Source organism: Leptosomus discolor, chromosome 8, assembly GCF_034619465.1.
Source record: "Leptosomus discolor isolate bLepDis1 chromosome 8, bLepDis1.hap2, whole genome shotgun sequence".
Classification (NCBI taxonomy): Eukaryota; Metazoa; Chordata; class Aves; order Leptosomiformes; family Leptosomidae; genus Leptosomus; species Leptosomus discolor.
The window spans coordinates 33,314,656-33,386,744 of NC_141398.1; positions in this window are offsets into that span (position 1 = coordinate 33,314,656).

Below are 72,089 nucleotides of genomic sequence, written 5' to 3' on the forward strand. Positions count from 1 at the left end.
TGGGGCAAAAAGGACCGCTACATGATCTATATACTGTTGCTTGTGACATAGAAGAATTGTGGGTGCAGTATAACTACACAGAGTATAAACAATAGAGAAACAGTTCAGAGGTTGTTCTAACTTTCCTCAAAGGCATGCATTGCTACAGCTACTGAAGAGCATAGGACTCACTGTGGTGAAATACATATTCAAATATTCTTGCTGTCCTGAACAGAGAGAAAGACAGAGTAATCCACACTCAGGGGAGTGAAAACAAAACAGAGGGAAAATATGACTAAATCAAAATTCCCCATTCATTTACCTTGAGTGGAACTAGTGTGTCCTTATTAACAGCTGACATTGTTTTGGACAGCAGCAAGTACAATAAAATGGACCAAGGCAAGGGAGAAACCAAGTACCACGAAAAGATGGTTCTGTGAATCAGCTGTAGATTCAGTTTCATCATGTTAAATATTAAAGCTGCTAAATGTCTCTGCATGCTGGTGCAGGCAAAAGTGTTGTCTCATTCAAAACAGCATCTAGTGATTGGCGGTACTTGCAGCAAAGCACTGCCCAAAGACAACTCTTGGGATGTGGTGCAGAACCTCTCCACACATGTTCTGTGTCTTGGCTGCAGAACAGCAGCTGCAGACCTGTGCACTCACAGCAGGAGGCATTTCTCCATGCTACCAATTCCAGCTTGTAGGGAAACTCTCCCATGTTGGCTAAAATAGCACTCCTGCAAGGCACCCTTCATCGGCAGGGGCAATTTTGTGTTGGAACCAGCAAAGAATGGCAACGGTCTTCTGAGGATTCCTGTGCCATCTGCCCTATTTCTCTGCTTTTGCTCTTTCTCAGCCAGCCAGGGCTGATGAGTAAGTTAACGTAGGGAATGGTATGTACTGTATGCCCAACCACAGTCTCTTCTGTGTCAACACCTTTGACTGATATGGTATCTATGAGGAAGAGGTGCAGTCACAGAGTTGATACATGTCTTTGTAAGGATACTCAAAAAGAACAGAAATTTTTCAGTTTTATCTACAAAATGCCTGAGCTGGGAAAAAGTCACAAGTAGTACTTTTCTTTTTTTTGGTGTGAAGAGAGAGAACAAGTATTCCCTTTTGTGCTGCATTCACAGTCCATTAGACTATCCTGTAGTCTCTGCCTGTTAACTTCAGGCTTGGCTACAGCATTCTCAGACCACAGTGATGGGCCAGCAAAGGTCTCGAACACAGAAGGCAGGGGATGGACATCACCTCCCATAGCTGGTGTTAAACCCCTCCCTCATTCAGCTCCTACAAGCCCTCTCTGCCTGCCCTTCTGAGGACACTGGGGTCCATGACTACTCCACTACTGCTGGAGGGTAAATGGTCAGTCATCCTCAGCCCACCATGTTGGCTCCTCTCCAGAGGTCTTAAAAACCAAGCCGGTTTTAACCATGCAACGTTAAGGAGTAAGTATCTTCATCCCAGTTGAACACAGAGGGAAACCAAGGTACAGGGGAAACCATCATATGACATTTCTTTTAATGGAAGGCTGTTTGCCATATGCCTACTGAAGCGTGCCTTTGTTCCATGTTTGACCTGGACTTGCATAAAATTCTTATAACGGTGGATTTTCAAAGTATGTTGGAACCTAGAGGCCAGAGGGAGATGCCGACCACTGGTAAGACCTGAATGGGAGCTGGAGACGTTTTAAAAGATGCTTTTTGTCTTTGAAGTGATCTTTGCATTGAAAAGGATTTTTTTTTTCATTCAGACAATTTAGAGATCTTTCACAATGCTGAGCTTTTTGGAAAATGTGTCTCATACTACTTTACAGAAATGACATTCCCACCTTAGCTGTAAAACAACAGGGAGGATCCTCAGACCACTGGATCCTCTGGGACGTCTCGTCACAGTGTGTAGTCTGAGAGTAGGTATCTCTTTGCTCCATATCCATATGGACACCAGGTTACATTAAATCACAAGTATCACTTTTTTACCTTAGTTGACTGCTCTTTCACATTTTAGAATCATTTCCATTTAAAAAAAAAAAGTCACGAAACAGGGCACATGATCAGTTATAAATAATTCAGAATAAATCTGCACAATTACTTTAGAATGATTACTTTTAAAATAAGACTAAAAAGAGTCTAAATGTCTGGTCATATAGTTTTGCAGTCACTACCTGTATCATATTTTGTACAAGTTTTCTTAAATGCCTTTTCCAGTGGACTTTATCCTGACCTGTCATTTTTGATAATTTCATCCCAAGACCTTTCTTTCATCTTTTAAAATATATGTGAATTTCCTGGATAAAGGCAAATCACTATTAGGTCATCGTCTGTCTCCACATCATGAAAGTAAATTCCTTGCCAACACTAAGCCAGCATTAGTTGTCCACAAGACATTAATCCAAAAAGCTTAGAAAAGGTCAATTTTTTAAGCTAATAGTATAAAACACACATAATATAACATTTGGAGAGAAAGTTTAGGAAGTCTCTTTTGCAATTTAATTTAAATCCCTTGTAGACCAAAACGTCTGGATAAAGCCTACAAAAGATTAAAGACACTGGAGGACCTGATTTTCTAACCCATTGCATTTTCTATCCCCGTGCAAATCCACCCAAATCTTTACCGCTTTGAAGTTGCTAGAAAATCTCTTGGTCTTTTCAATAGGACTTACAACTTCACTTCTGGTAATTGCATCAGCCTGCCACTGTGGAACATCGCTCCTGGGAAATGTTAATAATATAAAGCTGGCCACTGCCAGATTCTCTTTCTAGCAAAGCCATTTAATTTAAGTTGATTTTTCTTTTCCTTGCTGAAGATGCAAGGATGTTACAAGCTTCACAGATGCACAAATCATCTCCGAAAGGGACACGCTGATCCTTTTAATAAGAGTTTGAACCTTGGCAATATGTTTCAGAAAGCAGATCATGGCTAGGCTCTCAGCGGAACTTCCTTCTTCAAGGCATGGATTTCCTCCACCTGACACTCTCTCTGAACATGCCTGTCATAATACTGTTCTGCAAATTTCTGTTACCAGCTACGCATCTCTCCCCACTTCCCACTAGGACCCATGTTTATGCCTGACCCCGTCTATGGGGGCTCATCAAACCTGCCAGTCTGTGCTCTTCCCCTTCCTGGCTCAGATGCTCTCTACAACCACCACGCTCCCAGGGATGCTTCACCTCTTTCTCTGCACCCTGATGGCTCAGCAATAAATGGAATACAAATAGGGCTGGGTAAGAAAGTAGCTTACCTTTTATCAGCAGCCTGGGCACCCTAATAAATCTTTTCTTTGTGAATCTCTCCAGGTTAATATGTTGCAGTGGCATGATATGCTGGCTGAGGAGCTAATGCCTATCCAGGGGTACTTCCCATTGATCACTACTCTGTGTCCACATAATGAAAGGCCACCTTCTCATGGCAGCCTAAAGGGCAAGGAAAGTGAAAGAGAAGATGAAAAATGAGCTGCAAGGAAGGAAAATACACTGTGAGTTCCTTTGTTTTGCTCATTAAACTTCCAACCAAAATATCTCATTAATGGAAGCATTGTGCTTTGTTTTTTGTTTGCTTGTTTTGTTACATTTCTCCATTCATTTAGATACAGACACAAATGCATAAAGGAAAATCAAGCAAAATTAAATAAAATGTTTGACTAAAATTCTGATTTTTCCAGTGGATCTTGAGAGAGTTTGATTGCAAACACTGAACTCTGCAATATCTGTATCACCAAACTGGATGGAACTCTGTAATCCTATTGCTGAAAATTGCCCAAAGGCTCTCTTCTTCAGTAACAATGTGCCTTCCTATTTAAAATGGCATGTTTTTGTGGCCTGGCAGGTTGGTAAAGGAAAAAGCTTCTTGTGTGCTGCAGGCTGCTGTTACTATTGCTGTTGCGATTTCTTTTCTCTATGGGGAAACTGTTGACAGAGCAGATGATAAGTCAAAGCCCAGATCATGATCTGGATGTTGACAGATAAGATCAACGGGTTTGTTGTCTCAACCCAGGCGCTGTTTATCCAGTACAATGGTGGGCTAATTTCACTGGCACTGGCTCTATGCTAATGCCTTGCCATAAAGGAGTTATTACAATTCCACCTGAAAGCCAGCACTGCTCCTCCCTTTCCTCTCTCCCTCCCACCATTCCTCACCCTCCCCGCCAGGTAAATGTCAGCTGAAAAGCCAAATGCAGAGATTGTAGGCTCCATGGTTTGTTTTGACCTATGCAGATTTGCTCGGAGTATGAAAATGATGCCAGTCTGCCATTGTATCAGCTGCAGGTACTCCTCACTGAACAAGTATCTGTTGGGGAGACAGAAGGCATATCGCTCCCTAGGCATCAGGAAAAGCATACAGCGATGAACTAGTATAAGTTGAGGCTGGAACTACTCTCAATCCGGTGTTATTCTAACACCTTTGATGACTTTATAGTGGACGTAGGCCTGTTTTCTTCTCTTTAATCACAAACACAATCTTTTGGGAACAGCAAATTATTTGCATGTCTGTGTGACAAAGAATTATTACACAGAAGAGATAATTAAAAGCATCGCTTCATAGTTCTCATCTGAGTCACTTAATTAGTTTTGTTCCCAGGTGATAAATGAGGGCATTGCCAGGAAGGAAACAGTGTTTTCTTACTCATCACCAGAAAGTGTTTACTGAATTATGTCAAATCTCTTACTACTATCTTCTTTGACAGGTGCTTGTAATTTCTTTACTTCTCCAAAAGATATCTCCCTGAAATCACCAGCACAAGATAAGGGCTATTCCTCAAGTGCCTCCCTCACACCTCTCCATTCATCACATCACTCTGAGATTTATGCCTTTGGCAATAATCCCAGAAAGATGCTCACTTCGTAATCTCAGCATTAGAAATATGTCTGAAACAGCATCCAATCCCATCAGCAGTGACATCGATTAGGAAGTAGCTGCTGGAAAGTGATGAATATGTAGAGGTACTTTCTGTAACGACTGCAAATAGTACTTAGAGCTGAAGGGAAAATATAGGTAGAGAAGATGAATTTGAATTCTCTTAAAGAATTTGCATTCTTTTAATGAATTCCCTCTGATGGTATCTATGCTTCTTTCTAATGTTTGTGTTGCACAAACACCTGAGTGATAAGGGTTTTTTTACCCACGCAAGCCTAGGCTTGATGAGTCAGACTCAGCATTGCTCCTAATGTCCAAAGAGGCTGAATGGGAGGCGGGAAAAGCATCTGCCCCTCAGTGATCAACCCTGCTGGAGTGGACAGGGCTTCCAGCCACTGTGGTAGCAAGTGCCAACTCCAGAAAAGGTACATCAGTGAGTTAGGTATAATCTAGCAGCCTTTAGGGCTCCTCTAAAGTACAGGCGACAATTGTCCGGGCAATTGCCCTAGCAGGTGAGATGCAGCTCTCCTGCATTAGCTCCTGTATCCATTCTTGTGAACTTCATGCTAAGCAGAGCAGCCTAATTTTACAGTCATATGGTAATTATGTCCTCTAACTGGTGCCATCCTATTTTAGATCCTGTGGGCATAACTGTTTTAAACTCCTAGGATAAGAGATAATGAATGCTTGTTACCGCATGATTATCATTCATGTTTGCTATTTTATTTTGATGCAACTTCTGGTAAGCCATTTTCCCTCCTTTTATGAAAAAAATGTAGGTTGAGTCTGCCTATGCTAAAAAGCATAAGGGTCAGCTGTGTTGGGTTTTTTGTTAATAAACATTGCTAACTGCAAACTTGAATTTCTTTTATTTATCAGAGTGAGTTAGAACTTTAAAGCAGAAACTAGCTTTGAAGTGGGGCCCAAAGTAAGAAAAAATCACAACAAAACCTTTAATGTTTTATCTGCAGGTTTGCTGACCAAATCCATCTGCTTTATTTGACAACTGATAAAGACTGGCAGGTGCTCTAATGAGCCAGCTTTGGCTGCACTTGCAGGTCATCCTTTTGAAACCTGCAGCAATGTCGTTCTCCAAATAGCTGAAAGACATGATTGACCTCAATGTCAAATGTCTCAGTGGATGTATGCATGACCATTCTTGTGAATATGTGTAAAACACCCTCCTGCACCCCGCTTGCTGCAACTCCCTGACCCTTGCTCCTGTTTGCCCTGCACACATGCACGCCCTACCACTGTATTTTGTTTTTTCCCCTCTTCCATTTTAGGTCCAGTCTTTCCCACAACAGGAATTAATCTGTAACAGTCCACATCGGAATGAAAACTTGCAAAATGGCCCATGTCACCCCTGGGCCTACGCTACAAGGAGAGAAAGGAGCTGGCCCATGCCCTGATCTCTGTGTGCTGTTCTTATTTAGGCAGCAGAGATTTATGGTTAAAAAAGCAAGATTTATAGGAAAACGTAGCATAAAATCACAGATCCCCAAGAAAAACAGAGGTTGGAAGGGATCTCTAAAGGTCATCTGCTCTACCCCTTGCTCAAAGCCAGCCCAGTTTTAAAGTTAGTGTCTTCAGTATTGACATTGTCTGAGACCAACTCATGCACCTTCGTCTCTGCTTTGTAGGTACCAGCTGGAAATATCTTTTCTTTCTCATAGTTTAAGTGGACAGCTTAATCACGTTAAAATTAGGGCAATCGTTCCCAACTTGTATCTAGCTTTTCAGCTTCTATTTTTGACTTGAAGAAGGACTTCTGAACCCAGACGCTTGTTTGCTTTTTCAGCTATATCAGCTAGTCTGATAAAATATTACCTCCTCCTGCAAATCTTGCTGGTATTCTTACACTCTCCCAGCAAGAACATTGTCTTCAGTGACAGTTTGGACTCAGCAGTGACCAGAGAATTTTTGTGCCTGAGATTACATACATTTTATTTCAGACAAGCTGCTGAAGCTGTTATTGGAATAAGCAGACTAATCCAAGATTCAATAGTGCTATCTGAAGGCTTAAATGATACAGAAATTAACAGATACAGAAACTGAAGTAAAATGGTCAGTGCAAAAAGAGTGATTCTTTGTTTTGAACATAGTTGAAATTAATTTGTCCCAGTTATACAGCCCTTTTTTTGATGGGGTAATAAAATTTCACACTTTTTGCTGCTAAAGTTGACAACATGTTTGGTTTGCCATTCCAAAGGAGAGGGGGGAAAATTAGAAGAGCTGACTAAAAGAAAGTGTCAGGCAGAGATGTCAATGGTAAGATATGCTTTTCCTAAAGTTCACTTATCTTAATTATAGTAAATGATTAAAGGACATTACTTCATTCTAATCCCTATACTGACAGTTTCCTCTTAAAAGTAAAAGCTAAACAGCTGACACAAGAGCAATGCAATTATCTTTAAATTAGTCTTCACAGTCAGAAATAAAATAGGAAAACCTTGCCAGTTGTTAATTTTTACTGGGAATATTACAGGAAGCCTGGAGTAGACATTTTACTGTGTAGCCCTGATGTTCCTGACATGACTGGGCACACCCCCCAAATTTTTCACTGTAGTATAATCTTGCTGTGTTGAATTAAGTCAGAAACTTAAAAAAACTCCAAGCTATACCATGAGCAATCCTTGAACCTCACAATTACGTTTTCAGATGCTTGGGGAAAGGAAAAAAAAAATTAGGATGAGCTGTTCAGGCTGCCTTGAAAGGAATGCAGATTCCATCAGTGTCCGTTTGCATCAGTCAGTGGAAATGACCCCAAAAAAACATTCTCAGAATTAATTGCTCAAGCTTCACTTATTGGATTAACTACACTCCTTACTGGTGCCATGTTACTATTGGTTATTATTTAGACCAGTGGATCCATTCATTGCGGGCATAGTCCATCCTCCAAGGAGTTCATAGTGTGACTGCAAGACAAATAAAGGTCAGGAGAAAGGACCTGCTGTTGGCATTTATAGATGGGGATGTGAGGCACAGAGGGAAGTTAATGTCTTGAGGGGTAACTTGTGATGGATTGGGAAAAAACCAGAATTAAACGGGCTTGTGTCCGAAAGGAGAATATGATAGCACAGAAATCCCAACCTCTAGAGCTCTGTCCTGCGCCTCGCGCTGGGAGTAGATGAAGGAGCATCCCTGCTCGTGGAGAGAATCTGGTGCACTGGGCAAAGTTACTCCTCAGCCACAGACCTTCCCTCAAGAAAATACCTTTTGAAATATCAGATCACAAAAGCATGAACACCAGCAAGGAAAATGTTTTAGGGGCCACAGCAGCTCTATAGAGCTCATGGGAGGATTTTCAAATAGAGTTTTGCTGCCCATGCCAGTGGGTACCCCCCTGCTTCGTGGTGATGGTTCCCTGTAGCATCTTTCTTCCTCTCTTTTTTGCCCTACCTCCTTCCAGCTAATGCTGACAGGGAGGCTTAGACTGAAGAAACAGAAAAGGAATTGTTATTTGCCAGAATAATGCTGGAGTATTTAGTGAGTTGCCTCTTGGATATTAGAGTTCACAATTTGAAATGCTGAGGGACAAGCAAGAAGCAGCAGGGGAATGGAATTTCTTCCTCGATTTCCCCTCTCAAACATTAAACTTAAATAGCCAAATCAGTGGAAAACTTACAATGCAAGCACAGTTACAATCCTCAAGGACAAGGGAAAACAAAACTCTGCTGTTCCTGGAAAACTTTGAGGGCTGGCCAGATAATCCTAACAACTTCCACTAAGTCATCTGAGCAGTCACACTCAATGTCTAGAAAATTCATCAGCTGTAAGGAGAAGAGCAGTCCTATCCAGGAAAAATAATTCATCTCAGGCACACAAAGCAACTAGTGCGGAAATGAGTGGCTGAAATCCCACTGCAATTGAAGTGTGATTGTAATGCTATGGCTTTAAGATCTATGAATATGATCATAGACTGTGTTTGTCCAAAAAAATGGTTGTGTTCTTCCCTTCAGATTTTGACTTAGAAATCTGCTGCAGGCCGTTAATGTTTCACGGTTAAGACTCCAGCAATAATCACTTGCTGTGAGCAGGAGGCACAGGCACAAGGCACAGCCACCACCCATTTGCTGCACTTCTTTGAGCAAAGGCAGCATGGGCTGTGGGATCAGTGCAGATACCACTGATGGTCCTGATCTAGAATTAAAAAGAAGGTGTTTTCTGCAGTGGGTTGAGCACTGCAACTTTCTCAACCTCACACAGTGTACCATAAAAAGGGTTACTACTCAGAGTCATATAAGGTTAGTACGCAGACATGTGTGGAAACAGCAGCATGCTCATGTCCAAAGTATTCCTCTAACTGAGTACATCCTATAGACTTTCTGCTACAGAGACTTACTCATACCCTAACCAAGAGCATATGGGATGTCCTGCTGAATTCAGAGGATGGATCATAAGCCTCATGTGTTGATAAAGTCAGAGGCCATTGTTCAGTCTCTAAGTAAAATCTTTGGAAAAGGTGAATGAAATCAGAGACAGAAGTATACACTAGGGCAGGATGAGGAGGTGAATCCTTCCACAGATCACAAAAGATCTTGTAGCCATGCCTTTTGGAATGCACAAAAAACCTGAGGGTACAAGGATGGTATACTTCAAACTCAGATCACAGATGAGGCCTTACATACACCCAGATTTCCCTTATACACCTCATATCCTACCAAATTTATAACACCCAGAGATGTGTATTTCAGGACTTCAGGCATTTTGGGTTCTTGCCAACTCTGCCCGAAGTAGAATTAACCCCTGTAATTACCACACATTTGCTAAAGTATTGAGATTGTTTTAACTTGAAGTCTTTGTTTCAGGTCTGCATTTCTCCTGTGTCTGCTCCTTTGCAATTCAGGCTGAATGCTGCAGCCCTAGAGCAACCATTTTGTAGCTTCCTGGTTTGGTTTTGGAGAATACAGCTTGCCATACCAAAGCAATGCTAGAGCATTAAATGCAATATGGGAGAAACCCTCACAAAATCACTTTTCTAATATTGGCTTGGCTTTGCTGCTAGTATGTTTGGTTGGGTTTTTTTTAAAACAAAATTTAGGTGTGGACGAGCATGCTCTGTCAGTTAACAGTGGGCTCATTACGTAAAATGGACCTATTAAATCTGCCAGTGGAGATCAAAATATGCACTTACTGTGAGTAATATATATTCATTTTAAGAAGTTCGGTTGCTATAGGTAGCAGCACTCATCAGATGCTGCACGGGAAGCTGTGCAGGTCTGGGTGGTGGCAGAGCCTGTGAGTTTAGCCACAGGGTTTGTGGATTCCTCAGGCAAAGCCATCAGCTCTTGCAGACTTCCCAAACAGAGCAGCTACAGAGAAAAGGAGCCCAAGTTTTCTCTCAGACTTACAGCTATTTTACAGCTCCAGATTTCCTTGCTTTCCATGTCTCCTTGAGTCACTTTTCCTTTAAAAATGAAGAAAGATGAACATCAGGAAAAATCAATCCTTGTGGTCCATGACTACATTTAAAACATAAGAGCTGCATATAAGGACAAGGGATTTCTCTTCTGTTCTGGTGCAGGTCAGCTGGGGATTCGTTTAACAAGCCTGGTCGCAGCAAGCCACTGCCCTTTGGCCCTGTTGTGGCATCCTATTGCCCTGCATCTTCTGGTCCCTATTTTACTCAAGTAAAAGTAATACTGTACCTTCCTAGACATAGACCTCAGATCCTCTTCCCCTCTCTTAAAGGAGCTACTTTCGAAAAGAAAGTCTGAGACCACTCAGGCAAATTTAGAGCAAGAGGGGAGGGAAAAATCAGTGGTAGAGTGGCTATCGTGGCGTAGGAAGCAGGCTTGGGGGGTATCCTCAGACAGGAGACAGACAAATTCAATTAGGTGACAGACATAAGCCTGCCACCGAGGTCATGCACAGAGGTTAATGAAATAAATGACAGGGGAGGGCCTTTGCTGGTCTGTGGGTGAAGCATCTAGTATCAGCCTTCTCCCAGCTCAGAGCACCGGTGATCCATTGTGCTGGGGTCCCTTGAGAAAGGCATGGTGGTGATCCCCAGACTCTGCCTGGGTTTGTCTCCTCACTGGACCCTGGGGCAGGGAGACAGTCAGTCACACCTGGCACTCAATACAAGTCTGCACCTCCATCCTCCAAGCTGCTCCATTAATGAAAACTGAGAGCAAAATACCTACATTTGTGACAGGGCATTTTGATTTGCTTCAGCACTAGTAGTAGCAGTGTACAAGTTTTTTTCTAAGAAACAAGTACACATGGTCTTTAAGACCAATCCTGTCTGCTGTGCATCAGTCCTGAGAAATTAATGTGCTAGCAGGAGGACCAATGGAAGCAATCTAACTTTTCAAATCTGAGTCTATTCACAGGCAAGGTTCACGGAGGTTGGGGCTCCACATCCTAACTGTCCAATAAACCAGCCTAGAAGATCCTATCACAGGCTTTGGCTGAGGTTTATTTCACGGGTGGTCACTTTTATCCTGACAGGTAAAATGGTCTTGAAGGAAGAAAACAATGATTAAACACAGAGTTCCACAGAAAGAGATTCCCAGACCTTTATGCAAAAGGTGCAGCTTATTTTTTTCTTTTTAAAAAGTAGACTTGTTCCACACACTGTTCCAGACTTTAAATGCTCTCCTGGTGATAACTACATTGCCACAACTGATACTACTAAATAAAGGGACTTTATTTAATGTGGCCCTCAATAGGTACTGTACTGTGTCTTCAAATGACAGAACTGTGTTACCAGCCTCCTGTTAGTTAGCCTCATTTTTGATCTAAAGACAGCAGTGTACTAAACCTCACGTCTGTTAAGCTGGTGAGATACTCTTCTATTTTATATAAAATCTGTGTTTTACGAGAATTAGGTTGAACAATCCAGCTGTAGCTCACGAGCAAGAAAATGTTCTATTATGTAAAACTTTATCCAAACAAATAGGCAAACCAAATAAACCCACTTCTCTTTAACTGAGTAAGCAAACTGCAGAAAGAAGGTAGCAGTGATAACAGGGTAAAGGTAGCAGAAGGAAAGGTGCCTGCTAAATAATACCTTGTCAAGCAAAGAAGAAGACCTGTGAGTGACTGTATTTGAGTACAAGAATTGGATGTACGTGTTTGCACACATATATGGAGGAGTAATGTGAACGATGGTGAGGTCCACTTACTTTGATGTCTACTGGAACCCCAAGTAAAAAGCAAAACAAACAAGAGATGCAAATCTGAATTTTTATACTCCAAAGTAGCCTGTTACTATAGGATTTGAGCCTCCTGTGGTATAATTCTGGCTGTAATTACATAGGAACAGCATTTGTGGTAGCGTCAGGACAAATATTACCTGCATTAGGTCTTGAACAAACTTGAATCGAGAAGTGTAGGTGTTCTCCAACTTACGATGTCCACGTAACACCCGGTAATTGATTTATTGGGTGCTATGGGCACCCAGCAATTTGGAAAATTTGTGTTTCGAATGCCCTCTAGTGGCTCTGGCCGCTGCAGGTTTCCTTGCTCTGGAGCCTTGGTGGTCCCAGAGGTGTGTGGAGCAGGGCTGTGAAGGTAGAGGGTGGGCGAGAGGCAGTGCCAGGTGAGCCACCTCACTGGAGCCACGGAGAGGGTCTCGGGCTCGGTTTTCTTTAAAAAAGTTATAGCACAATTATAATGATTATTAATAATGTGTTTAACGCTTGTAGACATTAACTTTTTTGGAATGTGATTTGTCAGGGGAGCTTGAGCTCTGCTGCTGTCTCCTGGAGGGAGGAGGGGAAAGAGGGGGAAACACTATGGGCTGTGTTTGAAGATGTCCAGCCGCGGTATTTACTCCTACATCCCCTTATGTCATTTGCCTCGCAGCAATTTTCTTTGGTTTTTGTACAGATCCAATTTAAAGCTTATGCCAGCAAATTAGCATTTTGGGGGCAAGAAACATTCTTAGTGAAAGTTGCTTCTCTCTGAGTTGCCCTTGCGTGCAAAGGCAGACCCAGCCTGGTTTTGTGTTACACGCTGGGCGTCTTTACCACACAGAGAAACCGAGCTGTCTGGGGGAGCTGCGCTCAAAACCCGTACACCGGCACAGTTCCCGCAGTCAGAGCTGGCCCTATCGACTCCTTCCAGCAGCAGATGCAAAATTAGTCTACATGTTTTAATAATTAACAGCACTGGTTGGTAAAGTCTACAAGGTATCTTGTTAATGTAAGACCTTGTCTGCTTAAATAAAGTTTGTAAACTAGACCTCTGTTTTTCCATCTGCTTTTTGATCTCACATCTATCTTAATATAGTAGTCAGCAACAAGCAGGAGGGTGTGTTAACATGTTCTATTTGTTAGCATTGCTACAGGCAAGAAAATACCTGAACTTTGAGAAAAGAAGCAAAACCAAAACAATAGAGTAAGATCAAAGTGAAATCTCTGATGATTTTTCTTTTACAGACAGTTTCCTTCTTTTCCTCCCCATATTTTCTGAGATGTTTCTGCTCTTGGAGGTCATCCTTAGCTATTTTTTGGAGAAAGATGACACAGAAGCATTGATACAAGCATTAAAGTGATCCCAAAAGGGAGTTAATGTAGGACCAGATCTGAGGACAAAATTTCTGCTTCAATCAACATCAACTGTTCCACTGCACTTGCTTTACATATGGAAGCTCCAGCTGTGAAGCCAGTGAAGCAGAAGCAGCTCTGCGGATAAGGCATGTATGGCATCTCCACTACGCACTGAAGAGGAGAGCTTTGCTGAGGGTTCAGCTTTTTCTTCTTTTAGATACCGTGTGGCAACAGAAATGAATCAAAGTTCGAAGGATAGATCTGCCTGCCCTTTAGCCAAGCGGATTAATCCAGCAAAGCAACAATTTCCACTAAAGCCAGTGGTTTGCATGCGTCTGGACTGTATAATCTTTCTGAAACTGAGTCCACAGGCAGAAGTGGTCACCAAATCAGTGGATCCTAAGTGAGTACCACGCACTAGCCATGAATGGTCCATCTTGAGTTTGTTGGAAAAATGAAACCAGTAAAGTAGATGTTACATTTATGTACAGAATTTTAAGGTAGAAGAAATTGGTGGTGCTTTTAGCTGGGATGCTGTACTGGTGATAGGAAATCAGAGTCCTTTTATCTCTGCTATTGGCCAGACACAAAGGCAAGTCATTCTACTTTTGTGCATCAGACAGGATTACTGTTCTAAAAATGCATATAATGAAACTGCCTCCTTCTGGAAAGGGCATGGAAATCTGCTGAGGGGGAGGGCAGTATCTAAATGATGAGGGACATTATGGTCATATGGTAATATGAGGGCAGGACTTAGGCTGATGTCCTGGGAAAAACAAATGTGCTATTGGTCTCAGGTGTCTGACTGATGGTTAAACGTGAAATGCTTAACGTGCACACCAATACTTTCAAATGAACAGCAGCCTGAGAAGTTACAAATCAAGTAACTGCAGTAAAATTCAAAGAAGAAATGCACTGCAGAATCTAGCTATCTGATTGAACTATTCTAGAAGAGAGGAAGATAAAAATCAATTAAGCAGACTTCAGCTGCAAAATAATGACTACGGAGTAGCAAATGTAGCACACATGTGGGTCCTGAGCAGCACCCACTGCAGGTGATTCACATCATGCCACCCTACATTAAGTATTTATATAAGTGTGGCTGCTGTTAGAAAGTCTTGGTTTCAGTCTCTAGTAGGAAACCAGCTATCAGAGTTTGGGGAGAGTAGTTCTGCTTGGAAAATTGGGGCTGACTATCCCTCGGTAGGATTTGTTGGAATCAACTCTTTTCTCTCTAATAGTTTATGTGCTGTTAGATACATGAAAGCCTTGCTACAATCTCTGAAGGATCAGAAGGTTGGTAGTGCATTTCTCTTGACCAGAGGGTATTAGTTGATGTAGGCTGTGATGGTGTTAGTATTCTTTGTGCTGTGGATGGAAACCTGAGGCTTGAGGGGATGTATGCAAGAATGGGAGCTGCAGATGTAGGAGTTCTCTTTTTGCTCGACTAATGGAAGTGACTGCTGGAAGCCTTGTACATCGCACGGCACTCTCTGTGGTTTCACCTGCATGTCCCCAGGCCTGTATCTGCATGGTGGAGCTGATGATCACAGTTGGCTTTGTTTCACAGAGAACTGACACAGTTACTTGGCTCCTGCTAAGCTAAAAATGCAGGTTCTTGCTGAGAAAATTTGTGAGCTCTGTGTGCTTTGGGGACTGCAAAAGACCCTTGAGGTACAGATACTGTGTAGCTTAAACCTATATTCTTTCCTACGTTCCTTAGTGGTTTCTTCTGGTTCACTCATATTTAGGTTAACACTGGGATTTTTGTTTTCTGTGCGTATCATTAATGTGTTTGACTAATACTGCAAGACAGCATCATGTCACTCAATTATAACTTAAAAAAATAAATCCCCCCAAGATTCGATCACACAGTTAATCTCAAAGTTGTCTTCTAGAATCTCACTATCTCCCTGCCTATCACGGTGAGATTCTGATTCCCTTGTTAAAATCTAGTTTGCTAGTAACTGCCATCAGTCTAACTTTAAAACTCCTTGTTCAGATATCCTTATTTCAGTGTTCATTTTAATTGCAGTCTGAGGTTACCTGACAATCATTGCTGGACTTGTACTGGCACCCACACAAGGCCCCACCTAGGGCTGAGGTATGAGGAAAATAAAGTATAATGTGATTCCATTGTGATGGGCTCATGTAAAAATGGTGCCACTGCTGTTTTGAAGCTTTGGTAAAAAGTGAGCTACATAAAGGGGAAAGTAGGGTCTTTTGTTCCTTTTTTGAAATATAGAGGAAAGACTTGAGATACAGAGTTAGGGAGATTATACTATATTGCAAGGTATGTTTCCTTTACCATTCACAAAAAGAAACCCATATTCTCTTTTTTGGGTGCCTAAAGTAATTTCAAATTGAAGAACAAACTGAAAATCCATGTGGCTTCAGATAACGTTTTGATTCCAAGTGCATTCAGTGGCAGACAGGCAACCTAGAGACTCCATTGTGCAGTCTTTTCCTTCTAGTGAATACCAGTTTTTGCTTGTCCAGGTTCAATACCTGTTGAGGTTACCTGCTGACCACAAGCTGAGTTAATCTCAGAATAACTCATGCTCCTGCAAGGCTGTGTCTGTTTCTTGGAGCCTCAGTAGAGGATTCCCCTAGTTCTCAGAAAATCCAAATTCTCTATTGTCATGTACCAAATCATGATGAAGAAAAAGTAGGTATATTGTACTGAAAACACTAAATGCCTCAAATAGTATTTTTCCTCTTTAATGCAGTGTGAGGTGCCAGTTGTCTCAGTCTCCCAGCCCTTAAAGCATCCCTTTGTTGCATTTTCAAGCTTTGTGCCTCACTGTGAGGGCAAGACATTCAATTCTTTGTTTTGAGTTGCAATTAGCACTTCAAAACTAACACCTGACTGAGGTTTCTATGAAAAATAATTCCACAAGCATTGTGTAACTTCATGGGATCATTATAGCCAGTGAGAGTGGCTATTTGTAATACAGTCAAAATATCTCCAAGTGTAATATGGGCCCTTCAAATCTACCCACTGCTAACCTGTGGGTAGTTTTCATGCTTTTTGCACTGTGTGCTGGGTAGAAGAAAGAGAAAGTTTAGGAAATGTTATTGCTTTATACAATATCTTAATACACATCTACCACCCACTGTGCCTATCTAATGTGCTATCTACCACCTAGTAGAGCCTGATAGTGCACCATAACAAAATTTAACAGCAATTTGGAAGATGAAAAATAACTTCTCATCTCATGTGTAGGCCTAAGTCTCCCTGCTCTCTCTGTCAGGCAGATCCACTGCAGTCCTGCTTGCCCTGCCAGGTCTGAAGTGTTCGCTTTTTGTTGATTTATAGACTAATTATCAGACTAATCCATTCTGATATGCTTTGCATAACCTGTCTCTGGAAAGCTAAGGCTTTGTTTTCCCCAAGTCACTTGATTCCCTATATCTCAGCTGACTTCAGCAGAATAGCATCTGTATGGCTGAAAAGATGATGTATACAGCTGGCAAAAATGAAATTAGACCATGCTAACTAACCTTTGTTAGGTTTACTGTTTATGCTTACAGTTGCCCTTATAAACCATAGGTGTCAGTTGTTCCAAAATTAAGCATAATACTTTGTTCCAGGTAGCAACTTGATGTAAAAGGCTTGGCAGGTGATTAGTTAATATCACTTAATCTGTTTCAGTAATTTAAATATTGTCAGCAGCTGAAAAAGTGCCTATTGCGAAGTAGCTGCTCCAAGAATGTTTAATCTCTTTGCAAAGTGTTTTTGAGATCTACTGATGAAAGTTAGGTGGTATTACTATTATTGTTGTTGTTGTGTCATAAAATCTGGGCGTATACTACAAAATATTTTCTATGAGTACTCATTTGAATTTGGATTTTAAACACAGTGTCTAGCCAACTTGTATTTCTTTCAAGCTTGCGCTCACAAATTTTGCTGGCTGGTAAGCTTACAGGGTATACATTTTAAGTCCGAATTCTACAAGCATTTGCTTTGTAAGTCTGATAGTTGAGGTGACTCTCTAACTACTAGAAAACAACAATGCCACACAAAATGTGGCAGAGCAGAGGAAGACCAGACTTTATACAGTGATGTAGTAGCTAACAAGCAGGAGTGGAAAAGCCCATCTGTTGAGCTTTCCACTCAGAAACAAACCCAAGTATCTCTCCTAGGTTAAAGATAGGTAAGGTCTGATTGCTGATATTTGTTAGATTGCCCCACTGATGGTCTGTGCTTGTTGTCCTTCCTGGAGCAGCGCTCATGTGAGGTGTCTCGGGTCCCCATCACACTTCGTGCTTTCCACGATGGAGAAGAGGATCCCTGTCTGTTCGGTGAGACATTTCAAGTCCTGCACATGCCAACAGGGTAAAACATCATAATTAGTCACACATTTCTTTTGCTCTTTAGGCAACAAAGTCTGTGTGGAGAAACATCAAGGGCTAGGTCAGATCCAAATAGCTGTGTTTACTGAATATACACACATGTAGGAGGCTGGAAATCTGAACTGATGAGCTGATTGGTTTCTGGTACCTCCAGCATCAGAGAGCTGTGGAGGGCCTGACTGACTGTTAAAGGCAGAGTACATGAGTAAGAATGTCATGTATGGGGTTTTAGTGGTGTTTTTGAAACCCATATCAGTAGGACATCAACATAATTTAGTCCCGTTTTGAAGCTCTCTTGTGTTTCTAGAATAAATGGTTGCTCTGCTCTTCTTGAGTAATACAGGTCTGCCACAGAAGACCCTCACTGTGCCCTTTTGGACAAACTGTCTGCCTTCCCCTTGTAATTTTTATTATCATGATCTAAGCATCTCTAAATGGGCAAGGATATTGTGAGAGAATAAGGGACACCATATTGGGTATGGGTGGCAGTGTGCAGGTACCACATCATGGCTGAATCCAGGAGTGGGCCTTTGCAGTTGCTGAGACAGAGTCTCACTGATGGGTGAGCCTTCAGCTCTGCTTTTAGCCATGTCCTTAAGGTATGAACAAGCAGTTGATATGTGAACTACAACTATTTACAGTAACAGGACACATGTACTGTAATTGCAGCACTTGAATTGTCCCAGGTGCCCTATATTATGGTGCTATCTGGGAAGGCACAGCAGGTTAAGGAAGCTGCATATGAGGTGATTGGAAGTAACAGACAAACCCCAGCAGAAGAAACACCTCGGCGGTGCTGCATGTACAATGTTGTTTTCTCATCACTTCATGTTGTCCCATGGCTCTAAGTCAGGCCCCGAAGATGAAGAAGCGTTTTCCAGGGGTTTATGGTGAGTGTGTAGAGGAGAGCATGGAAGTGCACATGGTGCAAAACTGTATCTACACATGTCTGTTAAGCCCACCTGTGTTGACTGCTAAGCATTGCCGCAGTTGCATGTGCTGACAGGACTCAGCCACTTCTCTGTGCAAAACAGCGCAGCAAAGTACCTAACACTTGACCAAGTTGGGACAACCTGACCTTGAGCTTACCAGCTCCCCACTCAAAGCAGCCCAGCAATCTTGTGCAGTCTGGCTGATGGGTACTGTGATGAAGAGGCTGCGGTTGCACTAAGGAACACTTCCCTGGGAAAAGCTCTGGTTACCTATTGTGAGGTGTCTCTAATGATGGCTGGAGGGTGAAAGTGTCGGTAGCCCTTACCACACCCTGAGAATTCCCCCTGCCTCTCAGGCACTTCCCTTTCTGTCCGTGGAAGCTTTTGGAGCCCCCTGCAATGAAAAATCAAGGACTATCAAGTTGAAATGAGAAAAACAAAGCAAAGAGGATGCCTCAGAGCTTACTGTTTTCTCTGTGGCTCTTCTGGGCTGCGGCTGACTGTGTGAAAGAGCCTCACTCTGTTCCAGGGAACCAAAGGCTGTTTACGCAAGGGGAGAAAAAATGTGCTAGTAAAGGATTAAAGATTTAATAGTCATAAAGGAAAAGATGCTCTATAATGAAGTATCAACACCAATTGACTAGTTTCTGCTGTTTTGACAATCGCCAGGTGTTCTGCAGTAGCACGATCTGTACATGTCTGTGTTGTTTCAGCAGCACTGAGGTGCTCTCCACCCCACTGAGCTGCCTCCTGCCTTGCAAATCTCCCCTGAGAAGGGTGGGAGCAGTTCGTGTTTTGTATGTTGTCACGGAACCAGAAACCCCTTTGGGTGGATAGTTGTCATATTTGTCTGTTTGGACAATATGCAGAGGCGCTCCTCGGCAGCCTTTGCCAGGGAGCTGGTGGCTCTCTCGGGGTGTGCAAGGCTGTGTGGGGATCTATGTAGGTCTCCCCGCTGCCCACGCTGCACTCCCTGGTGCCAGGGGCTTGGTAGACCTAAGGCTGGGCCAGCTCCTCAAAGACCTGTGCGTGCCCACTGTACCTTGGCCTGGTCTAATCTCTCCCGCAGGAAGCAGTGTGCTCCCTTCGAGGACAGTGGGTGTGCTGAGCTTGCCTGGGGATAGACCGGCTATGGTTTGAGGGCCTCCTCAGCAGAGAGGGCTTGTGGCGGGTGTAGTGTCTTGCTGCTAGCACTGCTGGCTGGGCTGTAGGAGTGACTGTGGCTCAAGTTCAGGAGTGTGTTTGTCTTTGAATGTCCCTCACGTTCACAAAATGAATTTTTTAACATAAGTATCCTTTCTTCCTGGCGCTGACTCTGTCAACCAGACCCTAAGCACTTTTGACACCCTTCTATCCCTGAATCTGTGAAATAGCCCGTCAGGTCTATTTGCTCCAAGACGCTGGTCAGTGCTGGACATGGATAAGAAAGAATGAGGAAAGCATCTGGTGCCAAGTCTGGATTTGTCTGTTTGTACAGCTACGATAGTCCTAACTTCTGACAAATGTCATCACCCAATATGTCTTTCCTTGTGCCTAATCTCCAGGCCTGATGCTTTCCCCAGGCATGGTACACACCCTGTATTTCAGCACACCGGCACCCATATGTACTGTACTACCAAAGGCCGGAGGAAGAAGCTGTCGTTCCGAATATACTTTAAGCTGCTGTTCCTAGAAGCTGAGGTTGAGGTCAGACAGCAGAGCGAGGCCATTATTGTGCCTTGCTGCCGTTGTGGGGGTTGTCTCCCCATCCCTCCTCCCACAATGCCATTTCACTCCTTCCCTGCCCCACCTCTGGTACATGTCTGTGTGCACAGATTTATTTAGCCTCCTAGACTGCCCCTGGATTGTTTCCCCCGGCCCTCCCTGTGTTAGTTTCCTGCTGGATTACTGGCTTGAATTGAATTATCGGCCCATCAGCTGTGCTCCAGTGCCAGCAGGGGGGAGCAGGGAGGGGAGATGGCTGGGGTGGATCCCCTCTACTGCAGTGTCTGCCAGCCTTGGTATCAGCCTAGCCCTATCATCTCACCACACCCTCAGTCAGAAAAGTGAAGGACACTTCAGCTATTCCCAAGATAGATGTCTAGATAGATAACAACAATAGACAATAAGAGCTGTGTACTGCACAGCAGCGTTTTTGGCAGAAAACAGCAATTCGGATATCAGTGTCTGAAGAGCAATGCTGGGTCTAGCTGTAACTGCAAACCCACTGACACAAAGGCATGCACACCTAAGTGCTTCCCCCCCCCACACACTTCACCTTGATGGATAGAGACTTGTCTGAATTAATTGCTACTTTGTAACTGCTGGTAATTATACTTCAGAAACATGCTACTGAAAGATTGACACATCTGTTAAAATTGCTGCTCCTCCCATCAATAAACTTCAAAAATACATGTGTATATATTCAAATATGTTTTTTAAATCAGATTAATCTGCTGTGTTCCTGAGTCTTGGGCCTGAATTCAGAAAGATGTGCAAGTTCTCAGAGATGTACTTCTAAGGAACAAGCTTTCCTATAAAAAATTCAGCCTATACTTTCGCTCTTTTCCTTCCTTACTGAGCTGGACAAACTCTACACTTTCAAAGGTGCAGATTTAAGCAAGCTTCAACTAAACTTCTGTAAGTGAATGCAGCAGTAAATGGGATTATGATTACCAGAGAACCTGAGTCTGCCTAGGTTTTTAGACATTAGAATTTCCACAGAAGCGACCAGTTCCTACAAAGATGGGTGAACTGCAGTGACTCTTTCAGAGTCCATAAAAATTGGATCCTTTCTTACACTTGTGTTGGCAAATTGAAGGCTGGATATACTTTCTTGTTCAGTCCTTGGTTTGGGAAGCATTTAAACAAACAGCTAATCCTATTTCTGTTCAGCAGGGCATTTAATTTCATGTAATGCCAAAGGAAAAAAGGCTTTACCGTATAGTAGGTCTTAAAGTGCCTGAGAGCTGATTTGCCGTTTGAAATCTTTTCTGTAATGAATTGCTCTCATGCTTGACTCTAGTGGGTGTAAAACCAAATTTGATTCTCATTTAATCCTAATAGTTAATGCTAAGTTCCTAAAACTTAAGCATCTGTAGGTCGAACCTTCTTCACAGTTTTCACAGGTGCTGAATGTCTCTGCTCCTGGTAGAACTGAGTGGCACAGGCACCCTGTAGAAGAACAAAAAGGGCTTTATAGCCTATCCTTGGCAACCAGCAGCCAGCTCATAGAGGCAGTTGGCCACCTCTCTTGCAGTGTTTCCAGTGGGTTATGAGACAATAAAATAAAGCTTGTTACTAAAGGGCTGAAGTCATGCTCTGATCTTTTTGAGAGCCTGTCTGAATTCTTCATAATCTTCTGTTTATCAACTATTGCTAAAGTTCATTTATTTATAACCATGACAAATAACCCTCATGTACATTCCTCCAGTGATTTATTGTGCAATTGTTTTGCATTCCTGAAACGTAAAACAAACCATCAAAGAAAGACATGATGCAAGATATTAATTTTCAAGAAACAAACGGAGGAGAATAATTCCTTGAAATGGACAATGCAAAATGTAAACCAGCTGCTTATACTCTATGATAAGATTTAAACTAGAAAGTTACAGTTCTGATGAGATCTCCATGAGAAGTGCAAGCTGTTTTATTGTAGAATAGATAATGATTATGCCACTTCATCACGATGTCACTTATCTCTCCAATAATTCATCGTCCTGCCTTAAAGACTGGACTGTTGCTGGGCAGCCTGGCTCTAGAGCCTGTGTCCCTCATTGACCTGTAGTTGCAGGAAGTGGCTCATGCAACCTGATCCAGCTGCCATTATGGAAAGAGGGTTGGATCAGGCATTTTGGGCATGATGTCAATGTTCACGTTTATATCTAATCTCCACTTCTCCATCCTCCACTCTTGTAACAGTGCCTGCAGCAGGAAGCTGAGCTGCAATTAGGATACCATGGTAAAGACATGGAGGTTGTACTCCTCTCTCCCAAGGTCTTGGGAGACACAGAAGACAGGACCTGCCTAAAGGGTGTCTCCTCTGCAAGGAGGTGGCATTTTCTTTACTGTCTCTGCTTATCTTGTCTGTCCCAGTTAAAATTGTGAGGGAAGGAAAAGCCCTCAAGTTGCTTAGGGTTTTTGTGTATAAACAAGCACATTGCATGTACCCAGAAACTAACGGGCATCCAGTGCGCTGCATAGATGGACTCATCTAAGACAAGGCTGGGACATTCACAGGCATCAGTTTTGAGGACACATGAATTAGTGTGACTGCCTCAGCCAGATCTATGTTGTTTGACCAGTATGTCATATGGACATAAATATTGTATGGGCTGTACTGTTATGTGGTCTCCTGGGTAATCCAGGTCCTGACCATCAGGATAAGTGAGCAAGCATGTAATGCTGATTGTGTCACTGTTGATGGTACCATTGGTTTATTCAGCTCCATCCCAATTCCACCACCAAGCTACAGCACAGTGTGGCACACTGGGAAGTCTGCTGGAGTTGTTGGGGTCTGCCTGTGAGCTGCTGGGTTTGTGATCACTCACAGTGGGCCCTGAATGAAGCTTTTCTTGCTCTGTCATGTGTGTTCTCCGGGGAATTCACCCTGCAGCCTTTCCCTCAAATGGCCCTTTTCTGGGATGTCTCTTATATTTGACTCTCTTGTTTGCAGGACCTTCATTATCCTTGTAACCTATGCCCCTCCATCAGGCTGGCTGAGATAGATCAGTGGGTCCAAGAGCTACTAGAGAAGGACACACCTACATCTCTGCCAGCAAATACAGGCACACACTCATATGAAAATACACACCAACAGGCATATTATGATCGTACACACCTATTTTCCTACAAGCTAGATGAAAACCCTATGGATGCTCTTTGCCCACCCTTGCTATTGCAAGCAACCACTCTCAAGATCCAGGAAGCCTGCAGTGAAAGCGTCTCCTAGTTAAATTAAATGATTGGCTAACATTAACGTAATCAAGCTTCATCTCAGCAAGAGCTGAAACAATGTACAGAGCTCTAACATTACTGGAAATCTGTGAAATGAGCATGCTGTTTCTTGGTTGTTTTGTTCTGTTTGATACCAATTGTTTAGAAAAGAAAACTTTTCTGAAAAAGGAAATCGAGAGTGTTTCTCCATCCCTACCGTTGCTGCAATAACAGGAAGCAAAATTCACTTATACAGAGCTTGGCAGATAAGAGCTGAATGGTAGTTTGTTTTTTATAGCTGGTGGCAAGTGATCCAAAAGAAAATAAAATTGCTTGCTCTTCTAATTCAGTGAACTGAGCCCTGGGACTTGTTCAGGCACCAGAATGGAGCTCCTCAGGGATGAGAGCTGCAGGAGATCTCTTTTTTTGAACTGGCAAAGCGTCTCCAAGCAGACCAGTTCATGGTCACAAGTTGGCAGCTGTGGCACCATCTTCAGAAGGTGACCTGGCCACTTACAGATGGAAGGCAAGGGTGGCTCTGAGCATCTGGCTGTGCCTTATCTAGAGATTTCTCCAACCTATGGTCTGTTGAATTTTCTGATACGTTGTGTGATTTGAGGAGGGAAATTTTTATCTGACTGGTTGCACAGAAAGTTTTAATTCAGGTAGCCTTTCTGCTCGTTGCCTTGGCAGGAAGGTCAGCTGGTGGTCTTCTCATTTCTGGGGTTGTAATTGTGGACAGACCCTTGAACAAGGCCTCTGCAAATAAGGACCTGTAGGAACTTAGGATTCCTGCGCCAAATAATTTACTACTTAAGAAATAACTTCTATAATGTATGTGTCTCACCCAAAGGTCCAATCGTGCAAGGTATTTTAAGGGCTGAAATTAAGTTTCATGGGGTAGCCTTATTAAACCTTTCGCCTGTTGTTGCCTTTAGGCTGGGCTGCATTGCAGACGTGTTTGCTGGCTTAAGCACTTCAAACCAGTTTGCCTGTCTTGAGACAGCAGAAGAAGCCTACTGGGTTTTTTGGGTGGTGGTGGAATACTCCAAATAGCATCTGCCAAGCTGGGAATCCTGTCCACATGAATTGCACTGTTGTTTAAAACACAGAGATAGAAAACCTGTGTTTAGAATGGGCTGTGTACACACATATATGGGCTGCCAGCTCCTTATCACTGGCCCTGACACTCTGCTCTGTCCACTTGCCCCCTGTGCTTCCAGTTTCTTCCACAGCATCCTGTATCTGTTGTGTTTCCTACCTGGGAATGCAAATTTTACCTACCCTTCATATACCACCATGGGATAAAATATTTTTTTTCTCTCATGAACTATAGAAACAAGCTCTATTTGAATGTAATGAAAAAGCAACGACCAGCTTTATTAATAATGTTACTAGCGCAGTAAATCTTTGACCACTTGTGAGATGATGGCCAGTACTCTGCTTGATACCTGTGTGATTTGTATTTTGATCAGGCGGGGTGTAACTCAGAAAGCTGCTTGTTGCCGTGACACATGGCTGAGCAATTCTCACCACATCTTATCAGGGAAATACCTACAACCCAGCTATTTATTTGCTGTTACTTTTTTAAGTTATCTGGGAAATGTGTCATCTTTAAATAATCTGTAGGAAGTGTCTGCACTACAGTATTGTTTGTGGAACGCAACCACTGCAAATGCCTGGCGTTTCCAGTATTCGTGTTTATTGCTTGTACATGGAAGGAGAGGTGTAAGCATGAATAGCCATAGCAAATTGGAGCACAACAATGAGTATCCTAGATGGCTTCCAAAAGCATATGGGTTTGCAGGGATTTTCACACAGTCGCGTCTTTAGACATCTATTGCAAGAAAATAAGAAAAAAAAAGGAATAAGCCCAAATCCTCACCATGGGCCTCAGCACACAACTTCAGAGCAATACCTCTCTGCTAGTGAATTGTTCTTCTAGAGTAATCAGTTTGTACTCATAACTAGGCACATACTCCTTGCTGTCTGCAAGTTTCAAATGACACCTTCACTGAGATGACTGCAATTAAATTGTCTTTTATAGATCTGGGCAGCTAAAACCTGGCTGGAGCTGAGTTAGCACTTTCTGTGGTGATGCACAAGCTGGGCAGGACCCATTGTCACTCACCACAGTGCTGAGAAACCTCAGCCAAAAAATCCAGGTGTTGAAAAGGCTGAAGAATGCTCGCTGCAAGTAACAAACAGCTCCACGAAAACAATTCTTGATTAATAAATCATTGGAAGCTTTCATAATGCCCAGTTTAATAGAATTTAAAGATGAGAGAGGATTAAGTGAATAACAGGAAGCATCCTGCAAGAATTTCCCCCAGAGCACTGTTGGGTGAGGGAATGAAGGGAGAGAGGGAGCGCACATGTGTTTGCAGTTGAGGAATGCATGCCTCTGAGGGGTGGTGCACGTTCCCACTTGCTGCATGGCACACAAGCACTGCTGGGAGAAACCTGGGCTTGCTGGGGAGCAGGTGGGCAAATCCCACCTTGCATTTGATTCATAAGTCACTGAGTTGCATTTTGTCTTGCATTGTTGTCTCAAAACCTCCTCTACAACTCAAAGTAAGGGTAGCTGCTGCAAGTGGCAGGATTTTCAGAGCAATGCTCAGAAGCAACATAACCCAGCAAAAAATGTCTTTTATAAAATACAACATTTTCCTGACCTACTTGAAACCAGTTTAGTGACAGCAGAGCTATACAGGAAAAAAAAGGACTGTCTTTCTGCAGAAACTAAATTAACATTTTTATTTGAAGCATAAAACACTGACAAGAAACAACAGCTGTAGATATAAAACAAGAAAACAAGCATATTGCTTAAGTAGGGAAGCTTGACAGAGTAAGTTATCAAAAGCACAATGGTGCTTGAAAAATGCCGTGAGAATGACAATAACTTTCTGCTGCATAAATGGAAGTATGATTCTCCTGAGCCACAGAATATAATAATCTGGAGTAAGTCATTCCCTCCTTTTTCAGACAAGTACTTTTCACTGCCAAAAAGAGACAACTGTACTGCATACAGGGGGAAATAATTACTGCGAAGCTCTGAACAGCACTTTGTCTCCAGATATCAACTTTAAATTGCCATATCAAAGAAAAGCCCTGCAAACCTCTTTTTAATTAATGGGCATTAATCTTGTGGCCTTACTGACAGCAGCAAAACAAACAAATAAGTGCACTTTTTTCATTCCCAAGGTGAGAGTGTTGTTACAAGAGCAGCGTAGCAGTTATGCACAAGGTCCCAAAAGTGCAGGAACGAGCAGAATTGCCCTGTGAACCTGGGATTGTAACTGGCACGTCAGTGGGAAAAGGAAGAGGAAAGTGTTTGAATTCTCTTCCCAGCCTCTAAAATGCTGCAAAACAATGTTAATTATCCATGATACTAATGTAATAGGAACATGGAAAAGGCTCAGCTTGTGAACAGCAGTATAGACACATGGCCCAGACCTTGATAAAGTGCTCGTATGTGTTTGCCAAGCAGTAGCGCAGTCCAGTTCTTTGTCTGTCCCCTGTGCATCCGTAGCTCCTGTTAATGTATTAAATTGAGTAATTTTGTGGGGGAGTTTGTGTTTATCCTTGAAATACTCCTTATGATAAGAGAGTGCTGGCCTCTACAGTCAATAGGAAAAACACAAAGACTAAAGGACTCCTCTAAGGTGAAGGAGAGAGGTTGTGGTGGAGCAGGGAACTGAACTCATACCTACTATGTTTCCAGGTACCGTCTCACTGAATAGCCCCTCTCCTTCCTCTGCTTCTTCCTTTGGGGCAGCTTTTCTTTCCCTGTAGGTGTGGGAGCTAGGAGCTAGCATTGCTTCTGGTTTCAGCAAGCCTTGGGGAGAAAGCAAAAGTCACAACGCTCCGAAGCAGGTTTGGGCACACTCAATATCCAGGGTGTTCCAGGTTCCTTCACACATACACCCCTGGCACAGCCTGGGACACATCCCACAGCAGAACAAGTAACCAGGCCATTCACTATGGGAATGTCAGTGAAGGACAGGAGTAACTCCTCAAACTCCTTCCTTTCCCCCTTCAAACTATTATACCCACACACATTTTAGTAGCCACAAGTTAATTTTTCACCAGCTAGAAAAATTGTTCTTATGTTCATGGAAATACCAGAAAGGAGCAAAACATTTGTTGAAAAATTGAAATATCTGAGGTACTGTGGTAGAAAAGCAAAATATCTCTGCACTGACATAATTCGGTGCTGTGAGCTGCAGTGTGCATTTCATGCTCCCAATCTGTATGTCCCCCATGAGGTATCACAGCACAGAAACACAGTTGCAGTCATGGCATCCTAGGGGGTGAAGGACAACTAGAGAAAGAAACCTGAGGCACCTGAGTTAAAATGCCAGTATGGATTTAAAATCATAACACTTCATTATCAAGATCTCTTTTTTCTGGATGAGAAAAGCATATTTCATTTCTGGATGAAATACGTTGCTTTTCAACCAACTGTCCTTTGGCAATTTTCAAGTCTACAGGTTTTCAGTGAAAAAGAAAAATTTGCTATGAATAATGGGTGACTTTTATGGAATAAAACCAACTATATTTGTGATCACCTTTAGCTGAAAGGGAACTTCCGTTTCCAATACCCAAACTCAAAGGTGAGTCGATATCAATGTGAGGTTTTGTTTATTCAGAGATGTCAGGATCAGGTTTTAAGTCTGCAGAAGCAAGAGGCCCTATTACTCTTTTACTTGTAGATGTGCAACTGATGGGCGTTCAGCCTCCAGGATTTTAGATGACTGAGATAAGGTTTCAGATAAACATCCAAATGTTTAGATTTTTATCTAACCTAAAACTCTGAGCCTTTAAAGGATTACCCACCTCCAGGGATAATCCTGTAGCGATTTCATCACCTGTACTGAGTCAAAGTGAGTTCAGAGTCTCCTGACCACAAGAAATGGCTCAAGCCCACCCTATCATTTTTTTTGGATAGCTAAAACAGTTCGTGTCAGATCTGAACACAATTATCTTGGCACTCTGATTCTGCCACAGGATAACTGCAAAGACTCACCAGCAGGATAACTTACTAGCAAAGAAAAACAAGCTGCGACACTATGCTTCTGTGGCCTACAGAGCAGATATGCCCTGAATGTTTTTACAGTGAATCAGAAGCTCTAAATACCTCACAGTTCTACAGATACTTAAATTAGCTGCTTTTCTGTCAGCGTTTTTCTTTTCCTCTTCAGTTCTTCTACACTACAGCAGACTTTGCTGCCCTCTCTTGCAATTATCATGAAAATGTGTTCATGTTGGCACTCAGCAAAATTCCATTGTTGGGTAGCAGGACTGATTCTAAAAATTGCTGTTCACAGATACAGAGCAAGACATCTCATGAGTGACTATTTCCATCTGTTACTGCAAGTGTATTAGACGTAGTTAGAGGGAACCTTTTTTGTCCTCCTCCAGCATCTGCACAGTGCCCACGGCAGGGTGGGGTGTGCACTCTTCTCCTTCCCAGGCAGCAGCTTGCCCAGGTGCCTTGAGGAGCAATTGGACTTTGGGCTTTATTTAGGCTTCTCTTAAACAAAGCAGTAACTCTTATCAGTGTTACTAGAACTCTTCCAGCATACCTGACAAATTATTCTGGGTTTAGTTTTGGTTTTACGTGCTATGATTGTGCTTCACAAGCAACCATGAATTGGGAGGAAATGAAAAGAATTATGCCTAATACTTTACACATACCTGTGTGCATGCAAATATACATGTATATGATGCACATTATTTCACCATGGATCTGTAAGTGCTTTACAAGTGTTAACTGCTCATACCACAAAAAAAAAAAAAAATCTCCTTTTCCTTATAAAAGAAAAATTAATGGGTATAATTCTGACAACAAAATTACAGACAAAACACAATCTTCCCTAAGGCCTTCTGGCAGATCCTTTAGCTTTATTTGGGCCGAGATCCTGTTAGCCTGAAAGGCAGACAGAGGTTTTGTACTAGAAGTATTGCCCAGTAGACTGAAAAGTTTTTGGGTTTTTTTTAGTTTAAGCAAGAAAAAGAGGGTTCACTATTCTTCATTTAAGTTCATCTGCTGTAAACTAACATATCTCTGGAAGCAACTACTGGCTTTGATCACTTTCGTGAAGTATGATGGTATTTAAGGAAAAGCTGATCTTAGTTTAATCACTGGTTCTTCAGCTCATCTTTGTAATTGGAAGGAATGCTTGCCTCACCAGTGCTCAGGTGGAATGCATAAGAAACATATGATTAAATGGTGATTTTATGTTCAGCATTTCACCTCCAGAAAGTAAAACAAGTATTGGGTCCAAAGGGTTTTCCATAAAGTCTAAGAGACATTTGAAAGACGAAACTAATTACCAATGGCCTACATAATAAACAAAGAGAAAGGATGAAATAATAGTGATTAAAGCCTATTGGGATCTGCTGTTGCATTTAACAGGGCTAGACTTTCAACCCTCCATTTTCACACTGAGTCTTCTCTACAGATTTCGTTTGACCTTCATGGTGAGGTGAGTTACAGAGAAATTTATCAACAAGGGAAACAAATACAGATTGGGTTTGCTTTCCTATGCCAGCCCTATCTGATCAGCCTGAAATAGAAGTTTCTCCCTGTCCTGTTGTGCGTCCTACTGTTTGGTAACTTCAAGCAAATGTTCTTAACAGAGTTCTGATGATTAAGTTCTCCTAAATGTGTTGTAAATCCCCAGAAGTGGAGGATGTTTTCCTGGAGACAACAAACTAACTTCTTTTTCCTTTTAAATAGAATCATTCTCTAGTAACGATGTTGACCCGGCTACTGGCAAGCAGACCTCTGCAAATGTATGTGTTACGAATGTTTGGACTTAGCAAAAATTAAGATATGTTGCACCACAAGGTCAACATTAACTTAAATAAGGACAATGATGTTGTTATTGTAGGATACCTACTGTTTGCATCTCTGAGTCATTGCTTGTTCCCCCACCATCCCAAGAAATATTTATCCCTGGTAGGAAATTAGCAAAAGTAAGGGGAGAAATTACTCCATGAACAGACAATACTGTTTTCATTACGTTACATACTAGGCAATGGAAATGAAACTAATGGTTCCCAGGAGTTCTTTCAGTTTCTTCACCCGATGCTTTCCATACCTCTGATATTCCCACCAATCTGTTTCACTCTAAAATTTCATGTCAAGTGAAGTAAAATCCAGTGTATGACATCTGAAGAGTGCAAACACATAGAGGACTTGATATCAAGCCATTCACAGCTCTCTTTTCTGTAATCATGTTGAGCAAAGTCCTGCCTCATGTTTATTTGTCTTTGTAATTGTAGCTCAAAGGATCGTCGGAAAAAAAGGTCATTTGCTAAAGCAGATTTTAGAGACTACACTACAAAATATGACATACACAAAGCCAGAACAGACTTTCTGGAATCTGGCAGACATTCAAGTCTGGAATATTTTCTTTCCCTACTGAAAGGAATAAAATTTGCAGTCTCAGATTTTACCTGTAGAAAATTATGGTTGGACCATGACAATGGTTTCCAATGGCAAAGCATTGGTAGGAAATCAAATACTAGATTTTTTTCCCAACTCTTTTCAAAAGCAGTTCAGGGTAGAAAGTATCATTAACAACAAATCTCCTGAACCATTAATTTAAGTATTTGATAGATCACTTGAAATCTCTAGAGAGATCCAGAGAAAATTTTAAAAGTTTCTTTAACTCAGAAGTTCTGGACTAGATGCAGGAGCTACTTGATTTGAGGGAAGAGATTGAGTACATAAGAGACAGACCAGATATCTGGGTTTAAAGTGTAATGTAGGTTAAGTTCAATTTTTCAGAGTAGTTTCTCCTATTTGGCTTCTTGATTTCAAACTTCGATGCTGGTGTGACAACTTTTTTTGAAGACAAGAATCTTTATAAAGTCCCTTCAATTCTATTTCTTTCCATTTGAAGAAAAGCTAATTGTGGGTCAAAAGGCTCCAGGAATGCCTGACTCCTGGCAAAAGGCAGTCAGCCTTTCCTGAGTACAGTAAGCATGAGATTACGGTTTGGAAAAGTGAGGAAGAATGAAATTGATGACACCACAGAAGGAGTAGAAACAACTTCCCTCCTACCACCTCACTGAGCCTTCATTTCTCAACGCTCATCCTTCATCTCTGTGACTCTCGTGAAATCACAAAGTTACATCAGCCAAGCACCTCAGTAAAAGGGCTGGAGATACTGGGTCTGGTCTGCAAGGTAAAGTAGTGGATATGTGCCTGAAAATGCCGTGCAATAACACAAAGAATGTACATACTGCATATCTTATGAATCAAGCCTCAGACTGCCTGGTGAATAGGTTTGGATGACAAAGTAGCCTACTGTTGTTGCACAGGTGGTAATTATTACTTGGTGAAATCTCTATGGGTGTTAATTGCATAAGAATACTTATTTTAAACCTGCTGATTGGCAGGGACCGACTACCCCAATGATTATATTGCTGCAGCATGTTCTTTATCTGACATTTAATTGGGGATTTTGGTTATCTTTTTGTAATAATGATTTCTCTTTCTGTTACCATTTTGCCATTTTTAGCAGTTATGTGACTGCCTATTGCTCAGAGAAGGACTGATACAGTAATGCAGACACATCTACTCACCCAGTAAGTGATAAAATATACTAACTTGTCAGGAATATCTAAGGTTCCCAATTGAAAATATTAAGAAAGTTGCTTTGATACCTGCAGTTCCTTGGCAATTGTCATTGAACCACTTTGATACACAGAAAATCACATTTTATAGATGAGTAAAAGGAGGTTCAGGGAGTCTAGGCCATGGCAAAAGCCATGGTCTTGATTTTTCGTTCTCCAAAGTCAAACAGCCAAAGCAAATACAAATGCCACTCTTTCTCAGAATGGGTGTTTGCAGAGCACTCTCCTGTTTGTTGACCTGTCTCCTGGGCCATTTGATTGTAAGACAACATTTTTAGGGTACATATCAGGCACCAATAAGCAAATAAAATATTGAGAAGGGGGTTGTAGCTGTGAGTCTCCCGTACCCGACTAGTGAAGTCAGCAGTCCAGACATCTCTGCACTGGTACAACAATACTCCCGCTTACAGCTTCTCTATTATGAATGGAGTCTAAAATATGTCCGCTTGACAGGGGAAAGTAAGAGAGGAAGACGGGGAAATGGACAGGAACAGGAGGAAAAGAAGAATAACAATGCGGTGCTTTGAAAAGGTAGGCTTGACTCCAGCATAAATTCCAACACCGCTGAGCTGTGTGGTGGCTCAGCAACTAAGAGGTTTTCCTAATGATATTGTGCATTGTGCTGAAGTGGCTTCTACTGCTGCGACACAGCCACGCTGTGAACACTCTGGGGAATTACCTTGGTATTTAATTTGTTGTTATGAAAACAGTGAGTTTGACTGCAGCAAGAGTAGTTTCTCCTCAAACAATTACCAGAATCCTATTGTTGTTCTCCTTCATGTTGACCTTTTTGCTGGTTTTGCAATTATAATAATGATTTTCCTGGCTTTGCTATCTTGAATTTGTTTGATTTATATTGTGCCAGGAATTCAGAAGGGGGAAAACCAGCTCATCTCAGGCAGAAGTTCTGCTAAATGAAGGATTTTAGAGAAGTAATTTTTTTGAATGGAGTTGTGATGGGAAGAGCGAAATTTTCCTTACGTAAGCATTTCATTTTAATTGCATACGGCTATTAGAAATATAGGTCCTGCTTTCAGCCCCAGTATTTTGCTGCTACCACACAAGCTGTTCAATTGTGGGTTTTTAAAATTATATTAAAAGCAAATAGTTTCTTTTAGCATGTAAAGGCTGTGAAAAAGTCTTACAATGATTTTTGCATCTGTAGCTTTGCTGAGATCAATTACTTCCTTGCTTAGTTTTGTTCTTTTCTGAGGGTATTTACTGGGCTTTCTACTCTAACTGTCCTCCACGCAAAATTCTGAAATGAAGAGAAAAAGCCCTCAAAGAGCAGGTCACAAGTCTGCTTCTGATAGTCATAAATAGGCTTTACTCAGGATCCTGTTTGCAGCATCTCTGTGAAACCTCTCATTGACCTCCTATGAAGGTAAGGTTCAGGCAGGTCTGGGTTAGGCCGTGCTTTACCCACTTGTGTTACAGGGGACAGCAGCGTGACAAAATCATTTCCAGTTCTGTTCTTCTCTGTCTTCAGAGACCTGGAGTTTAATTTCTCAGAGTGCCCAAGACAATGGCAGTCTTAGGAAGGTGTTGTCTTGGCTGATGCAGAAATTGAACTATATTAAAATTATCTGGCTATGGAATATGGCCCCAAGGCAGCTGCACGAGCTCCTCGTTGCCCTCTCCTAATGGCACATTACATTGGCATGAGGGAGTGTGTAACTGAGCCTCCATCTCCATCCCATATACAAGCAGCAAGCTAAAAGTCAGTGAGAGTAAGCATCTGTTTACTTAGACACAGATTTGTGTAAATCTATGATGCTATTTTGAAAGCTAATTATAATAATGAAAGAATATAAAATTATTCTTATGTTTCCTACCATAAATGTTCTTTATTGTAGATAGTTGACTATGTTTGAGGTAACATTTGCATACAAAACTATGCACCACTATGATAAGATAACATAGTCATTATGATGCCGTTTGCTGTGTTTATACAGTATGCTGATTCAGTTCCTGCACGTTACTTTTCCTTTACTACATATGGCTGTGTTTAAAAAAATCCAAACAACAAAATACAGAAAAGTACTAGGTTTTTTTTGAATTTGTGTAAGAACTTGTATGTTATCTGTGTTCTACAAAACTTACATTTTAATTCATATTTCTTATACCCGAGGATGTACTTTTCTACAATAAGGGCAGCTGCTTATGAAAGTCCTATTAGGAGACAATTATTTTAACTATTATTTATATATATATATTAAGATTACAGTACTGCTAAAAACATGCTAACCACTTCTGGAGTACAAAAAAAGACCTCTCTATCCTACATCCAGTTCTCCCAAGAGAGTTCGCAATCCACAGAGACAAAGACAGCAGGGAACAACCAAAGAAGCATGCAGGAGCTGCGAGGTCAGCGTGCCTTCAAGAAAACACAAACACCATCTTAATATATTTGATTAGGACCTAGATGAACAAACTGTAGACCTACCATGTCTACTGTGTGTATTTCATTCTTAAATGACAGTAATGTAATTGACAGAAAGCAAACATTAATTTCTGGTTTGCTACCACCTCTTCCAGCAATGGTGTGTCATTTTGACAAGTTGCTGCAAAAAAACAATGCTATTCTTTATAGCTTCTTTCTTGAATTTTGCATGTAGTAGTCATATACACTGTGCCCACAGACTCTGTTAAGATAGATTTCATGTGCCTCATTACAGGGTTTTCATTAATTTCTTACCAAAGGTACCAGCTCATGTTAACCTCTTTTTTGCACGAGGTTATTTGCATGGATATTTGCAATAGTAGATTTTAGTATAAGGCAGGGAAATAGCTCAAGAAAAGCAAGGTGCTGCTGCAGTTTAATGAGAACTTCATGTGAAGAGGCCACAGAACTGCACTCCCCCTCGTTTGTTATTTTGTTCCATTTTCCTCGGCAGCACCATCTAATACTCGTCCTTGCAGTACAGATGGAAATGACTCAATAAATCTCCACCTGGGGAATATCACAACCTAGACTGAGTTGAAATATTGCTGAAACAGAGAAAGAGATGTATTTAACATAAAATTAGGAAAATTGGTCCAATGCTGGAACAGAGTCAGTACGCAGGTCTCACTCCTTCTCCCTCGCCCTCCCCTGGGTTGCCTGAAACCCACATCGAGCATGGGTGTTCGCTTATTTCAGACTCCTGGAATTTAAGTTCGTGCACTGGAAAGTGAGAATGGGTTTATGGAGCCATGACTCATCCCAAGGCACAGAAGAGAACACTTTTACCAGTACTCTGGCCTTGCTGAAAGTCCATTTCTCAAGGGTGGTCTTGAAATCAGTGGCTTGGATAAAACATTTGGATCCCTGCTGTCAGACCCAGACAGGTGGACACTGACCCAACCAAACCTCTTCTGCCAAAAAGCTCCATCCTGCAAGACTACTGAGACCTTAGGCCTCATTGTGGTAAACGGTGAGACTAAACCAAACATTGCCCTTCCTAATGGCCTTTTGGATGCTGTCCTTGAGCAGTAGGAAACGGTCCCAAATACTGGCAGAGCAGAAGGCTACTCTGTCTCTGTTGCCAAACAAAATGTCTTCAGGACTCTGGTAGGATTTCTGGGAAAGGATTTTTCTCTTCACAGAAAGGTCATCCTAACACTGCAGAGTGGCTGTCAGGCAGGTAGCTGCTTTATTTTTCAGTTTTTTCACCATTTTCTTCTTGTGTGCCCACCAGCATGTGGAGAAAGCAGATGCAGACGATCTGCTTAAATACCAGGTGCAACAAGAGGAAAGAACTAGGAGATAGGAAGCTCTTCCCACCACTCTTTGCTGCCTTTCAGGTGGGTTTTCGGTACAGTGGTGCACACGTTAAATGAGACGGGTGAAAGCTACTTGCTTGAGATTGCACAGGTGGGGAAGGGAAGCAAACCCTGATTCCTTAGCCCAGCCTCCAGCTGAAGTTTTCCTCCTCATGCGCCAGCACTCAGTTTAGGAGCTGCTTAGTTGCCCGGTTCAAGACAAGAGTTATCTTTAGGTTCTGTGTTTGTACAGCACCTAACACAGTGACGCCCTTCTCCTTGACAGCAGCTTGGAGACATTATCACAACAAAAATAGTAAATAATAATCAGGTTATAGATAGTACTGTATTAAACCAGAGAAATAGGTCTGTTGGAGGCCAAAGGGTCCACACTGGAGCTCAGGCAACTGGCTCTCAAAACTGAAAGAGAACATTCCTTTGCAGTAAAATAAACACTATTCTTTTTCTCTTGAGCTAGATAAAACATGGTGTATTTCTGATAAATCCATATGGTTTGCTTGCTTGCAGGGGAAAACATGAAGAACAACAATTCCCCAGATTTCTTCCTCAGAAGTTGCATTATCAATAAATGCCTGTGATATCAGTCGGGTTCTTTAGCCCACACATCCGGCCAGTATCTTAATTGCAATAACTTCACGTCCCAAAAAGCCAATGCAATGATATACAAGGGACCTGATTCCAACCCCTAACCTCTCAGAGTCCGGAAAGTCTTTCAGCATTCCTGCAAACTTACATAAGAGAGAAGGAACAGATAACATTGTAAGCTTGCAGTTAAACATGCAGGATGCTTGTGCTCTCTTGCAGAAAGGAGTGAAAGAATGGCCTCTGAGGAAGTCATTCTGAATTAGAAAATGGCCTTACAACTGAAGAATTTGGAGTGCAAAACCAAGGACCCCTGGGATTGTCCGAATTGTTTTTTCAACTCTCCAAAATGACTTCATTGCACTTTTTTCTACAGTCTATGACAACCCAAAACCTACTGACTAAACAGACAAAATACTGTATGTGCTTTTTATATATACTGAGCGAGGCCTTACCAGCAGCATCGTATGAAGTGGACAGAGGACAGGCCTGACTTATTCTTAAGTGGAGAAGGAAATTTTCTTGACTTAAAATGTTTCCTTTAATTTAATTTGGCTTTAGAATTGGGAACTACAGAACAGAAGTGGGAAGCCAGACAGGTCTGACTGGGAAGGTGATAGATGGTCCCACACATCCCTTGAGAGTCACCTTTGGGGAAGGGAGTTTATGGCTCTGAGTCTCTAGGAGGGTGGTGTCTGTAGCACAAGGCTGAAAGGAATCCTATCAGGACAATTTGTGCAAAATACCTGAATTTTCAAAAACCTTTTACAAGGTGCCACATTAAAGGTTATTGAATAAACTAACTGGCCAGAGGATTACCATCAGCAGTGGAGTGTCCCCAGGGACGAGTGCTTCATCTTTATTGATGATGAAGAGGAAAGAAGGGAGTGAATGGTAAAACATGCAAGTTTGCAGATAATACTAAGCATTTCTCCATACACAAATGTGACAAGTTTGGAAGGAGCACGTGAGTGTACAAAACAGTGGCAGATGAGGTCCACATAGGTAAATGAAAGGTAGTGCATCTTTGGAGAAATAATCTAAACCATGCCTTCATGATGCTGAACTCGGGTAGCTACAGCACAGAAAAGAGACCTCAGCATCATCAGTGACAGTTCTTGGAGATCATCTGCTCAGTGTGCAGTGGCAGCCAGAAAAGACGGCAAAGCACTGGCCATCAGAAGGAGGGCTATGGGTAACAAAAGGTAACCATTTTTCTGCTACAGAAAACTGCTGTAGTGACAGTATCTGGAGTACATTGTGCAGTTCTGCATCTCAAGGAGGATATAGCAGAGCTAGACAAGATCCAGAGAAGGGCAAGGAAAACAACTCAGAGACTGCTGATTGGATGGCATCTTATTAAAAGAGACTAAAAAGACTTAATTGCTTTGGAGAGAAGAAAAGTGGGGTTTGAGGGAGGAGATGGTAAAAACTTACAGAATCAGAAAGGTGATGGATTAGGCAAATGGAGAAGGGTTATTTTCCAAATTCCTTAATGTTGGAACTGGGCAACACTTGCTGAAACTAGCAAGAAGTCAGTTTAACACAGATAAAAGAGTATACTTACGTGGCTGTCAATGAAGTTCTGGGATTTGCTACCACAGCAAGTTTCACTCAGATGGTGTCTGCAGGTTCAGTGACAGCAGGTCCACAAGTAAAGGCCAAAGGAAATTGTCCCGTGTCATCCCTCATACATCTATTGTGGGTCTTGGAGGAGGATGAGTGGAAGAGACCACAGAAAGAGACCAAGCCCACTTGCTGTCTTTGAATACTGTGATCTATTTATTGACACTGTCTGAGATGCAATATTGGGCTAGATGGAATGCTAGTCTGATCCAGTATGTCTCTTAAGTAGAGACAAATAAGCAGTGATTTTCAAAGCTGTGGAGGGTAAACAGACACAACTTTCATCGATGTTTTATCTAAATATTTTTAGGCTACTTTAAAAAGCTCTCTCCACTTCACACACCTGTAACTCTTCAGTACTGGAATAATTGGGAGCAGCCAGTGCCATTTACTGCCAGGTGAGCATGGTTTGCTCCCCTTCCTCTTGTTCCTTTGTTTCCACTTGCTATTCAGTTGGCAACAAGAGCTGCTCAGCACTGTTTCTCTGTTGGCCTACAGCAAGAACAGCTTCTTTTGGAGTTGTGTGAGTATGAAAAAATTCAAAATTTGTTTTATTGTTTTTCAGGGATAAGGGAAGTAGAAAGGTGTGAATCTGCTGACATGTAGCAGTACCATTATATAAGGTATGGCCTTGTATCAGACTTTCTGTTTAGGAGCAATGAGGAAGAGTGCTGCTGCACTCAAATAGGTGTCCTTTTGTTACATTTTCTTCTTAATTATTTTTGCATGCATCAACGTCACTGAATTTCATGGGTATACAAAAGAATGAAGAAGAATGGCATTGCTATACTTCAGTTAGTAATGAAGGTAGTTAATTACTACACAATTTAAGGGTAAGCAATTCTTCTTTGAGAAATTTTTGAAAGGGGTCAGAGTGAGAGTGATCTTGCAGGTTTTGGTGAGCTGAGAGCCTGATGATGATGGAGTTTGGTAAGGGGCAATACTGTCTTCTGGACCTAAAGGTTCACCTTGGGCTTTTCCCTAGGGCTGTAGCTTTGCTCTTTTCTGACATCCTTGATACCGTTATTAGCACTGAAAGGGACTTCTGCCTTTTGTTGCACCCCTAGGGTATTCTTTGCCTGTGTGGGACAGGTGGTCTCTTACAATGTAATTCCTCAATGTTTGCATGGTCCCTGTGAAAAGGAAGAAAGGGCTGTTATTAGAGGCACAGAAGGAGAAAAACTCTGTTATTTCAGTGCAACAAAAAATGTATATCCAGTTCTGATTGCTATTTGTCTATTGTTGGTAAATTAAAGTATTGCCAGATTTAAAAGGCTGATCTAACATACAGGATGGGATGGTGATTCATTTTGTGAAATCTCAGTCAAGAGAAAGTGGTATAAATGTGGCCAGATCCCATCCTGAAGTCAGACTTTGATATTCAGTTTCTAAGCAGAAGAAATTTTCCTATTTGTTGTCTAGACAAAGTAGTTTTTACAATAATGGAATATTGTAGCAGAAGGAAGCAAGTTCTTGAATCTACATAGGCCAGAATTTACAGTAATTTCAATCTAAAGTTAACATCCAGAGATTCCCTCTAGTTACAACAGCTTGAAAATGTATTAACAATCTCCTGTTTGATGTGACTTCTTATTCCTATTGCTAAGGGTTGGACCTTATTATCACTGCATGCTATGCAAGCTGTTTAAAAAAAAAAAAAGTTCTTTTTCTTGCTCAAAATAGTCCAGCCTTTTGTCCAAAGCTATATGACCAATGTATCTGTGCCATATGTATAAATATGAGACAAAATAGAAGATCAAACGTACTGACTACCAGGCCGGTTCTGAGTGTTTGTAGGAAGCATAGGACAGGCAAATTTGTGGGTTGTATTAAGTCTTTAATTTTTTACACTTGTGAAAAATCTAAGCAATACTTCTAGTAGTTGTTAAGAAAGAATTTGCTTCTTCCTGGCAGTTACTCTGATCTACCAGGTGCGTGTGGTCTCTTTGCTTTCTGAGGTTGCCCTTTTGTTCTGACTTCTTTAGCAAAAAAAAAAAAAAAAAAAGCAGCTGCATAGCTTTAGTCTGTTAAATAGCCCACATTACTTACACGGCTACTCTTCTCGCTGACCCTTAACAGTTTAGTAGCTGTGAACTTTAAGAGGCTCAGTCTTAATCTTCTGTCTTCAAAGGAGCTGGAGCTGCTGCAGAATGTGGCCTTTTGATTTTGGTTTTCCCTGAATTTTAGAAACCCACCTTTGTCAGATGGTCACTTCCATGCTTTTATCTAGATGCCAACGACGGTAAAATTAACGTAAAATACATAGACTTGTACAAGGGCTTTCATTACTCCTTGAAGCTTTGCTCTCCTCCCAGCCTGAGCTCTCTCAAATAGTGTGTTAAATAGCAGACTGCTACCTAAGGGACAAAATGTTCAGAAATCTTGGATGCACAGCCCAGAGAAAATGTTTTGGCCAAGGAGTTCTCTGGCTCAAGAGTACGACTTTTGTATCTTTATTCTGAACTGAGGAAAGGTGGCATGCAAATGATGTGATGAATCTGTGTCTCAACATGTGGTTTCAGGGACTGTCTTTCTGTAATCTGCAAGACTGGACCCAAATGAAGGTCATTATTTAGGGAAAACGGTCATTTTCAGCAAAGCAGGGCTGTTGGGCTAGTGCTCTCAGTAGTTTTTTTATTTATTATTATTTTCTTTTTTCCCCCCAGGGATAGTACTGTTCTGCCATGGATTCCCATGGGTACCGTTTCCTGTTTCTTACTCTCCTTGATTTCTTTGAAGCGCTGTGCTCTGGGCTGTAAGCATAGAGGAGAACTGTGGACATGATTGTGAGCGTGGGCAGATTCAAAGACAATACACAATACTGATATTTAAGGGTTGCAAATCTGACCCTTTCTTACTGCTCTAAGATGCATGTGAGTATCTCTATGACATACAAAGGCCTGCATGCCTGCTGTGCTTGAGAGCTCAGTACCACGGAGAATATTTTTCTCCCTGGGGACAGATTCATGTAAACCTCCTTCTGGCTTCCCTGGAGGTGTTGTTGCTCTTTCCCACTTCTGCTACAGACTGCAGTAGCCATCAGGCATGGGGTAAACACAGGGATGTTCACTCTCTGGGACCAGTGGCTAAGATGCCAGCTTGCGAAAAATTTAAATTTAAAAAAAAAAAGGGAAATGGGAGAGGATCATATTGTAAAAATAGTTTCCTTGCCATATTTAGACTCCAGAACTGTAGACCAAGGTGTTAACTATTGGTAATGTACTGCACTGGAATCACATATGGGCACAGCTGCGCTCCTTTCTCCAGAAGCACCAGTGATGCACATGGGCCTGCTGGCTTCCCTCGGATGCTCACACAAACACCGACCGGCGGCTGCTGTCGGGGAAGGTTCACAGGATCAAGCCGCAAGGGCCTGTGTAGAGTTTCTGTATGCTCGAAAGCCTTGACTTGGTTGTGCGACATTCCTTCATATCCTGTCCTCTCTTGCTGACCTTTCTTCCTTGTTTTCCATGTGACTGACAGCCCTTTAAAACACAAAGCAGCAGGATAGTGTCAGATGGTGGGAGGAAACATTTTCATCGGTTTTGGATATCATTATTGAAACAGCTTCAAGTTATCAACAGCTTCAAGGGGGAAAATGCTGATATTTGTTTTTTGCCTTGCATACTATTCCCCACTCATTAAACAATTTCTTGACTCTCTGACCCACTTCCTGCAATAATAGTTCTAAGGAAAATCTAATATTTCTCATCCTGATGTCTGTATCCCCGGGCTGAAAATTTCCAATTCTGCTTGCTGGCAGATGTTTCTGACTGTAACTAGACAAGATCTTTCCTCCCTAACAGTTTGGAAACCATGTCCTAATCTTCCTTCTTTAGTGGCTTTTCTTCATTACTTGTCACGGCTGATAGAACAACTAAAATGTAATTCTGGAGGAATTATTTGGTTTTGCTGAACTCTTAGGGACCAGAGGGGTGACGTTGTACCAGATCCCTTGTCTCCAGGGTAATCACACTAATTCCCTGTGTAAAACATTACAAAAAGAGGTTTGACTGTAGAAATTATTGTCCCAAAGCCCGCCATTTATCTAATAATCACAGGGGTTTGCAAACATTCATAAATTATGTTCTCAGCAGCCTGCTCTCTAATTTCACTGCAACTTGGTGCCACAATAGCCACTGTTTTTAATAAGGTAATTAGTAGCCTCACTTTAGCATTGTATAAACTTATACACAAAGAGATTGCCTGATTAAACACTGTGTATGTGGTAGAGAGAGAAATTAGCTCTGCATCTGACTCCTTCAAGTCTATTTTGACAACTAGGGTAACCTTGCTTTTTGATTCTTTAAGTTAATTTAGGGTGTTCCCTAGTGCTTCCATATGGTACTAGGGAAGGAAGAAACAAAAGCTGGGAACAAGCAGTTGGTAGGCAAATAAAAACTTCCTCTTTTTTTTCCCCAAAAAAGCTAAGGCAGAATGCTAACTAATTACAAAAACACTGAAGAGAGGCTAGGAGTTGAGCTGCCTTAACATTGCCAAGACCATTTATGGGTAGTCCTGATGTAGAGACAAACTAGCTTTAGGGGTGAGGAGCAGTGGAGAGAACAGCTCACCCAGGAGCAGAGACCTTTACTGTGTAACATGCAGTGGTGAATATGGGTGTTATAATTGTCACAGCTGTAGCCCTTGCCAGCTGGAGAACTACATGGGTAAGTTAATTACAATTAATAAGATTGAGGTACCTTGAAGATCAAAGAATCCACCCAGCATAACCTGTGCTTGGCAATATGGGCCATGGATAGCCCTGTTCTGAGACCAGTAACCTGTGGTGCAGTTTCACAGTTGCTGTGGGCCAGTCTGAGGCCACAATGCTCCTGCTTACTCTACCCTTCCAGCACCTCTCTGCACTTGTGTTCATGCTCCATCCTTTGTGCTAGCTCTGGTGGCTGTGAAGCCAACTTGAAACTACCAAAATAAATGTTGTTTTCAGTCTGCTCCATAACTGAAGTCTTGAATGAAGTGGGATGACGTAGGCAAGGGATGAGAAGGCTGCCCTTAGTTTGAGCAAGTGAAACCACCAGATTATAGTCAGGATCATCTGAAGCATCTCTCTCTGAGATCTCATATGGTCCTGAAGGGAGGAAGAAGAGACTTGTTGGGAAGATGTGATTTATACAGTTGAAGATAGAAAAGGCAAGTAATATGGAAATAACAATTTAAAACAATTTTAAAAACAGCCCTTTAGGGGAGAATCACTTATGCAAGATCCTGTCCCCTCTTCAAGCTCATAGGTAGGTGCAGGTGTCTGCTATAATCTTGACCTGTACGTTTTTGTGATCTTACAATGAAGATGACAAACAAGGTGCTGAGGGCAAAGAATTGTTTTAAAGGCCTAAAAGACAAACCTAATGCTAGTAGAGTGTATAAATTTACTAGCCTCTAGTATTAACACTCTGGATGGGAGCACAGGACTCTGCTTCCTTAATGCTGCATGAAAGCTGAAACTATCATAATGGTAGAAAATCGGAAAGCCTTGGAAGAGCAGCTGAGAAGAACACATGAGTATGCTGCAACTGAGAATGCATGGGCCAGGAGCTCTTGGAAAAAGTTAGACTGGGGGTGATGACATGATGATAGCAATATAAATAAGTGAAAGGAAACTGCATGAAAGAAAGGAAGAGGGCTATCTGAATTATCTAGAAAGTGGCTGAACAGAGTTTGGCCTAAAATTAAAAATGGAAAAAGAATCAGGCTAGACATAAGGAAAAAAATTCATAACCTTGAGCATGCCTGGAATAGACTCTCAAACTATAGCAGAGGCAATGACATGGGTGGGTGAGACCAGATAGGCTAAGACAATAGCAAGAATAAAGTAAGGAAGCAATCTTTGTGGTGTGGGTGACTGGAGTTGATGACCCAGCTTGTGTTTTTCCAGGCCTGGCTGTCTATATATAGCTCAAGGAAGGCAGTAAGTAAAGCTCGTGCAGTGGTGAGTGGTGGCTGGCTACGATGGCATACGATGATAAGCTTCCCGTGCCTCTGCCCAGCTTCACAGAGATGCAGCAGTGAGGGAGGATTGCCTGCCCAACACTTGCCAGAGTTCAGGTTGCACTAAGTACCATGAAATGGAAAGAAGATGAGCCATCAGCCACAGCTGTGGGTCACAAATCTTCTAGGATTTGTGAGTTTCAAACTGCAACTGGAACAGTTGTCTTGGATGCTTAAGTTGCCTTGAACTGCCCAAGTCTGTTATTCACAGGTCTGTCATCCTTGCACAAACTTCATTATTCCTGCACGCCTCACTTCACCTTCACTGTGGTGATGTGGACTGTGCACCCCAGCAGATGGTATTAACAGGATGGCTGGAGGCTCACTAGTATCAGTTTCACACAAAAATTACATCTGCACCTACTTCTGTTTTGTTTTATACTCCCTACAGTGGAATGAGAAAGAATAATATGAAAAAATGAGGGTTATGAGAAGCATGACTTTGCCATGTTTCTTGTTTGGTTTGCTCATGATGTCAAGTTTTGGGAATTTTTTTTTTTTGGCCTGAAATATATGTTAATGCAACCTCAGTTTGCTTCAGAAGGACACTAAAGGAAAATGTCTATTAGAAGATCTTTTGGCCCTTTCTGTTTGTTCTGCATGGGATTTTTTTTTATTTAATTTTGTAGCGATAGGCCCATACTAGGCTAAAATCAACCTGTAAAGGAAGAAACCCTAAATGTGCCTTCAAGTCCATTCTCTCAGCCCAGATGGGAAGGAAGAGAGACCTTGAAATTCTCCTTCTTGCAAAGAGAAGGGGTCTGCATTTCTAACTTAGCAAGTCATTTTTCCTATACTTGGCATCCAGTAAGCTCTTCAGAGAGTTGCAGTTACGTGCCAGAGACATACCAAAAGGGAAGAAGCCAGACTTTGAAGTACTGCCAAATACTGTGTGCTGTTATGGACGAAGGCACTCCCTGCACACCCGTTGGGTGGTGGATATTGATGTGCAAATATTCGGGTGGCAAGCATCTTACAGTTATGTGGCTCTTTACGTGGGAAATACTGACCCCGTCCCCCAGTAAAGGCAGTGAGAGTTTTGCTGCTGATTGCTGCTCAGACACTGCAGATTCGGAGGAATTTCTCGGGAGAGCAAAGAAAACTCAGGGCTGTCTGCAAACCCTGAGGAGGTAAGAGGTTGAAAAGGTGGCAAATACTTCCTTAAAATCAGAAACCAAAAGGACTGAATGTTGTGACACTGCCTCAAAAATTGCTGGTTTTGTGTGGTAAGGGAGGGAGGAAATGCTGCAGTCTTTGGTTGAAATGGGGGGAAAACCATGTTCTCCAAATTTCCTGCAAAAGGGGAATTCCACAAAAATTTCAAAACTGAAACACGCATTGCTCAGGAACATTTTAAACTTCCTTTGAGGAGTGAGATCTAAGATCTAACACATCCAGAGGAGCCAAGGTTCCTCAGGCCTCTGGTCTCCTAGCTGTGGCCAGCCCAGTGATGACCTGCCTTGGACGGGGGATCCCTGCAGCCCTCAGCTCCCCAGTGGTATGTCAGGCAACCCAGCAGGAAACACCTCTGTGACACAGTCGTGTTTGTGCTTTATCAGAAGATTGTCAGACCCATTTCCCAAAGACATTTTCACTCTGAATTGTCCTTTTCCAATCTGTTTCACTGGAAAATTCCTAACGTGCCCTCACTGCTATCTAAGGACACTGGAAGAAACTAAAAGGTGGCCAGTTCAAAGCTGAGAAAAGGAACTATTTTTCCCTGTGTGATATAAGTCAACTATGAAACTCATTACTGCAGGCTGTCACTGAGGTCAGGAATTTATCAACATTCAGAAAGGGCTGGAAATGTATGCTGATGATAAGCATATCTGTATTTTTCTATTGCATAATGCTATAAAAGTTAGTTTGGGGAGGGCAGTTTAGGATAACACCTTTATTGATCTCATGTTATAATGGAATGAAGTGTAATTGTGTTTGTTACATATAGGTATAGACTGCAGAGACAGTTTCTTGGGGTTCTCCCTTACATATATCCAACAAGTTCTGGTGCTGATCCTTGTATGAGCAACTGTATTGGCTTACTGAGATCTCATCCTGATTTGATGGGAGAAGCTTAAACGCTGAGCCTCCATATTAAATGTTAAGCCTCGTCTTTGACACATTGAATTTGTTAAATCTGAGGGTCTGTTCTCTTGATATCCTGAGTTGCCTTAACTCCCGTAGGAAATGTGCAGAAAATGAGGACTGTTCTCTTCATAGGGATCTAGTCCCATGTTGTTAAGACAAGGAAGACAGAAAATGGGCAGCAAAGGTTTCTAGGGTGTTGAATCTGTACAGGGTGACTGTGGATGCAATAGGTCCCCGAAAGGGAGGGGAGTCTGTAGGAGGAATAGGATGTTTGGTAGATGACACTTCAAATTCCTGAACTGCAAACACACAGGCCATTTTTGTGCTGACAGACATTGCTTCCTCACTACTTTTGCTAGGTGGGTAATGTCAGTGCTTCTAGCATAGAAAAATCACCTTTGGGCATGATTCACCTCATCTAATTTTAGTGGCTTAAGACTAAGTCTAGTCATCAAGAGTCCCTGTATCCTCAGCAGAGAGCGCGAAGCCTGTCTCTGGGGTGATTCATCCCTCTTGTCTCTGATATCTGTCATAAAAAGGGTTGAATCATCCTCAGAAGAGCTCATCCCTTTCCACAGACCGCAGCAGGAACCCAGACATACCAGGTCATGCCAGATGCCTAACGCTGAGACGGCTCACATGAGCTGAAATAAATGTCTCTCCCTGAGTAGCTGTGTTCATACCAGCAACAACAAAAAAGCACAAATAAACCCATTTTTTAGCAACATGCTGTAAAATATAAGCACACTAGGGGAGAGGAGGTTGCCTGCAGAGGTACCCAGCTGAAGTCAGCAAGGTCCCACAGCTATATTCCTCTCCCTTTCAGCGCTCAGATTTTAATCTGCACCTGTGAAGTCCTTGTCTACTTCCTTTTTTAGAGAAGCGAGTAGCATCAGATAGAGCTGAGAAAAATGTGAGAACGTAGGAGTGTACCAACCCTGGCATGCCCCAAAGCTTGCTTGCTTTGTCTCCTGCTGTGTCTGTTGGTTTAAAGAAAGATATTGAGTTTGCCTATAAACTTTGCCTGCTTCCTATCCTCACACCACCAAAGCAGCTACAAAGCCACCATTACCTTGCCCTCAGTTGATCTTTGGTGAAGAACATGTGCTAAGCCTGTAATGAGATGAAATTGTGCTTTTAACACAGGCACTTGTTTACTGGTACCTAAGCCAGCAGGACTGCTCGCATCTTTTAAAATTAGAACATGCTTAAGCATCCCATAGTGAATCTCATGTTCATCTGAAAATAGCAACTTTTATGGCTTTTTCACTTAAGAACTTGAGATGCTACGCGTCTGTGAAAAAGGCACTGTGTGTGCAAATCCTTTTCCAGAACTCTGGAAGTTTCTCTAATAAGAAAATCATAGGAAGTAGAAATGAATGACAACAAAAATACGTGGGACAATATTACTCATACAATGACTCTGTTGCTTAAAGCAAGAAAAAAAATTTCCCTACAAACCCTCAGAGGAGAAGCATGCAGGGAATTTCTGTATTTCGCAAATCCCTTGTTTTGGGTGCATATGGAGGCTTCTTATGCTTAGGTAGATGCTCATTGTCCTTCTATGGAAATATACAGTAAGTTGTGCAAATAGAGCCTGCGAGGAGACATCCGCGAGGAATGTGGGTGTGGATCGTGCCAGGCTCCAGCCCGGCCTCTCTGGGGCACTGCCTTTGCACGGCTGAGAACAACAACCACCGGAACACACTCAGAGACCTTCAGGGAGGAAAAAAAGGGGGAAAAAAAAATAAATAAATCCCAGCATGGACTTTAACGTGCCGGTGCATCACTTGATGCTATTTCTGGAGATAAATGATGCGTGGGGACTGTGACAAGCTCATGTGGCGTTTGCTCAGCTGCTCTGGATGCTCGCCGCAGAGGTGGCTTGGGTGTTCCTCGAGGGTGAATTGTCCTCAGACAAGTTGCAAGAGCCCCCTCTGAGCTGTGGCTCCGTGAGGCATCCCTGAGGTGTGGGAAAGTGGAGGGCTGGAAACACTGCTCTTTAGGGGGCACGTGGTGGAGAGACTGACAAATCAGCAGTGGCTGAAGCACAATAATGTCTTAAAATAGCTAATTATGTATTTACTGCCATCTGTCTCTGTTTTGCTAGCCCACTCACTCAGGCTTCACAGGTACCAAAGTGATTAAGTGCTGTGGCTCGCTTTCTTGTCATGTGTGGTGTGTGTGCAGGCGTCCGACACTCACAGAGGTGTGCATGTATTCCCTGTACTGTGTTTTGGAACAAACAGCTCCTGTGGTATATTCTTGCTTAACACCTGCTCCTCACTGGCAATTTCTAAATCCAGACTTGATGTTTTCTTAAAACACAGGCCTTCCTCATTTAAAACAAACAAACAAGTTAGTGTCAGGCAGCCCTTGCAGAGGGACCACTGCACTAATCTATCCTCTGGCATCCACAACGCATGAACTCATGCTGTGTTCCACCTGGCACAGCTGCTGGGCACAGACAGGCTGCTCTGACGGCCGGGACTGCCAACTGCAGCTACAGCAAGAGAGAGACTACCTGGTTTGATTGGTGGGGTCTTATCACAGGCAATACCAAGGAGGGAAACGTAGGAAACCAGAAAGTATCTGTTGGTGTAGGGATCAGGCAATGAAGCTAATCGATATTTTAAGAATTGTTTGCCTGGCTGTTCGTTAATTCTTGGTAATGGATGCAAATAGCGGGTTTGATGTTTTGAGGCGTTGGATGCTGCCTGACTGCAGTGGCTCTTGCTGATGCTATAACTGTGGAAAAATCAGGGCAGTCATTTACCTGTTGTTATCTGGGATGTAACAATTGCCTGTGGGCACCCATGTCTGAAAATATTTGACTTTTGACAAATGTCTCTCAGCCACTACAAACAGACATTGTTTTTCTTTTTCGGTCCAGTTTCCCCAGAAGCAAACACAATGGAAGTAAGCAAACTGTGATTTCTTTTAGGTCTGGGTCTGTACTTCAGACCTCAGCAAATGCAGTGTAAGTAAAGCCATTTTCCAGTGTAGCTCTTTTTAACTACCAGGTTTTTATGTGACCCAAAGCAAGTTATATCATGGGTATGATTTTTAGGCTTATTAGTGTACACTGTATACATATTAAAAAAAAAAAATAACACAGAGGCTTGTTGTAGATGGCAAGTCTGAAAAATCATGTTTAAATAAATAAAAAATCATTGAAAAAACAGACTGGAATACAGACAAAGCTGATGACTTGTTACTAGGTTTACTTATAGCTGTTGTACTGCTGTAAAAACAGGGTAAGAAGTGATTACAAAACCGGGAGATCAGCGCATCCTCCTGCATGCTGAACCTCTGGGAGGTAGGTTAATTTTGGAGGGGGAGAATTATTAGCTATGCCCAAGATTGGTGCGTTTCACTCATCATATCTGGTAAGTGTTACTTAATGCAGAAATGAACAGAAAACATCACTCTCTGTGTATTGGGTCAAGTTACAAATTTTGGGAATAGTATGTAGGAGGGATTTCTGGGGCACCCCTTAGGTGCCAGAGGCTGCTTTTCATACCAGGGATTACCCGAGTCTACTTGGCAGAGCAGAGCTCAGCTATGGTGGAGTTGGGTTTTAGCTCCCCAGGATTGCATGCCCAAAGCTATCTTTGCAGGGAAAAGTATGAGATGGGCTAGTCAGAAAGCATGAGGAAACAGCATTCAAAATGTTACCCTTTTAGAAGAAAAGTGATACATTTCTGCCAGCTCCAGCTAGGAATCTGATTTTTTCACTTCTGATTCCAGCTCAGCTGTGGTGGTGGAAGGAGTAGGGGCTTAGTGGGGCTCTCTCAGCTCCTCCTGGGGAGGATACCTGCTTTGGCATCAGCATGGCTGTACTGGCAGGAGCAGTTTGGCTCCATGGTTCCCTTCAGGGACTGTACCCTTTACCAGGCTCTTTGGGGTTTGATGTTTTGTCTTAGACTGCTGGCTTTACCTGATGTCTTTGCCATTACCCCAGGCTCCCTCAATCCAGTTTTCTTTTTCCAAACTCCCTAAACTAACAACTCAACAACCACAGTGAGAGTTTTTCAAGAAAGAGTCAGGCAACAAAACATTGCCCCTGGACTTACATATTTATTTAATGCTTGCTTTTTGAGGCATACAACCTGCTGACACCCTTCAAAGTGAGTGACTGCCTTTCTACTGCTCTGGCAGCCTGGAATGAAGAAGCCACCTTGCCTGGAGGGACACCCGTGGCTCTGAGTGACAGGCCTCTGCACAGCAATTAATCTGCCAGCCAGCTTCAGCCACAGCACTGGAATTTGGGACAAACACATGGACACCTGCTCTCAGCAGGGCTAGGGCAGTGGGGATCTTGTGTGGCTGAGTTTGGGGAGCTGGACACAGCCAGCCAGCAGCAGACTGCCTAGCTTGAAAAATGTTCGAAGTACCCAGGATCCTCGCTGGTGGCTAGAGCTTAGCTTAGGCATGAAAAGGTAGCCTCCGGCCAAATGCAAGCAGAGCCTAGATGTTATACAGCTAGCACTGCCTGACCACCAATTAGATCGGGCCGTTCTGTTTGTTTGCTTGTTTGTCTGTTTGTTTCCAAAGGAGAGGTGAACTTCTTTGTATTCTGTAGTTGTAATTTGATTCGTCCTAGCTTTTTGTGTGCTGTTGAGGCAAGCTAAGTGGAAATTCCAGTTACGTGCTTTTGTTTGTTCCCCCTCGGCATGCAGGTTACAGGAACAGGGCTATGGGCCCATTGGCCTACATGTCATTAATCTTCTGGGAACAATGAAAAGAGAGCATTTGAATGTGTCTTGGCTTTTCCGGCCTTCTCATTTATGTGGTGAGAATAACAAACAAAAAAAAAAAAAAAAAAGAGAGAACAATAAAAGGAATCCTTGAGAGGAGAGTGCCTGTGTCTCTGGGTGTCCATCAGCCTCACTGGATGGGGGCTGCATCCCAATACCAGCAATGAAAGCCTGTCGTCACAGCAGGGGAGAAGGCTCCCATTCAGGTGTCCAGAACCCAAAATGTTGAATAGATGCAGCTTTTGACAAGGAGTTGTGGATGTAGATGGCACAACCGTGCCCATCCTAAAAGTTTCCTGAAGGCAAGGCAGAAGGCTGCTATCTGCAAACAGGCAGATTGGAGCTCATTGTGGCTCTTGCTGGAGAGCAACCATTAACTCTGTGCATGGGATATCCTTGTCCTTGCTGCCACTCACTTGTCACACTTACCCAGTTACCTGTCCCATATGCTCTGTGGTGCAGGGTTGCTGTTTACTTAAACTATAACTGGACTCAATTCATGGGAAGCTGACCAGGATGAGGCCTCTAGGACTGGGGATTCGCCAGGGATTCACAAGTTCACTGCTTCAAGTGTTGCTTCCCTGCAAAACTGGGTTTTAAGGTGGGATGTGCCAACTTTCCTCTGCAGGCACGTGTATTTTAGTTCATCATTTGGTCTAAGGATTTCCAGACTTGCTGGTGAAAATAGGTATCTGAGGAAACCTTGGGGCGTGGATTATAGGGCTGAGCAAGTGGTAAGAATTCCATTTTGCAGAATATTTCAAGGTGTTGACACTTATGCCAAAGTGCAATGAAACCAAGACTCTCCCAACTGTTATTGCCAGAAATAAAAATAATATGAGGGAAGAAAGGAAAAAAAAATACACACTGCACAATAGCAAACAGCTCAGACTTGCAGTTATTCACTCAAGAAGTGGGCTGTAATCTGGAAGAGGAAGAGTACTTCTACCACCAGCCCTCTTGCCATCCTGGGGTGTGCCTCCTTAGGCTGGAGGTCCTTTTCTGCACCCAAGAAAAAAATGTTTTCTCTATTCCTCATTGATAACTGAGCAAAAAACAATAGGTCTCTAAGGAAAGTTTCAGTTTTAATCTACTGCCTTTTCCAAGGAAACCCCCCCTCTCTTTTTTTCAATCTTCTCTGCCATCTCCAATAATAGCATTCTCTTTGCGTGTTCTCCACCTTGGAAAGGATCACAGTAGATCTGGTGCTCTTGGAATTGTTTATTTTTTCCAGTGGGGTGGGGGGGATCAGAATTTTGAAGGTATACTAAGAATAGTTTGGTGTTCAACTTCCCTGTGAGCAGTGTTGTACCTTTGAACATTAAATTTCTGTTAATCCTGCAGTGGATTAGTAATAAGTTCCAAGTGAATGTCTTTACCTTTCTGGAAAACCGATGTTCTCAGGCAAAAAGTGGAAAGAGGAGGCAGAAAGATGATTTATTGAGAAGAACGGGGGGGTGTGTGAGAGAAATGGCATCATGCTCAGCTGGGCTGGCCAGCTAGAAAGGAAGCAGTGGCTGGAAGTGGGAGAGCAGGCTCCTGTCACCCTGCAGCTCCTGCCCTGCCTCCACGAGAAAACCCCCAGGTGTTGCCAGCAGCTCTCTTCAGTGTCCTGCCCAAGCGTTTTGGTTTATGGGACCAGACCGCCTATCTCAACACTACCACCTCGTGCCCTCTTGATCTTTAGGCATAAAGAAGTGGACTCATGGTGTTGCCCCATACCCATGTCCAGCTTTTGTCTGCTCGTGTCCATGCTAAATGCTGCGTGGGTTAGGGCAAGCCAAGTCCTGAGACTCACCTGCAGAACTATGGCATGCAACCCGTGTCTCTCCACTGATGAGACTGGCAAATGCTGTCCACTGGCACAACTGAAATCAGCCCAGAGTCTGAATTTGGCATCTTGGGCGTTTTCTGGCCCCCTGTAGTATGGGCAAGGAGGGTTCATCAGGGCGGTAATTTTAAGGTTCTTCCCAAGGTTTTGTTGGGGCTTTCTGGGAGAACTTAGCAAGTGGTTTACAAGACAGTCTCCAATGATCTCGCATATTGAAGTCTGGGTGTTCCGGCAGTGTATTTACTCTAGAATAAATAGTAAATATTAATGATAAGGAAATAATAATTAATACATGCGAGAGATGTAATCACGTGTTATTGGGATTTTCATCAGTAAAACAATTAAAGGATTAGACCTTGAGAACTGAAACTGCCTGACTGAACAGTGCGTGAGAAATTGTGTTCAGAGGGGGATTGCCAGGAAAATACCAATTTATGTGTTAGTAGGAAAGATGGAAAACGTAAGTATCTTTGAAATAAAAAATGAAGGGCTTGGCAGAAATGTGTATTTTAAGCAAATAGTAATTCATGTGCTCTGCAGTTTTAAAGATTAATACTGGGACTTTCACTTTATCAGAATTAAAGCACTGCAGTTTCACAAAGAGAAACCTCATTAGTGAAGCAGCGTATCTGAAAGTTCATAGCAAAAAGGTAACTGCCAAAAAAAAATCTCTTATTTCAGTATATCTGCAGGAAGCCAGGAAAACTCACTATCTTTTAAATTCAGTTTGAAGTTTTATAGAAAGTGAACTCAAACCAAATATTTTAGTGCTGCTGATAAAATGTTCTCAAGAAAACTGTTAATTTTTGGTTGTATCATGGGAAGAAAGTGAAGAATCCCCCACTCATGGCCATCAAATCTTGCACAGGAGCCAGCTTACAGTTGGAAAGGAAACCCTCTTTATTATGACTCTTTCCCTCCCCTTTCACTAGTTTCTCAGAGAAAGAGAGAGAACCCAGGAGAGGGCCTGACCCAGTGAGGGGCTGGTGGCATCCCCTGTCGTCTCCACCAAAATAATGAAGGGCAGAAGCCTGTAATAGATCTGGGTTTAGAAGAAGCTTAGCAGCAATGAGCGTGGCTGGACTAAACACCTCCTTGGCCCCAATCCACCAGCTCCACCCTATTTATTGGGTTTTTTCTGGGATGTCTAAGCCCAGCCAGACCCAGCTCAATCTTGTGCTTTGTTGTAGCTCCAGGTACAAGTCCCTTCACTGCCAGCTTTGCAATGAGGGGTCAAAGCAAGGCTTCTTGGTGGCAACATAAGCACCTCATTACTTGACTTTGTGCGTGGGAGCTTCTTTCAGCAATTCTCACCACCACTAAAATCTTAAGATGACTATTTCTCACCCCATTCCACAAGCAACCTTTTAAGGGCTAAAATCCACCTCAATAAGTGGCAGCATTTCTTAGGTAATAGCGCAACCTGACTCATTGTTTCCTTTTGTTCCTCCCTGCCTTCTTTTCATCTACCTGTGTTATTTCATCTTGCACTCAGTTTGGAAAGGTTTAGGCAGAGCTGCTTCCTTTGTTGTGTGTTTGTACACCTAGCGCAGAGTGGGAAGACCTGAATCATGGCCGATACTCCTGAACAACACTGTATTACACGCACAAAAAAAACCCCTGCAACAGAAAGATGAAGATTTGCTGGTACTTGAGCTGTACTCAGCATCCCCAACTTCCCCATGCAGTCACCAGCTGTGTGCTGATGGCGTTTGATCCCACATGTGGGGGAAGAGAATATCTAGCCTTGGGAAAGTCAATTAAATCGCAGTATGTCTGGCTTGTCAAAGATGTTTTAGTCCTCCTTTATGAACTGTTCTGTTGCTCGTGGTGGTGGAGACCACCACATGCTGGTAGCCTCAGAGACAAGGCACAGTGAAGTTAAGCCCAGAGATATCCTAAGAACTGATTATAATGGTCCTGCTACTGAGGTTTTCCAGCCATTCAAAGCTTAGGGGAATATATTAGTGTGTGATGTCTGTATGTATTATACATGTTTTTGAATTAATTATAAATATGTTCATAGATATACTTTGCATCCCTAATACTTTATTGATATGATTCATCTCATTGTTTCAGTGACCTCATATTTCTCTTTTATCTACAGCGCATGAGGAAATAATTTAGTTCAGTAAAGAAGATTTCAAACACAGAGTCTTTTATTTCCTCAGCATTATCAGAGGGAGGCAGGATGGTTTGAAAGGAATGCAGCAGCTTGGAAACAGAAGAATACTGCTTTTATTTTTTGCAGGTGTCAGAGTGCATAAGGGAATAGTTGCTAGTAGGAATTTTTGGTATAAATTAACACCTACCAGAAATACCTTGGGCCTCAGACCAGCAAAGCAATTAAGCATGTGCTCAACTCGGAACACTGCCTATTTTGCAAGTCACTTACATGCATGTTAAATGGAGCCTTAATTACTCTGTAAGATCATACAAAACAGAGCTGGAAAGGACCTCAAGAGATGACTTAGAGCAACCTTGACAGCTGTTTCTCTAACAGTCTTCCAATGTCAGGGTTTGTACAAGCTCTTCTGGTAGCTTGTTCCAACCATCCTTTGAATGAGAAAGTTTTGGGCTGGGTTTGGTTTCGTTTTGTTTTCAAGGCAGCTAGCTCAAATCTTTGCATAAAATAAACAAAGATCTCTTTGACATGGAGAATAACTATGCTCTGTTCTTCATGAAACACCCTTCTTGCATGTTGCAAGACTGATAGCATCTCTCCTTCTCTCTTGTTCTCTCTCTGCTCCTGTTTCTGTACTGAACAAAGACAGCTTGCTTGAATAACATGTTTTTCACATCACGTATCCCTATTGCTCTCTTCTGAACTCACTAGTGCATTGATCTTGTCTCAAGTGGGGAGCCAAGCTGATGTCCTACCAGTGTTACACAGAGCAGGCTGATTGCCTCATGTTTCACATCCAACCCTCCTATTGATATACCTTGAAAAAAAGATTCATCCTCTCTTCTATATGCAAATTGAGTTTCCGGTCCTCTGTAACCCCAAGATCGCTCCTTGGTGTGCTGTCACTTCTTGTTTATTCAATCTGTTATTTCCGCATTCAAAAATGCTTTATCTTTGCTGGATTTCGTGCTGTAGATTTGAAACCCCTCCCCACTTTGGATCATTCACTAATTTGATAGCTTGTGCTGAGCTCACTGCCAGTCCCTGCCTCTAATGAATAAGGTGAATAGAGCAGAGACTAGGATAAATGCATGAAGGACTTCCCTAAATGTCATCCTGCCGTGACAGTGAATGGCTGATAACTGATCTCCAAGTGCGGTTATTTACCCAGTGGCACAGTCAAGTGAATGTGACTTCACCAAGATCCTATTTTCCTATTTGATTCTCAGAATTCTGCCTCTTTCTTACTGGGCTACTTACCCAGTAAATCAGTCTGACATGCATTGTTGTTAAAAAACAAACAAACAAACAAACAAAATTTTAAAAAATTTAAAAATCTGCACTGGCTGATATTTGTCAACATATTGCTCTCTTGGGATTATAACTTGGTTATTTAATTATTCATTCTATTATCTTTCCATTTATTAAAGTTAGGCAGATTAGTCTTGAACTCCCTGGCTCCTCCTATTTGCTCTCTATAAAGATAAGTCCTGTCTCTGCCATTTTCCAGACCTCTGGGACATCCTCTTTAAAGCTTGAATTCTTTCAGATAGTCGCTAATAGCTCAGTCTGCTTTGATTAGTTACTTAATTATGCTAGTGTGAGTTTCATCAGGCCTCATGAACTTGAAAGCATTTATCTTATCTAAAAACTGTTTGGGCAATCCTTTTCTGTATCTTGGCCTTTATACTTTTGCCTGCTAAATCCATTTCACAGTTAACTTTTTTACAAAGACTTGAACAGCCTTCTGTGTTTCAGTCATTATTTTTCCTCTTTATCCAATAAGTAACAGGTTTTCCTGTGTTATCCAATTGCTTCTGGACATCTGGAAAGCCTTTTATATCCCTTGCTAGTTCCTAAACATTTTGCTTTTACATGCTTGTGTTATTCCTCTATGTTCATTCATCAATACAAGTCTGCACTTCCAGTTCTACATTAATTTCATTGACATGGCAATCTTCCGCAAGCCGCCAGTGCTGTCCTATTGCTCTTCAGCTATACTTTCTTCTCTTCTCTGCAACTCAGACTACTTTGTGGTTGTCCAAATACAGGCCTGCATAGTAACTTTTCTGCACTTCATTCCTCCAGAATTTCTTCCTGAGACCTGACTTACCATTTCTGCAACGTTGTTGACGTTTTCTTTCCAGAAGTTGCTGTTTGTTTTGTGGTTTTCATTCTTTTCATGAACGCGACCATTTTATGACCATCATCATTCCCCTTGCTTTAAAATTTAAAGCTCGCATTCAACTCCTGCTTACTCAGTGGCACCGGGACTAAAGTATGCACTCCTACCACAGACAGACACCCTTCTTTCTTGGAAACACAATTTTTACTATAGAGTTCTAAAAACAAGATGAACTATGTCCTGCCCAATTCAATTAATTACTCATGTAAAATTTCCCCATCACCAAGTCTTTACTTGCCTAGAGATTTGCAGTAACCTCTGCTTGGTTCACACTCTGCAGATGCTGCCTTGTACACCGAGGTCAAGCTCAGCACTGTTGGTTTCACTATGGGATGCAGGAGTGTGTAAATTGAACCTTTTACACAGTGATAACACCCCCAACATCTTCTCAACCCAAGTACTTTTCAGTATTAAACAGGGTATTGCTGATGCTTTAGCTCCCAAATCCAGCAAAGATTGTAAAACATTCAGGCATCTGACAATGGCCAGATGCTCAACAGTCAGCCCGTTATATATTTTGTTTGTTAGATGTGTAATTGCGTGCACCTACTGGTATGGACTTCTCTGTAAAAATTGAATGCTTGCAAGGTTTGGCAGTCCTGAATACACCAGGTAGGTAAACATCATACCCCAGGGCTCCCCAGGGAGACATCGTTAAATAAATCAGTCATTAATAATCTCATCCAGAGCATGAGCTTTTTGTACTGCAAAGGGTCTACCTTCAGTTATGTTGTCAGTCTGCGGTAGTCGCTCTGTCCAATGTTTTTTCTTTTCCTATCTGCAAGGAAATGGAGAGGTGTGATCCTCCCTGACCTCTGCACCTCCCGCAGATCTGCTCTCGTGTTGCACAGATGCTGCAGTGATCACAGCATCTCTGGGCTCTCACAAATGCATGGACCCTCAGACAGGGGCAAAGGCTTTCCCAAAAGACAAACAGCACTCCCACTGAGGGGTGGAGGGCTCCCTGTGCTCCTGTCATCTTTACTGGCCTAAGCTTGAGTCTGACAGCACTTTTACCCAGTGGCTATTCTTAAAACACTTCTTTTTGTCTGTGTGTGTTGCTTGTTTGATCTTTTGAAGCAATGGCTGGCACCTCCGCCTTGCCCAGCCAAGGTTGCTGGCCCCGTGCAAATCCTTGGAGCCCTGGGTGGTTTTATCAGGACTCTCCCCACTGCTGTTTAACGAGTGCCATGGTTACAAGCACTACTAGACTGATGATATTCACATGCAGGAAACAATGCAGGGAAAACAGGATTTGCACGGCTCCGGCTGCACTGCCCCAAGAATTGCAGGAAGTGATTGTACTTTATGAAACCGTCTGTGCTCTGCTAGATTGTCTATAGCTTTTAAGGTCAAGCCATAGCACACCGTGTTTGAAATGCCCTTTGTAATAATGAGGACTGTTTATGAACCGCAGTACAGGCTGTATTGTTTACCCTGGGCTTTGGTTAAAAGGTGCTATATTTCAGCCTGTTTTGCAGGATGGCATTGGGAATCTATCACGGGCCTTTCTGGCATGGGCTTGGGCTGGGTTCAAAGGGGGAATGTCCATCATGTCATCTGAAGTATCCCCCAGCATGTAGAAAGTCACGCAGCAAGCGTAGCCACCCGCCGCTGTACAAAGCCAACAAAAGAGCTGGAGGAGGAAACTGGGAGGGCTTGTCAGGGTCCAGAGCGTTGCTCCAGGCACTTCCCACAGCAGCTGAGCTGCCCCATTGGAGTGGGCAGAGATGTGAGCCTCGCAATGAATGTGCTCGACTGAGAGAGAGGGACAGAGCAGCAATGCAGGGGAACCATGGCCCCTGCCAGCTAACTAGGAAAGTTCTGGGAAGCAGCTATAAATTCAAGGTCCCTTCTCTGCTAATTCCCTGATCCTTTAAACCGCACAAGTGCTGGCTGGTGCCAACGCAGTTTCATGCAACGATGCATTTCTGCAAAGCACAACTGGATTAGAAGCGCTCAGGTGTTATTCCTAGTGCCTGGCTCAGGTTTAACAATACCAGGGTTAATAAGCATGGCACAAGAGGCTCCAGCAGTCAAATCTGCATAGCTCAGACTCACCCAAAAAAAGCAGGGCAGTTTTCCGGCAGTTCTCTAGCTTTATATTGTATCGAAGGCTGAAAACCAAAAACCTAGCTGCTAGCCCTCTTTGGGATAAAAGCATTGCTTCTTGAAAGTAGGTTGCTCATATAACTTGCCAATCATCCAGGAAAGCTGTGTTTAAGATGAACTAGTGCTGCTCACGTCTTGGGAGTGAAGAGGACCTGCCCGTGTTGCACTCCTGCTGTAAGTTGTACTCCTGCTCAGGGCCTTTGGTGTGGCCACCAGTGACAATGTGGACTTGCCAGAAATATTGTGGATGTTTAGAGACTTGCAGAGGTCACGGTGAAGTCTGGAAGCTGAAAAATGTCCTTCTGACTTGAGCCTTCTGTTAGCGATCACATCAGATGGCACATCAGGTGGGTAAATACAGGACAGCAGCCCAGGGGACTTGCTGGTACCTGTTACAACCAGCAGCATGCTGTGCCTTAAATTCAGGTTTAACTTGATCAATATGGAGAGGTCCCTCCTGGAGGACTTTGCAATCAAGATGCAGCATGCTTATGGGAGGGAGGGAGCATCCAGCAGGTCTTGGGAGAGGAAGATTTGGAACACAGCTGAAATCCTCCGAGGGGTCGCTTGGTGCTGGTGTTTTCTTGGCAGAAGCCTGGGCTGTGGACATACAGAGTCCAGCAGCAGCCTCTGGGTGAGGGGGCACGAAACCAGCCACTGCAGCAGATGAGAAAAAGCCTTGGTGTGCTCTTGCTCTGGTTCACCCCTTCTCCCCTGTAATCACGGTCAGGGGAAAGAATTCACCCCCTTCCCAAGGTACATCTGGGCCGTGGAGTATGTAAATTGCCTGAAATGAGTCCTAAATCAAGCAGCCTGCTCTTGGTCCTGTTTGTTTTGCTGTTTCTGCATCACAAGGGAAGATCTCCTGGCCTCAGAACAAGGGAAATGCATTGCTTGGGTAAGCAAAATCTCCTCCTTGACCAGGACAAAACTGTGGAGAGCCAACTAGGCAGCTTGGAGTACAGCACTGTTTTCTAATAAATAAAAGTCAAGAGGAGTTAAGGGAACACATAATTAACATCTGAGGCAGATGTTGAGGGATGAAATGCTTGCTTTTGATAGACATCTTTCACATCCCCTCCTCTTGCTCCTTTGAGCACTCTCATTTGTTAATTTTATCCACCTTTTGAATCCTGCCATGAATTAAAACTTAGAGTCCAGAGCAGAAACTTTGTTTGAACAGAGTACTTGCACAGCAGTATGTTTGCTGGGCTGCAGCTGGGCCTCCCTGTTGTCATTACAATACCACTAATAGCTCCTGATGCCAAGGAAGATGTAGGCAGGGGAAGGCAGCCGTCCAGGCACCACCAGCTCAGATATTAGTTTGGCAAAATCCTTTGATGCAGGCAGTGTATCCTCAGCAGAGAAAGCCATTGGCCTCTGGTCCACCCTTTTGCACATCTCCTCCCATGCACCTTCTTTAAGTCCTTCTGTGTTGGTCTCTATGTCAGGAAAAATTGCTCTGACTCATTCTCCTCTGTCTTCATCCAAATTCTGGTACTTCAGGGCACTGAAACTCTTAAGGAGCCTCACCAGCAGCCCATATACACTGAGAAGAAGGAGTGACAGTGATGAACACCGGTGGACTATGATAACCACCAAGTGCTGGGAAGTGGGAGCTTCTAAGGGAGCTAGGGATGGACACCACAAGGTTTGGGGAGTGAACAGGTGAGAGGTGGCTCAGGTTAATAAAAATTAGAAACCAGAGGTTCTTCAAAATATTAGTCACTTTGAAAAAATCTTGGCACGAGGGTATCTAGTATGAGCAACCATAAGGATCTGAGCTTATTTTTATTGTTTAGCAGCTAATTGTGGTTAAAGCATTAGATGTTGTTCGGACACAGTGCACCTTACTCTCCAGGGTATGTAATGCAGAAAAGTGAAGCAGTGGACAAAGCAAATCTTAAAAATAGCATAGACTTTTCTGACTCCACTCATATGTCCAAGTCTTGAGTGAGCTTTGCCAGATGAAGGACAAATGCCCAGATCTTTGCTGGTACAATCCCTTTTCTACTAACACACTGGTCATCTTTCAGCAGATGTTGAAGAGTTGTGATGCCCCCAGCATTGTTCATTACAGCAGCTCTCGGATGATTATTCAAGATATGATCTCTTGCTCCATTTCCTGTTTGTTTTCTTCCTGGAAAACTGGAAGTGTGTACTCAGGAAGATGATGACTATGTTCCTAGAGTGAATACATGAAACTTCTGAGGATGAGAAATGTTTCCATGTGTGCCGTATGTGTGAGGAATGAGGAGAATGACCTCCAGAAAGCAGCAGAACAGCTGTCTTTATTTGAGACTTGGTTCTCAGATCTTCTCTCTTTTTTTTTTTTTTTTTTTCATCACTTTTGCATGTCTTTTAGGACGCACAGACATAGGACACACATGAGTTAAAACACAACACACTCGTACCCTAAGGGCAGAGTTTCTCCTTTTTCACCAAACAAGAAGCCAGTTGTCTGGCTCAGATCTGAACCTGAAATACTGAGGAGAAAGACCCAAAGCCATGGTCAACCAAAGAAATAGTCTGAACTACTCGTACAGGGGTGGCTTCTAAAATAACTGGAGCCTATCAGGAAAAAACTGCAGTGTCAGGCAAGGAGAGCCGATTTAAAGGCACAGATATGCAGTCAAATAATTCAGGAATTTGCAGCTTAAGGGGGAAATATAGCAGAAGACATTTAAAGGAATGAGTAAATGATAAAAGAACGAGAACTAGAAAACACTTGTTTGAGGAGTACCTGGAAAAATTGGGACTTCCTGACTTAGGGCTAAATTAAGGGAGAAATAGTCTCATCAGTTAGGAGATGGAGGTGATAAAGCTGCCAAGGAAGGGAGAAAAGGAGCAACAGGGTGTAGGGCAGAACCTGTATGGAGCACGAAGGAGTAGAGAGCAGGTTGTCAGCAGAGCTCCCACAAGGCTTTTTCAAGCACCCATGGAAAAGAGGCAGAAGGGGACTGAAGCCCATAAACGTTGTTCTCAAGATAGAAAGAAAAGCATTTTGTAAGGTGCATAATAAACCTTTCTCCCAGCATTCTGCAGCCAGCGTTCAAAAAATGATTCTGTCCCCTACAGGTGTTTGCAAACTCTGCGACTGTACTAGATGAAGCCAATATTTTTATAATAAATCTAGTGCCCCAAATTCAGGGGCATAGTAATGGACACAGGTTAGGAGCAAACAAGTGGCATTATGATTGCCTACCTGGTTGTCTAGTCATACACAGCTCTGGTTTTTTTGCTCTCTTTCTCCCTTTGCCTTGTCCCCAAGGTGAGAAAATTGTGGGGCATCCCTTTCACCACCCTTCCCCACAACCATCCCAGGTGTTCAGTGCAGGGTTGTCTCAAAGCTGCTGCTGATGTATAGATCCTGCAAGGCTATCTGTAGTTCCTGCCAACCATCAGAGCACAGCTCTCTGGAGAACATAAAAATAAAGTTAAAAAATATATATAAAATAAAGCCAAACCAAAACAACCTGACATAAATGACACAGGAAACTTTTGACCAGTTTGGCTTCCTGCTTGTAACAACAGCTTTTAAGAACGCTGCTTTACTGGCCGTCAAGATTAATTCCAAGGTCAGCAGATCATAACCCTTTATCAAATGATAAATATTTGCCTTCATAACCTCAGCACAGCTTGTGTGACTGGGGCAGGAAGTCAACTTCCACCAAAAGACTTTTGTTTGTTTGTTTGTTTATAACAAGTAGCTGACACTGGTACCGGCGTCTGTACCAAGACACCTAATACACGGCTCATTTTTCCAGTGCAATTGGAAATTGCACTTTGTTGCTATCATGGACAGAACAGGTTGCCTCTGAAAATCAGCTTGTGCTTGTAAGTTACTTACCTAATTCAAGAACTTCACCCTAGATTATAGCATTTTCAAAGCTTTTGGTTTCTTTTCTTGCAGTATTCAGAGTAATTCATGCACTTTTCATTTTAAAATGCAAAATTCAGAGAGTATTAGTTTGTTTACAACTTCAGTTGCTTGCCAAATATTTCTTTTCCATTGCTTTTAATTTTTATTGCTGTTTCTTATTGTTAATTGTTTGATTTCAATCAACACATTAAACCTTGAGGGCATTATGCAAACTCGTTTTTACAAACCCTGGCATTTCACAAATCTTTAGTGGTGTCACCCTTATTTAAAATATCTTAAAGAATTTGAAATTCTTTTTACTTATATTCTGGCTTTCCAGCCTCTTGGATGCATTCAGGTGGTGCTTTCGAGCTTCTTCCTATAGCTGTGGAGGCATCCTTTCTCTAAAGGGAAACTGAAGAGCACAGTCCCAAGAGCCCAGAAGCTGGGGCTTTAATTAAGCCATGAGCTGTTTCCCAACTCACAGTTGCATTTGGCAACATTGCAGACAATTCAGAAGAGATCAGATCAAGGTATGATTGAAAGAACAGGCTGTAGAGTTGAGATATATTTGCATTTAGATGGGTCTGCAAAGTGCTCGGGTCCTCAGCACAATGCTTAAAATAAATAAATAACTAAAAGAACAGCATGTTTAAAACCCAGCAGGAGTGAAAGTGCTTTTCTCTGTCTTTTATGTGAGAAGTTTGCACAGCAGCCAAAAAAATAAAGCCTTAAGAAAAAAAAAAAAAAATCAAGCAAACAAACGGCTGCTAAGACAGACATTTATCTAACACTCCTGCAACATGAAAGAAGCCTGCGGAGAGTTTTTTGTATGCATTTTTAGTCAAAGCATGTGGACAGGTTTGAATAAACGTGAAAGGTTGAAATCCTCTACCACCACTATATGTCCCCTGGCTTAACAAGAAAATCCTTAAAGTATGTTTGTTGTCAGACTAGTAACAATTGCAGAGTTTATACTGTTATTTACCACCACCACCGCCTCCCCTTTTTCTTTTCTTCCTCCTTTTCCCCTTGATGGTCTCAGAAGCTTTGCCCCTATGTATTTTATTTGCTCATTGTTTCAAATCAACTCTGGCTTAATCCAGAACAACAAGAGTAAATGAGGCCTGGGTTTCTTTTTTATGATGATGACTCTTTTTTGCAGGTACTGTTTGTTTGGAGATTAGGGAGGCCTGGGGAAAAGGGGCATTTGAAGCATGTCTCCTAGGATGCCTTATTAAAGGATGGCAGTTTCTTATCACTTCTCATCACACAGCTGTGGCCTTTTAATTCCCGTTGTTTCTCGATATGCATTCTTTAAGCATTTCCATGTTGACAGTGATATAATTTGTGGCATGCCCTCCCTCCTTTCCCTTTCTGTTTTCATCTTATCTGATTTGTTGTTGCATTTTTTGTTTGTTTGTTTTGGGGGTTTTCTCTGAACTTGCAGGGAGCTATTTTTAAGTTTCACAAAGTTTTAAAACGGAAGACAAATAAAAATGAGGTCTGGGTAGAAGAATAAGCAGCAGATTTTCGGAATGCTGGCAGGCAAGAACAGTGTGGACTCTGGCTGCTTTTCAAGGAGGATGGCCTGGTCTTAAACAGCCTCTTTTAAGATCAAAATGTGATGCACATAGAGCAGTCACGAACAGTTCTGAAAAACGGAGGTGAGTATTAACTAATGTTTATACACTTCATGTATTAACTAATACATGAAGTGTATAAACCAGAGGCTCAGAGGGCAGGCAGCAGCAAGCAGCTCCAGCACAGCAGGGTTCAGAGCTCCTTGGAGGGCAAAGCCCCCTCGACAAAGGGTTGGCGAACCATGGCAGAGAGCAGGAGAAGCATTGGGAGGGCTAACAGGCTCTGGTTTGACACAAAATTTCCTCTGTGTGTGGCTAAACAAGCTTTCCATGCTGGAGTAGCATGCTTATTTAATTGGAAAGGAAGAATCTGATGAGGTGGAAGTCATCGCTAGCGCATGTTGCTCTGCCTGGATTAGAGTGTGCTTGAGATGCTCCTCGGTCTCCTTGGCCTGTACTCAAAATTGCCATTTTGATTTGCACACAAGGCTGAGAGATGAGCATTGGAGGTTATTGCTTCATGCTCAAGAATGGACTTAATGTCCAGTGTCAAAGGCCTAGGCTAGTCATGGCAACTTTGAGTGAAGTGAAGGAAGCCACAGGAAGGACAGCAATACTACAAAACCTTTCAGAGCAAGGCAGGAGGGCAGGACTGGAAGCTTTCCTCCTTCTGGTACTATGGTAGATGTTTGCCCTTGGAGCTGGGTTCACACACAATCCCTCAAATTTCTCACCAGCACAGGGACCCTTTGGAGGACTCTGATGACATGTCAACTGGAAGGTTATTGAATTTTCCTTTTTTCAGCAGCTGACCATGGATCTTGGAATGAGAAAAGACTCGCCTCACGTCTTTTTTTCAGCCTGTGTTCTCCCTCCCCAGTAATATAGTGCTCACCACAGCAGTATGAACACCTAGGAGTAAGAAAATAAGAGAGTGCGTATCACTAGGAATATAATAGCTCACTGACAAATTAGTTACTGTTAGCAAATTAGTGACTATAAACAAAAAAAGTAATCCTCTCCCCCTAAAATTACCTGATGTTCCTGCCAGCCGACTCATATGCTGGATAATAACAAATCTGTAATAGAGCCAGTAAAGCTGCTAAAGAAAGCACCCATCAAATATTTCAGACAAAATAAGGAAGAGTTTTCAATGGCCAAGACATTACAGCACCATCTGAAATTCCCTAATGCGTCTGTCCTTAGAAGGTCAGCATGGAGAATTATGTGCACAATAGAAACAAATAGGCATACAGAAAAAGGGAGTGACGTGGTGCTTTTGCATTGTATACCCTCAGCATGCCCATTTTCCTTGGCTTTGCTACTGTTTTCCTTCCTTCTAGGCATTGCTACTCAAGTTTTCTCCTGACCACTGTGGCAGAAGCAGAGCAGTTGTCCCCTTTGTGATCTGGGCTTGCTTCTCTCATTGGAGTATGGAGTCTTGACTTTTCTTCTTGACTTCTAGTGGGATGTCTTCCCACCCTCCTAAAGTTTACTGACTAAATTGTTTCTTTTTTAACATCCCAGTGTGACTCAGCTATTACTGAGATAGGACTATTAAAAACAGAGAAGATCTTGATAAACTGTGGGCCAGCCTGTGTGTGTTGATGCTCAGGTTGGTTTTGCTAAAGCCTTTTAAGCGTGAAAAGTCAAGTGAAAGATCAGGCTGATTATTACTTACCCTGGGCCTTTGGTCTTGCCTTGGCATATTTGCTCAGGTCACCTGTTGAGGTGTCTTGCTATTAGAGCCTGGGTTTGCACTGTGGAAACAGACCAGGGGCTGTAGCTGGATGAAACAGGGATGGCATTGGAGGGAGAAAGAGGAAACTGCATCCCATATATTTAGAATCCTGAGAGTGGCAACACAAATATATTTACCTGTACTCAGGCTAAAACACAACATGCCCTTCTCATTTTAAGTCTTCTGTGAGAATTTTCCATCTGAAAACTGCAATACCTCAAAGTCAAGGGGTTACGTCCTTGCTTCTGATTTCCTTGACTGTAAAAACCAGATAAAACTATTAGAATTTTTTTACTCACTGCCCCTTATTCTAGACAGATTTCTGAACCTGAGATTTCACAGAATTACATGAAGTTACCCTGGAAAATGGCCTCAGGAGATCTTCTACAGCTTCCTTCTGAAATAAGATATTCTTCCACACATTTCACAGAGTTTCTGGGTCTGTTTTCAGTACTCCTCAATGTCCGTTACTGAAGGCTAACCACACAGCACCTTGGTTGCTCCTCACAGCCGTATTTCCCAGCTTTTTGTCATTCTTACTCAGCTCTGGGCCCAGCCCACCTCACCTATCTCCTCCCTGAAGCACAGCCTCCAGGACCAGACCCAGACTTGGTGGCAGCCAGATTTGAAGAGATTAATAGGACTGTCGTGAGAAGCTGGATCTGAGGGCTCCCCTGGGAGACTGTTACTGGCCCTTCCCCCTTTGGTATTGATACTTTGGAGACGGGCCCCCCAGGCTTATTAAACATGCAGAGATTTAGGCATCAGGATGCTTGTCTAGAGGCATATGGCCAACCACTAGTACTCAAAAGATACCAACTAACTTCATAAGCATCTAATTATGTTTTTTTTTTTTCTGTGCTTGGGTTTCCATTGGGGAAGTCTGTTTTTTGCTCACATCCACCTGGGTCTGATGACACAGGTCTCCTTCAAGCAGATCTTGCACCTCAGCCTTGCCAAGACTTGCAGAACAAGCACTGTCCTGTCTCATTTTAACTGTTGAAAGGCTGTTTTCAGGTGTCCCCTCAGTTGTCTTTTTATTTTTCCTACACTTTTATTATTTTTCCTTCTATTTTCAAATCCTTTCACTGTCAAGACATGTGGGCATAGACAGATTCTTCCCTCCCAAAAGTAGCTTTAAGTCAAAAAAGATGACATGGCAGTGTAAAGGGTACTCAAATACACTGCCCCAGACACAGGTTCAAGTTCTGCCTCTGCATGACATTGGTTTCCCCATGTAACAGCTTTAACCACCAGGTTGTTCAGTCCCTCACAGGCAACAGCCTCTTCAATCAGGTTGTGTGAGGATTGGCTTTCTGAGAATGTTTTAGAAAGCCAAAATCCAGGAGAAAGACTGCTGCTGCCAAATCTGGTTAAAGAGAGATGTTTACATCCTTGAGGGAGGAAAGCTGAGGCCACATAGTTTTGGATGATTAAATGGGCTTGTTATCTTGCTGGCTTCAGGAGAGCCTGTTCTTAGGCACTCTGTTTTGAGCAGTGTTTCAGGGTAGAGCTGACTCTTTTTAGGGCTCAAAGTCAAGAAGAGTGCCAGGAGGCTGGACGAGCAGCAAGTCAGGCTAGCTTGGGGCATGGCAGAGCTCACTGCAGTGTACCAGGAATGGGGCATCCTAGTGGCAGCCACAACCTATATCCCACAGTGCTAAATATCTAACCAGCAGGTACCAGGGTACCTGCATGAGCCAAGCTGCCTCTCATACCGTGGTGTGCAACACCACAGCCCTGGGGATGGGAGTGTGGGGTGGACTCACCCACTGATGATGAAAAGCGTGAAAGTGGCTTTTTTTTTTTAGACATTAAGGAAAGCAGACTTCATAAGCTAGAGAAACACTTACCTGCAGTGTTCTTCTAGGTATGGGCTGGCAATCTGATCTGCTTCCATTCACTTCTAAATTGCTTTGAAAAGAGCAGGAGTATTTTGTTAACTAATTACTCAGTACTGACTTCACTTTTTCTGATGCATCAAACTGTGTATACTTAATTATAATTAGATAATTTTTAAAAAATATTATTTTAGTTTATTTTATACGCTTCAATTTATTTTGTCAGTGATGAGCACCTGCAGGTGAAGTTAGGAAAGTTTCCAGTTTTCTTGTTGAGCACAAGCTTGGAAACCTAATCTTTTACCTGAACTTTTTTCTTTTCACCAGAGCAACTTTGCTTGCTGTTATTATTTATAATTTCTGTTTTCTTATATACCAGCTCCTAGCAGTGAACAGTTTTCCACCAACTCTTTTAGTGGTCACAGCACTCGGGCACCACGCTGAGGTGTTGGTGCCCTCTAGTGAGCAACGTCTAATGGCAAGAAGAAAGAGCGTGTTTCAGCAGTTAGTTGCTGCTGTGACCATCTTCTCGAGCTTGCACTCTGGTTTTACATTTTTATCAAGTTTGAAATATTTAGAAACAGAAGCCAGCACCTCTGCCACCCGAAGGACCGCTGTTAGTGAAGCAGAGCTAACAATTCACAGTGTATCGTTTAGGAAACATAGTTAGGAGTATTTTCTAAGCTCACAGTACCTATAACCAAGCCGGTCTTTTCTCATGCTTGCAGTACTTTTATTTGTAGTGTTAACTTGTGCTGTACATTCACCTATTGGCCCCCAGAGACTCTTTCCCTGCTCTTCTTGCTGCATGTGCAAACTTAGACATTGTGTCTGTGTTTCCTGTTCCATCAGCATCACCCCTTCTCAGACAGTACTCTCTTCTTGTCCACTGACACTTGAGGTCTGGACATGTTTTTTAAATGTATGCCCATACTGCTGGGCTTGATGCTACCCACCACAATGCAGAGAGCAGCAGGAAGGAGAACAGTGATACTTAGTATTTATAACTGGATCTGTTGGTTGGTGGTGAATGGTCAACCAAGTAATGTTTCTCTAGTTACTTGCAGAAGGATGTCACCTTTGTGATCAGACCATCACAGTTTTAAGCCTCTATGAGAAATCTGATTGCTAAGAACTGGACATCTGATTTGTCTTCCTGAAGGGCTGGTCTCTACAAGTTCTTTCTGGAGAAATTAAGATGCTTCTATTTACATTCATTCAAATTAATGGTATGCACAGTGTGCATTTAGCTAGGCAAACATTGACTGATTTTTCTCTAGTTGAGGTTATTGTGGCCAGAATCTGGCAGAACTCTGAGGAATTTGGCCCTCGTGCTGTATCACGCTGGGAAAGGCTAAAACATGCACAGGGGCTTTACTGCTCTGCCAAACACAAGCAGAGAAACACTGATGGCAATAACTTAGAGAAGTAGTTTGCTGCAGTCTTGGATGAAGAGCAGTGCTTGGAGACCATGCATGGCACAGTGAGGTTCCCCAGAGGACTGTTGGCCCATGTGAATGGGACGGTGCACAGGGGACAGAAGCTGCTTACCCTCAAACTGGCGGAGACACTCCTGGATAAGGCTAACATTAGACATCTTCTGTATTGCCTGGGCAAGTAGGTCACTCTGAGACTGGTGAAGTCAGTGACACAGCTCCCAGATCCTAGGAAATGTGGGTTGTGAGAAAAAGTGTTGCAGAAATGAGAAGGGCCACATAGTCCATGGCACAACTGCCTCCTAGTGACAGTCTGTGTCACATGTAGAAAGTGGCATACAGAGGCAGAGATTTGCTCCTGTTTCCTGTTCATTTTTAATCAGCACTTTCTAGTGCCTAAACGCTTTAGTCTCAATTTAATGCCAATATGTAACTTATTCTTAGACACACTGAAAATATTCCTGGGATGACAAGAGCAGCAAACATAATGCAAGTCTTCCTTCTGAATAAATGCATGACCTGTTCATCAAGAAAATGGGGCTAATACGCAATTCCAGTTATTCCAGACAATTATAGTCTCTTTGTACTGTAATTACTGTGGTGTCAGCTGGATGTTTTTTCTAGAGTACTCAATTCTGAGCTTGGCTGATGGTCACATTTCCTTACTCACAGACACTGTTTAGGTTTGACAGGGATTTCAAACTACAGAAAACCTAAATCAATCAGAGAGGGCTTATGCAGTGACTGCTCAAGTGACATCCATGAAAAAGAGCTGACAAAATAAATGTACATAACGCACTTAACTAGCATGTTTTCTAGGACACGTTCAGGTTAACTGAGTGGGTAAGTTAAAAACTGCCTTCTCTGAATATGGCTCTCCCCAGCAAATCCAGTCATGATCCTCCCTGTCACAACACAGGATAAAACAAGAAGAGCCTTCAACTGGAGGAGGAGAAATTTGGCAGAGCCTGGGAAACTTTCAAATCCAACATTGGGATCAGCGCAAAATCTCCAAGTTCAAGAACTACAAAATCATCTTTCATAGAGGAGTTGCATAATTTTTCACAAGACAGCGCTTGGAGGCTATCTACCTACGTAGGTTCTTTCATAGGGAAAAGGTGGGATTTCAGTTTCCTGTTAATTTGAGGAAAGCTGCAGTATATTCAGATGACTCAGTTACATTCAGTTGTAGGCATGGCTATGAGAAGGAAAGAAAGCATTTTAGATACTTGAGAAAAGCAAGTCTATAAATAGCAGTACAATTCTGCTACAGATGGGCAGAAACTCCAGCCCTTCATCTGAACATTTCATGCTTTGGGGCACTTGAAATCCAAGTCTGACGTTTGCATGATTAAAATGTTTAGAGTCCACCTACACAAGATTGTAAAACATGCAATTTTCAGCAGACATTACTTAAGTCGCATCTTCTCTTTCCCTCTTCCCCTCCCTCTCCTTCTTTCTTCCCCATTTTGCTGTTAAATCCTAAAGATTTTCACAGAAACTTCTTTTTATAGACTCTTTTTATTAGAGTACTATCCTTGCTAAACATTTCTATGAAATTCTCTATTATACTGTAACCACCTACAGACCCTGTGGTATCCTGCCAGATTTTCAAAGTTGATTTTATACAAGTTTCTCACTGAGCACATTTTAAATGTCAAATTATAACTTTAAGCCTGTTACAGTATATATAGCAATTTCATCCACTTCCTTCCAGCTTTTGGAGGAAACTTTTTCTTCCCTTTTGCACACACAACCTCCACAAGCTGTCTGATGTTTCCCATCATAGCTCACAGAAAAATTTGTCTTCTGAGAGGTGCAAAACATTAAAAAAAATTAGCAATAAAAGGAGATTTTTAGAAAGTTACTATTATGTAAGGGAAAGAGTGCTATGGAAAGGAAGGAGTGCAAAGTGTTCTGCAAACTTAACTCCTCTAAGGCCTGGCAGATGAAAGCTTGTCTATTTTTCTAATAGTATCTGTTGAGTTGACTAAAAGTATTGTCTCTGCCTGGAAGCCTTCCTGCACTTGTTTCTCCAGACCATGGTGAGACACAGTGATGGTGCCATTGCAGCCATGAATCGTTTTATGGCTGGAAGGTGTCACAGCTCTGTGGTGGTGAGGTCAAACTGAAAGACAAGATTATACACCCCTATATTTTTAAACAACAAGCTGGACCGATACCTACCTCTATTCCTCCCTGTCCATACAGTCCTGTCAAGTTTATGTGAGTGTAATAACTTACAGAGACACTTTTACAATCTGGAAGCAGTGTCTAAGGCTCTTTCATCAGGAATCCTCCAGCTGCTCCAACCACCCCTGCAGCTGCATGTTTCACTTAAGGAAAATCA